General features: G+C 36.3%; 1 long non-coding RNA gene across 5 annotated transcripts; it reads right to left on the reverse strand.

The window, feature by feature from the left end:
* Positions 1–28713: 28713 nt before the first annotated feature.
* On the reverse strand, positions 28714–31903 carry LOC110922208. Of its 5 annotated transcripts, none has more exons than XR_002582971.2 (6): positions 30788–31856; positions 30611–30697; positions 30412–30479; positions 30136–30300; positions 29151–29459; positions 28725–29051 (listed from the first exon to the last, which is right to left on the reverse strand). It is a non-coding gene; the product is annotated as an uncharacterized LOC110922208 (long non-coding RNA). The 5 variants fall into 5 exon arrangements; XR_002582972.2 differs by having other exon boundaries at positions 28727–29051; positions 30412–30697; positions 30788–31025; positions 31152–31861; XR_004885810.1 differs by having other exon boundaries at positions 28727–29051; positions 30412–30697; positions 30788–31025; positions 31275–31859.
* Positions 31904–72089: the final 40186 nt, after the last annotated feature.

The following is a 72089-nucleotide window of genomic DNA, read 5'->3' on the forward strand; positions in this document are numbered from 1 at the left end:
TTAAACTCACCTATAACATTAATTATCCAACCACCAACTAACCAAACTCTTCCCTATAAAAACCCATCATTCTCCAAGCTTTTAACACTTTGCTAAACACTCAAAACACTCTCAAAATCCCTCTAATCAGCTGCTAACTTGAAGATTCGAGCAGATTCATGCCTTCATATAAAAATATGCATAAGTCACTCATTTCTTATCCGATTCACTCGATTCTTTTTCATACCTCTTCGGATTGATCTTAGCTACGTTTGCAGAGGTTTTTCCTGGAAAACTAGAGCCTGGAACGTCGCCAAAATGGCTCCAAAGTTGCCTGATTTTTCTGTTTGTACAAGAACTTTGATAAACTTGATTGAACTTGAGGAAACTCATCTCAAACCTATGTCCTTATGCTTATAACCACATCTATGGTTAGTTAGCCTTTAAAACAAGGTTGAGACATTCAAAATCAGAGGTATAAACCTCACAAACTTTCTGTTTTGTTTAAGGGTTTAACCCACAAGTGAGGTTCAAGCTTAAGACTTGATGAAAGTGTGATTTAGGATTAGCTTGGGCTATCCTACTTAAAAATCCACACATTGCTTGATGATTTCTCATAGATTAGATGTTCATATTCTATTATTACTTGTAAGTTCGAGACCCTCCTTGAATGTTCATAACATCAAGTGTAGTGATGAACACTTAGAGGTGCCTAAATGGAAGACTTGTTCTTCCTACCTCCTACATGAATTCTTTGATACTTAAGAGGTTCCTAAATGGAGGATTCATCCTCCTACCTCATGCTTGACCTATATGACATAATGTATACTATACCATACTTTATATATTATCTAAGTAATCGAACTTTTGATGATAGTGGTCATTTGTCAAAATAGTAGGTTATATCATCTAAGGACCATAATGCTTGTCATGATTCTAATAGGCATATTGTCCCATGAAAACATTCAAACTCTTTGAGTTTCATAGTGTCCAGGACAAGTATTATGTGTGCTAGACGATTACTTTTTCATATGTTTATTTTCATGTCCTCAAACTCCAAATCCTTAAACCATATGTAGACATATCTTAAACTCCAAATCGAACACATTCAACTTCCTAATCTCAACAACTTCGTCACCTTGGATAATCGGAAGACTTAACAATTTTGTGAGTGTACTTGACCCATTTTACCATTTTCACACTTTTGGGTGTAACATGTTTTATATACAAAACACACTTATTATACATATTCTTATGCAAATACATAAACAAACAATCTGATACATGCTTACTATTTATTATGCTTGATTTGTGTTTTCTGGGTGATTCTTATGTGATGAACTTGTCATTAGCTTCATACAAGCCTCCACTTAACATGTATAGCACTATAGGAGTAACGCACCACCGATGAGCGAGAGGTCATGTTAGGTTTATTCATTCGTACTTGCGTAAACAGAGGGTTGACTTGTAAATCGCATGCTAGTTTATACGTTAATCTTGATAACTAGGCTTGCCATGTGGATTGTTCCTTATAGTTTTTATACTTATATACTACACACCAAACTTGTATGCTCGCCAATACCTTTGTATTGAACTACACTTTTAAAACATGTTGCATGTTTAGCGATGACGTTGGTGATGCATGGAATCTAGTAGGATGCTTAGATACACACTTTAAATTTGTATTCTTATTGTGTTGTATTTCATTATTCATGTTGGGATTGCTTCAAATTCTTGTAATTGACTCCTTAGAAATGAAACGAAAATTTATTTTTTTTAATACTTGTCACAAATAGCATTATGAAGTCTCTTGCAATCTATTTCATCTCACTCCGATGTTTTCGCCATCGGTTGGGGTGTGACAGTCTCGCACTAAACCAGAGTATAGATATCAATATAGTATACTCACCTGTAAGACTTAATATAGGGAATCTTGATACGGGAGTATATTCTGAGGTGGGACTCGCGAATAAGTTAAGTTGTTAAAACACTAAATCTCGTATCTCGGATCAGTTGAACTGTGTGTGAAAATTTAAGTGGATCAGTATCCTGACAATCTAGGTGAATCGTTTAGAACTTAAAATGTTTATAGCTCAATGGTGCTAGTGATTTGTTAGAAACTGATATGATCCTCTGACGCAAACTCAAACAAAAATATTGTCTGTAAATATTTCTTTACTGCTTTATATTTCAGAAAAAATAGAAAAAGATTTTGTTTCCACTTTATTTTCAACAATCGATGTTTGAAAGCTGGGTTTCAAAGTCTAAGTATGCTGAACATGTTTCTGAAAATAAAAAAGTTCATTAATTTGAAACTTGAAGTTTTACATAAAAATCAAAAACAGTTTGTGAAAATCTCCAAGGTCATTAATTTGGACTTGGATGAATATTTGATAAAAGTTTTGGATGCTTTAACTGTCATATTTTGATGCTTAGAGTTAGGTTACGATCTTGATTTTGAATTGTCAAATACTTGAAGTTGTCTGATAGGGGGAGAGAGCCACGTTATTCCTGGGAAATTTCAAATTATTATATTTGAGCCAGGTTCTCAATCTTAGGATATTTTGAGCCAGGTCACCGATTCTGTGATCAAACATTGTCTTGTGCAGTCACATATTTGAAATGCTCCAGCTTATCCATGTTCTATGTTTAGAGCTAGGTTTTTGATTCTAAACTTAAATTGTTAAATATCTTACAAATAGTTTGAGAGTTGTAGATATTAATCCAGGTGTCGATCCTAGAAGCTGAAAGCACGGAAGCTTAAAGCAAGGGGGAGCCTGAAGATAGAGTTAAACAAGGGGGGGGGGCAGATGTCGCTAAAAGCAGATCCACGAGAGTCTGTTAGCATAAAGGGATAGTCTGCGGTGCTGAACATGTCAACATTACATGAAGACTCAAAGAGAGATAAAAAGCTATCAGATTGACTGCAGTAATATCCAAGGGGGAGTCTGTGAGTGCATAATGTCTATCACTTTCGTCAATCACGTATCGTAGCTTAAACACATGATACAAGACTGGTGCTAAATAGAGTAAAGTATGAAGTTCATATGGTTTTTTGAAGCTTCGTACGAAGGGACTTATGGCTTCGTACGAAGGGATAGTTGGCTTCGTACGAAGGAAGCATTCATTGCTTCGTACAAAGGCACTCAGCCTATATATGTGTGTGTAGTGACTTGGTCATTTAGAACTTTTGAGCAACTTTGAGGTGAAGCTCTGCTCGTCTGATTTCGTGGTTTTGTACTGTCAAAGTCTTAATAGAAATCAGCGTAAATTACTTCTTTGTGTTTGATCCACACACGTGATTGAATTCCGCAAAACTTACGTGTTCGTACGCATTCATTGGTCAAGGAATCGATCCTCGGAGCGAATCCACACTTGAACGTCACAAAAAATATTTTTCGTGTATATGTCAGCAGCTTGGCCCTCCAACACTTGGTAATTACTCTTCAACTAGGGGCGTTTGTATCGAGATTCATGATCTTTTTTCCTGTGCGTGTGATGCTGTGCTTCTATAGCAGTTTCATAATGAGTCATGAACTCAACAAGAGTAGCTTTTGAATTGCACACTTGACGAAAAAAATGATTCTCACTCTCCGACCTCGATGTCGTTCGCGTAAGGCCCGAGAGCTCCTCCATTCTATAGCATGCAGGGATCCAAGATTCCCGGAGTGCAAAAATATCAGAGAGCCAGTCATTATCTAATAAATTGAACTCTCCGATAACCACTTCCCATTCTGATTCAAACTCTTTGGGGGTAAGAATATCCGTCCACAAAACACCACAAATACGTTCTTTGAAATTGGTGGAATTGCATAGCCTAACACCAACCTATGTATAACACGAAAATGCCATGGGAAAAACATATATTTTACCCACAGACAAACTTGCATGAAAAACAGTAACAAGGTTAAAGAACGCCATACATCTTAAAACGCCAAACATAAAAGTAAGGAAATCAACCTTCAAAGAAAGTTTATGCGTCACATGCCACGTGCATAACTGATGCCTCGTGTCAACAAATACAGCAGAAATAGCCTTCTTTATTGTTGGGTGTTGGTCAGTAACAACAACTTTTGGTTAAGAACCAACAACTTTTAGAAAAACTCTCAACAACCAAATATACGTATCAGCAGTTTCTGATGCCAATAATGCTGCACCAAATGTAACATTCCAGTGATGATTGTTTATACCAGTGAACGGTACAAACACCATAGTGTATCTACATATGAAAACGACATGATAAATGAAAAGATAATAAAAACGCGATTGCATGTAAACTCATAAAACGCCAATGCATGTAAACCAGTGAAAACGCCAAAAGAACAGAAGAAGTTGAATTATAAAATATTACTTGTTCGAATGATACGTGGCATCAAACGAAATCACATCACCAAACACGTGGTAATTACGTTTGGCTTGATCATCACACCAAAAAAGTCCCTTCAAACGATTGTCTTCGTCTGTGAAGTAATCGTATGAGAAATTAGGCTGCAACTGTTTTTTTTTCATCCAAATGTCTCACAACCATCTCGGCGTTGTATTCCCCTATACACAAATTAATTTACCTCTTGTAGTTCTTAAATTCAACTTTACTTGCACCAACGTCTTCAAAACCGCCAAAACAAGTCTTCATAACAATAAACGCCTTAACTAGACCCAAATTCAACTTAGACATGCTTTGTATAACATGCTTCTGGAGCTGAGTGAGGTGTCATTCATTTGGAAGAAAATGCTTATCAGGTCTTTCAACATGATCATGGTTGTGCTCCTCGACAAACTTATGGACCTTCCATGATCCAGCCTCAAAAATTACATATAACAGTGCACCACAATCAGTCCTCTTTGAAAAGTTGGATCGCACTAAACGTTCCTTTGGATTGGGGTCCAACGTATCAACCTTCTTGTCCTTATATACCACAGCTCTCGTACAAATGTAATACTTAATATGTAATACACATTTGGCGTTTATCTTTTCAGTCCCTTTCCTGACTGAAAAACCACAAGCCTTGGCATACGTAACATACATTGAATAACAATCATCGAGGCTTGTGAATATCATGTCCATTCTAGGCTTTATTTCTTCACTAACGTCAGGAATGATAATTGGTAAACCAGTTTTGGGGCAAAACCTTTCACTTGAGGAAGCAACTTCGTCTGAAAAAACACAGTGAGGAACAAAATTTCAGAAAATTGCCATTAAAAAATAGAAAATGTCTCATAATAACATTATAGATGAAAACACCATTAATTGAATAATAAACAAGACATAATAAACACATAATTTGAAACGTCATAATAAAAATGCCAAAATACACACACCATAACTTTATTGATTAACAAAATATAATTAATTAACAATACTAATGCAACGTGATAATGAAAACGCCATGAGATGAATAATTAAAAACAGTTAACAACATGAATAATTAACAAATATTACATGATAGTGAAAACGCCATAGTTAACAAAACTAATGTTTACACAAATTAACAAATAGTAATAACTGATGTTTACAAATACTAATAAATAATATTCAAAACTAATCAGGTGCAAAATGTCAATGATCGTAAAAACATAAGAAATATACTAGATCCCAAACGGCAATTAAAGTTATTAATAGAAACTCCAATTGTCAGTTCTTACTAATTGTTTAACTACCAATTAAAACAAGAATAAATTGGATACCTGAACAACGCCATTGAAAGCATACAACACATTATGAAATATTAGTTTGAAAAAAAAACAATCACACAAAATAAAAGAACAAAACGCCATATATGTTGTATATGTGTAGCATGATTTGCTGGAACAAAAATATGAAACGTCATCGAATATTACTTTCTCGAACAGAATCCACGTTAGACGCCATAGATCTGAGAAAGCTTGGAAAGGAGGTAACAGCTAATACGAAATCTTTGGAGTTTTAATGTAAAACAGATTTATAACGCGTACAAAAGGACAATCGTACCCCTGCATATCATTTAGTGCCCCCTGTCACATGTTGGGCCAGGATCCGTTCTCACACTTTAGGGCGTTTTCTCCTGATCCTGATCCTATATATATATATATATATATATATATATATATATATATATATATATATATATAAGGAGCCGCTAAAATGAAAACCACTCCCAGTTGTAAGAACCGCGAGAACCACTTTCCACCAATCAGACTTTGCCACTTGTGCACTATTATTTTATACATTTAAGGGTATTTTCATCATTTACTCAAAATGTCACCTCTCTCTGTCGCTCTGTCTGCCTCACTAAAGTCTATAGACTTTTCTTATCACATCACACTTTTGAATCTTATCTCCTCTCTCTCTCTCTCTCTCTCTCTCAAACTCACATCTTCAAAAAACAAAAATAACCAAATCTCAAACTCACATCTTCAAAAAAAAAAAAACAAACGGTGTTGGGAGGTACTTGGTCGGCGGCGGAGGACGGTGGTGGGAGGTGGTTGGTTGGCGACGGAAGACGGTGGTGGGAGGTGGTTGGAAGCCGGTGGTGGGGAGGTGGTTGGTGGGAGTTGGTTGGCGGCGATGGTGAAAATTTAACCGAATCCCTTCATCTAAAACCCTAACGACGTCAAAAACGGAGAAAACAGAATTATACGAATTCGGCGACGGACCCGAAGCCAAATCTGACGTTGGCGGAGACGGCGATGGTGGCGATTTTCAAGTGTAAAAACGAACAAAACCGTGGACTCAAGAGTTGATGGCGAGGTTTTATGTGTTAGAAGAACCTTTCAGTTATGATTGAAAATGGTAAAGAATTTTCTGTTCTTGGTTCTACGGTGGGTGGTGGATGGCAGTGGTTGTTTGGTAGAGCCCGACGACTTTAGGTTTCGGTTAGTAAAAATTATCTCATGTTCGTTTCTATCATCTTCCTTATAAAAAATAATATGCTTGTCACTTTAACTGAGAAAACAGTGGACTTGTGCTTCTGCTACATTTGGTTATTTTTCATTTTGATAGTGTATGATCTATGATGTTAGAATATACTAACATATATTTTTTTGATATATTTGTTAATTCTTAGGCATTTTGGAGGGATCAAATTAGGTACTGGAGTGGTGTGTTGTTTAATTGAATTTGATAGTTGTTTGTTTTGTGATTAGTGAGATGTTAGTAATTTTGGATCTGCAGGTTAAAATGTTTATGATATTGTTTTTTCACATATCGGGGTCGGGCGTAAAAAATGTTTGGCGTAAAAAAAATGTTTCCGTAAAAAAATGTTTTTTTTCCGTAAAAAAATGTTTGGCGTAAAAAAGTTTTTGCCGTAAAAAAATTTTAACCCGTAAACTTTTTATAGTAAAACGTAAACCTTTTAACGTAAAACGTCAAAAGTTTAACGTTAAACGTAAAACGTAAAAAGTTTAATGTAGGATCGGGTACAGACCCGAACGAGTCTATCAGAGGAGTTTTTATCAGTTTCAGAGGCGGAAACTAAGAAACTGATGTAGAAACAGCTAGTAATTCACTTTAAACAGCTTTTATATTGATCCAACAGCTTGTACAATCAAAAGGAAAACCTGTAGCACCTCGGTATCCGAAATCACAAAAGATCAGACTAATTTCGCTTGAGAGACAAATGACCTATATGTAGTGTTCTGATTTCGCTTGAACAAGCTCAAGCGAAATCAGCAACTCAAGCGAAATCTCTACATTACATACTCAAGGGCGGAATTAAAAATTATGATTTCGCTTGAAATGACTAAGTGTCATTTCAAGCAGAATCAGCCTAAATGACACCTAATTCTACTATTCTCTCGTACAACGTGCCCTGATCTAACATATCTAGAATAAGACACGATACAAGACGAAGTCGACAGATGCATGCACTAACAAACTCCCCCTCATATGTTGACGAGTCTTTCGTGTCGAGTCTTTGCACCTTCAGTCTTTATCAGTCTTTGGGCTTTTCTCTTTCTCTCATCACCAACAGACTCCCCCTAGCAGTGAGCTGGCATTCCTTAAGTTCATCAGCATCATCTGTTTCAGGATTGTAGTCTGACTCTCATTCTTCATTTAGAAACTTCAAGTATTGGAACCTGTCTTTCAAAGCTTTGTTCCACGATTGTAACCTGGCTCTTATCCAACTCAGCATCAGGAACCAGTCAAACCTGCACATCCTCTACCCAACAGTAAATTTTACATTTTAAACATTAACATATATGCACCAACTCAAACTCTCCTTCAAAACATACAGAATATTTATCAATGAAAATCCTGATGAACCACTAGTAAATTTGTTTAAAATACATTTGATTAAGAACATACTCCCCCTCACAAAATGGTTATCATGTCTAGCACTTAGAATTTTTGTAACACCTTGAAATTTTTGTGTCCAATAAATAAACGACACGTGTCACTCACGACAAAAGTAAGGTAAACCCGGATTTAATTAAAGATGTATGGTAGGATTTTTAAACACATCGACATGTTAACTTACACCTCTGAGCGACTCCATTATAAATCCCGAGACCCTAACATGATTAATAAACATCTAATATACCTTAATCCGGTGATTACTAATAATGATGGATGCCAACTTTGCAAGAATGGATCCTATGAAAATAATGCACGTTAAATCTCCATTCATGAATCCTATCATTGTTCAATTCAATTACATTGCATAATGGGGTAGACAACTTACAGATATCATCTGTGGTATACTCACCTGTAAGACTGAATATTGGGATCTGGATACGGGAGTATATTCAAGTAGTGGGACACACGGATAAGTTTTAGTTTCTAAGACATTAATATCGTATCTCGGATCAGTTGAACTTTGTGTGAAAATTTAAGTGGACCAGTATACTGACAATCTAGGTAAATTGTTTAAAACTTAAAATGAAATCAAGCTTAACGGTGTTGGTGATTGGTCTCCTAAGCTGATATGATCCTCTTATACAAACTCGCAAAAATATTGTCTGTAAATATTTCTTTACAGCATTTTATTTCTCTTATGTCAAAAATTCAAAAAGATTTTCGACAACTGATATTGAAAAGTTGATGTTCAAAATTCCGGGTGCTAAACATGATGAACAAATGGTTTGGGAGAGTGTGTTGTTTTGAAAATAAAAATAATATATCTTCGAGTGGTTCGTCAAAGGTTAACATTGTAAAATCATTTTTGATTGTATAATGTTTGCAAGTGATTCGTTAGATTTTTACATGTTATCATCAGAAAATTTATTTTTGGGTAGAGGATGTGCAGGTTTCCAAGAGATAGAGATTCAGTTTCAGATACCTGAAGAACTTTGTGATTACAACATGCCAGACTGCGATCCCAGCATATCGAAAGGGGGAGTCTGAAGACATCTCAGTAGAGATTGTGCGTGGAGAGTCTGTTGGTGATGATGAAAAGAGAAGAGAAAGATTTGAGGATGCTTACACTGTGAGAAAGACTGAAGTCGTTGAAGACTCGACACTTAAGACTCGTCAACATCTGAGGGGGAGTCTGTTGGTGCAGTCATCTGTCGTCTTCATCTTAATATCGAGTCTCAGGTTCATTGCGGTTTTTGGATCAAACATGATGTCATCATCTTAGATGATGACATCACAATGATGACATCATCATTGCATAGCCTAACATAAGACAAAAACAAGTTGGTCAAATTAGAAAATGGATGCCCGTTTGTATTATCTATGTTGGCCGTTTGAATGAAGACAAAAATGGTATGGTCCAATGATAACCATTTATGGAAGGTCCAATCAATTAAAAGGTTAATCTTGGAGGTCCAATAAGGTGTCACCATATGAAGGCCCAATGGAAGCCCACCGTTTGAAGAGAACCAATCGTTTGAATCATGTAATATGTTGTCCGTTTGAATTTATTGTAACCGTTTGAACTGTTGACCGTTTGAAAGGGTTCAAACGGATAGGTTACAACTATAAATAGCTGTCATATCTGTTTCATTTGTAACGGTCAGACAAAACGATACCGAGGTGCTGCCGGTATTTCCTCTTACTGTAAACGTTGTAAAATGAATGTACAAGAGGTTTAAAGTGTAGATCAAGCTGTATTCACGTCTGTTTCTTTGTTTCCGCCTCTGAAACGGATTTGAACTCTTCCGAACGACTCATTCAGGTCGTGAAACGATCCTACAGTTCAAGCATGGGTTAAAGGCATGGTACTGATAATTCATGGCCAGAAATCATGCATTGCAAGTTGACTGTTCAATGCATGAAAGGTTAAATTTTTTTTGCTTCTGACAAGGGCTTACGGACCGCAAGGGTCCTGCCTTACGGACCGTAAGGTGCGAAAGGGTAAAACATTTTCTCTGTCAAAGGCTTACGGACCGCAAGGGCCCTGCCTTACGATCCGTAAGGGGTGCCCAGCGACAGTAAGTTGGCTGTTGGCTGTTATAACGGTTAAATCAACTTAGTAAGATATTTTCAGCAACATGGGCGACCCCTAACCTTTCCTAGACACTAGGAAACACTTGTAAATGATCTGGATCACCCCTTAGACCTAGTTGTCATGATCTCAATGGATTAAATTCACTATAAAAGGCCAATGAGTTGCACATTGTGTTCACTCATCACTTCTGCATTCCTGGAGCTTTTCTGGAGCACAAGTGCCATTCCTAAGCCTTTCTAATCTTGTATTAGACTCTTGTAAGTATGCTCCACCCTTTCTTGGTTAAGTTTTGCTTAGATATAACTTAAAAGTCAATCCGTCGTAATTAACGATTGACTTAACGATAAATCACAAATGGTCCAGTGGTTTGTCGAATCAAAGGTAGTTATATGTTGGTAATCATGTGAGCATTAAACCCCTAAAAGGGCACCCTCTGATTCCCTCTCTAACTAGTCCAAATGTCGAGTCAAACTTGCTTAGAAAAAAGTCAACAGAATGCTATTTTGCGATTTTATGCATAATCAGTAATGTAGATGGCGTGTAACCTGTTTTAACACTCATATAACATGATAATAAGTATATTAACTAGTCTAAGCTTGTTTGATCCGACCATTTACTGTTTTGACCCGGTTCGGAACCGAAAGTCGCAAAACTTTGACTTTTGCTTTGACTTCAGTTCTGACCCGTTATGGTATGTTTTAGATATGCCTTAGGACTCTCTTAGGACCAGGGTACATGATGGTATAACCCTCTGTGACCGGTTCATTGTTTGTCCGAGTCTTTAGCACTTTTCCGTTAAACGCCTAAAAGTTGACCATAACGCCCTTTTTACTTTAAAATGAGAATTTTGGACATGTGAAAGGATAATAACCTTAGTTACTGATTTCTAAGCATGTCCCTAAGATTTCACGTCAATCCGAGGTCTAGAATAGGAGTTATGCTAAATAGCGCAATTACGGAAACTTTAGTAATTAAACGGCGCATTTAGCATAAAGCCTATCTAAACCCAAATTTCGACACCAAACCTTCTACACACTGATGTAAAATAATATTTTCAGATTTTTAAAGATTTTTAATCATTCTTAACCTGCTCATAACCTGCGGTTATGGCATCGGTTCGGTAAATACCGAATATACCCCTTTTGGACATAACTTGAGTTCTACAAGGTATTTTGACCCGATTCCAGTTGCTACTGATTTTAAATAATAAATAGAGTATTTTGGACTTTATAAACTGTTCGGAAAACTCAGATTTTCTGTAGAACTCAGAAACCTCTTTTATAATCTTTAAAGTGACCAAAATACCCCTACGGGGCATTTATTGGATTTAAACTCATTACGGGCATTATGGAAGGTATCTTACTCATACCGCAACCTCTCTAGAGCATATTAACTTAGGAAACCTGTGTAGGACTCTCACGGTTACCCGTTACGCCTTTTCCGCGCACGGTTCGGTTTTTGTAACTAGTTTACATAAACTAGCCGAAACGGGTCAAACCTTATCGTTTTCACTTCAAAATCCAGAGTGTGGTTATTATACCCATATAAAACAGGTCTTCAAACTTGTTGGGTCCAAACCACATTCCATTCCCGGTTTTCGCTTTCACGCGACTAAACCGTATATATCCTTTGAAACTGACCGGTCTAAGCTAAGGCTAAATTAAAGACCCGTTAGGATTCTAATAGGTTGTTTAAACCTTCGTTCCAAAATAGGAGACCAGTAAAAGAAACTTGCATTTGTTTATTAAGGATATTACTTGCTCAGGTAAATACTTTTAACTTATTTTCCGTTATACGGGCTTGGGTTACGGTATTTAAAATACCGCTTGGTCGGGCAATTGACCCCAACTCATTAGTAGTTGGGTATTATCAATGTGACCCGTTTAAAAATTGGTTTTGTTGGCTTTATACCTTTGGGAGCTTAATGACCATGTCCCGGATATCCTTGGCATCATTTTACGAAATGGCCACGACCCCGACACGCGGGTGTAGGCGTACACCCGGCAATGTGTCTATATTAATTAAAGGTATAACCGTTGGTTTTCCCGCCACGGCTTTATGCTTTGTGGCGTGTCTATTAACCTTAAACCCGGCACGATCCGGGCGACCGAACGCATAGTGAACATGTAATTCTTTTACAAGATTTAATTAATAAATTATCCCAAGTTATAAAGAGTTTGTGCCTTGTGCATTCAAATCAATTTTATTAAACATTTTACAAAAGTGTCGATTAAATGTATTTACCAGTGTAAACTGACGTATTTTCCCCAAAAGATTAAATGCAGGTTGTGTACGAAATAGGCTGGCCCCTCCTTAAGCATCGTTAGAGTCTTGCAAGCTTGGGATGCCATATCTGTTGAACAATATTTTTATTTTGATCCCCTGTGGATTTGTTTCGACTACTCGGAATACTTGGATATTACAATCAGTGGTTGAAATATAATTTATCTTTATGCTTCCGCGGTGCATTTAAATATTGTGGTTTGACTATATTGTTGCCAACTACGTCACGGTAATCCCCCACCGGGCCCACCGCTGAAACACGTGGAAATCGGGGTGTGACAATTTTGAAAATCAGCTCTCCAACATCAGTTGTCGAAAATATTTTTGAATTTTTCAAAATTTATGCTAAAACACACTAAAAATCTTTTTCGCTTTTGAAATAAGAGAAATGTAAGAGGATCATATCAGTTTTTGAGACATGTCACTAACACCGTTAAGCTTTATTTCATTTTAAGTTCTAAACAATTCACTTAGATTGTCAGTATACTGGTCCACTTAAATTTTCACACAAAGTTCAACTGATCCGAGATACTATATTAATGTCTTAAAAACTTAAACTCATTCGCGTGTCCCACTACTTGAATATACTCCCGTATCCAGATCCCAAAATTCAGTCTTACAGGTGAGTATACCTAGATGATATTCTGTAAGGGGTTAGATGCGAGACCGTGAGAGCTCAGGTTAGAACTTCCGTTCAGCAGAGAGATGACAGTTCGACTTTTGGTGTGTCCCCTTTAGAGGATCTTTTCTTAAACAGCAATGATTTTCAATTTTATTGTTTCATCATTTTTTCTGAGGGCGAGCTTATATTTCAAAGCATTTTGCAAAGTATTATACGGGGACTAGGTCAGAATTTCCATTCAGCAAAAGTCCCAGGATAATACCCCAGATATCACTGAGTATAAAGACCTAGTATCTCAGAAAGAGGGACCTTTCAAACAAGATTTCGGGGGTTACCCATATATCCAAGAAGTTGTTCCCCACGATATAAGCAAGTTTGAATTTAGGTTTATATCTCGTTACAATTTACTAAATGTGCAAAAACCTACTGGCATATCCGCAGTGAGATTGTTTATCACATTTTTTCTTTACATTTCTTTAGCATGTTGTGACAGTCCACTGATGTACTATCATTTCCACTTTTTCGCAACAAAACTCATTTTTGGTTTTTATCATGTTTTTGGCTTTTTCAAATTTTCTAATGTTTTTGGATTTTCTGAAATTTTTGGATTTTCTGAAATTTTTACTCCCTCTAAAATGCAAATACATTTTAAAGAAAGTTTGAAAAAACTAAACAAATCTCTTGACCCACTTAGAAACAAAATTTTGAAAACAAACTATACAAGAAAAATGACAACCGATATCGAATTGCTTCAATTCGCCATCCACTAGGCATAAACAATCAGAACTTCCCTTATTCAACAAACTATTTTCTTATTTAGATTTCAAAACAATTAAGTTTGTTTTAATTAAAATGATTTTTTCCGGAAAATAAGTTTGTTTTTACCACTTGTAGGGATTGATTCATCATCTTGTCTTTTCATCCATTTTAATGAGGATTTCATCAAGTTCAACTTAATGACCTTGATTAATCACTTTGTCAGTACAAACCTTTGTACCTCTTGGAAGTAAAATTTTGTAAGAAAATCAAGTACAACTTAATGTCCCTGATTTATCACTTATAAGAACACAAACACCTGCATCAAGTGTAGGAATAACACATCTACACTCAAACATTTTACCAACTAGAATGCTGATTCCTCCTTCGCACTTACCAACCTGGAAGCTCCGGCATAGTCACAACCTGTAAAATTTAAAAATTTTAAGATTCTTTTCACAAAAACAATTTTATCAAGTAAGATGCCGATTCCTGATCCACGATTACAAACTTGGGATCTCCGGCAAGTCAGGTTTTTCAGTGAAAGAAAATGTCCACCCAAGCCTGACCAGCCTTGGGTGAAACCAACTCATCTGCAGTCGGGGTGTAGGTTGCTTTCTTTGTAGCATAAAAATCTTTTACCCCTTTAACCTTCTTATCCAACATCTTTCCAAAAATTTTCTTTACATTTCCATTAAACGCCTTCTCAACATCAAATTCATCCTTTTCAGAATGAAATTGATTTGAGATCTCGACTTTTCCAGTTTTTGATTTAAAATTTTCAGTCCTTAATGGTGGAAAGTTCTCATCATCCATTGAAGGAACTGAGTTTTCACCCTTTATAATAACATGTGGCTCCTCTGACTTTGTGGAATCAGATTCATCGCCAGATTTTACTTCAGATTTCTTAACAACCCACTTTTGGTTGTCAAGCTTCACACTTCTCCTGTAAAATCTCTTTGAACATTCACCAACTACATATGTTGAATTTTTAAATACTTTAAATTTCTCAGTTGGTGGTTCAGTTTTATCAACAACAACTTCTTTCAATTTTGCAGAAACTCCCTGTTTTGTGTTAGTTGCTTTAGGACAGTTCCATGCAATGTGACCAACTTCATTGCATCTAAAACAGGTTCTGGTTTCTTTTCTCTGAACTTCATTCTTCTTCTTTGCAGCAAGAAATTCTTTATTTGATTGTCTCCAGAATGAGCTCTTTTTTTCCTCCTCAGCAGACGGTCCTGAAACAAATTTTGTATTTTTAGAAATTTTCTCATTTTTATGGTTTTCTAGTGGAATAAAACCAAGACCTTTCTTTTTGAAATTACCGTTATAGTTTGGTTTCTTTTGAAACCCAGAACCAGAACTGTAACCTTTTTTCTTGTTTAACCGTTGAGTAACTCTTGAAGTGTATTTTTTAGGTTTTTCAGTAAGATTTAAATCTTTTATTTCAGAAATCAATGATTTCTGTCATTTTGAAAACCTATTTTATCATGTCAAAACGAACACTTCTTATTGGAAACTCTTTATCAAAATATAATTTGTCAGAATCATTCAAAGTATATGCTACTTCAAATGTTTCGTCCTTCAAATTAGATTTTGACAACAAAAATTCTTTACTATACACCCGTTTTCCCGACGTTTTTGAACTCTTTTCGGACGAACTCGAACTCCCAACTGACAAACACGAACTTTCGGACTTGGACTTTGACTCTGACTCCTCATCCTTATCCAACACCTGATCGACCATTCTTTTTATTAATTCGGACTCATGATCTGTGTCGGACGCTGTGAACGTGACGTCAATGTTGTCTGGTAATACATCGGTTAACTCGGACTCTAACTTTAAATTGACTGCCTTTTTAACTTGTTCCTCATTCGGTTTTCTAGGCGAGTACTCTTCCCATATTGGAGGCGGACACTTTTTATAACAGACACTCTGTTTCTTACCAGTATCCTTTTTCGTCTTTGGCTTCTTTTCTTCATCTTTAAACGCCTCAAAACCTGCAACAGTAGGATAAATTCTGTCAATTAAGTAATCAGAACTTGTATAACTTCTCAGTAAACGTCTGATTCGTTCGTTTTCAACTTTTTCACCATCTAACTCTTGCTTCCATTTTGCACATTCTTCGATGTAAAAGTTTCTCTTTCTGCTTCGACATCATTGTTGCATTCATCATTTTCAAAGCATTTTCTCTTTCTGTGTTTGTCTTTTGCAAACTGTTCACTGTTATGTTCAACACATCGTATGATTCTTTTAAATTCTTGACATCGAACAGCAACTTCTCTTTCAACTTTTCTGATTCACTAAACCTCTCTTCTTTTTCTTCACATTGTTTGCAAGATACTGTACATGTGAGACAAGGTTTTGTGACTTCAACTATCTTTTCGACCTTCACAACCTTTTCAACTTCAACTATCTTCTCAACAATCTTGACTTCTTTCATTTCTTTTGCAGCTTTTCTCTCTTTGAGTTTCTTTAATTTATCTGCAAAATAAAGTAAAAACTGTCAGAAGATAAGTAAGTTTTTCCAACATTTATCTGTTCAAGCTCTTCATCATCATCACTGCTTTCTGTTGAACTATCTTCTGAAGAAACAGTTTTTCATCTTCGTTAGATAACACCGCCATCCATTCCTTCATCAATTCTGGCTTTTGAACAATCTGAGCGATAAAAGCTTTAACATTTGGATCAGCTGGAATGTACTTGTCCCAGCTAAAACCTTCAGCCACTTTCTCATCATCCTGATCAATAATGCCATAATAAGCTTTCTTGTTTGCATCTTCGATCATTTTTCCATGAGCAGTTTGTGAATCCTTCTGTTGATGTGGTTGATGAGTGATTTGCTGATATATTGCCTTCCGATAATAATCATCTTTTCCAAAAGGATTCTTTGCTCCACTACTTTCCTGATTTTTGCACTCTCTTTTGAAATGACCTCTTTCCCTGCATTTAAAACAAGTAACTTTAGATTTATCAAAACCTAAAGCTGAAAGATGAGCATCCAAAAAATCATTTCGTCCTGTAATCATTTTGAACTTTTCAGCTCTTCTCAGGACACTACCTAAAGCCCATTTTATATCCATAAGCTCCAATTCTTCTGCATCGATCTGGTCGTAATCTTCCTTTGTGAGCATCGGATTACCATTTTTCCAGCAATCAACCCTTCATAAGATTCCAAAGCAGTAACTAATAATCCCATATGACTTTTTACAACTTCTTCAGAAAAATTCTATCCATTTTGAAGATGTAATGCCACATTACACTGAATCATATACTCATTACCAATAGTTGCACTTTGAACACTTGGAAGATTAACATTTGAAAATCCAGTAGTGTTGACTGAGCTTTGCTTAACTGAACCAGATGAATTTCCTGCACTAAACGCTGTTTGGATCTTTGGACTAGTTTCAACAGTTTGAACATTTCCTTTGTAGTATAGTTTGATATCTTGTTGATTACTCGGGCTGTTCATTCTGGCAATTTTCTGCTGTTCAAGATCCTGTGCCTCCAGCTTTTCAATAAACTGACCAATCGACAATCTGCTAAACTCTCCAGAATTCTTTAAGATCATGAGATAAGTACCCCATTCTTTCTGTGGTAAAGCGTCAGCTAGTTTTTCAACCCATTATGCTGACATTGTACGTACAAGATGACAATATCTCTCAATGAGAGTCTTTGTAGTTTCACCAGGCATGTTAGTAAACAATTCAATCTCCTTTTTCAGCAAAGATGCTTTACTCTTGAGCATTTTTGTGCTTCCTTCAAATTTCTTTTCAAGTGCTTCCCAGATCGAAAACGCACTCCCATCATGCTGAAGCAAAATAAAGATGTCTTCTTTGACCGCTTGTTGTAAGAGACTAATCATCATTTTCTCTCCTTTATAAATGTCTCTCTCTTTTTCTGAAAATTCTGAGATAATTTTGTCAACATTCAATGCAGACTGTGGTCTAACATACTTGGTTTCAATACTTTGCCTGAACCCAGTTCTCAAATCGATTCTTCCATCCATGGTATTCCTCAATTCCCATAAGTTTCGGGGGTTTTTGCATTGTTCCAGTTTCATTTTCCATGTTCAAATTCTTAGCAATGTCAGCCGGAGTAGTCGGGGTTGTAGCAAACGCATTGTAGAATTCAGAATCCATGTTTTGGCAACACGTTTTTCAAACACAGCACAGTTCAAGCGAAATAAGCTTTTCAAGCGAAATATGTAGTTTGGAGCGGAATCACACATAGCTTTCAAGCGGAATACCAAATGAACAAGTTCAAGCGAAATCCCAACTTAGCAATTCCAAGCGAAATACCAACAGAATACTTTGGAGCAGAATAACGATGATTCGGAGCGGAATCAGTCTAACTCAAGCGAAATCACAGATTTCACTTGAAAATCTCAAGCGGGATAAGCAATCTCGAGCGGAATCACAATGATGTTCGTTCAAGCGGAATCTAGTCTAAGGTCCATTTTACCACTTGTTAGTCTCAATTTTGCTCTCAAACTCTCAAGGGTTTGTTAATATGCACTTTTACACAAACTGTGAAAAATTGAACCGATTTTAACCGTGAAATCTTGTAAATCCTGAAAGAAGGGGTAGAAACCAGAAATATCGAGCTGAATCGGAAAGAACTCCTCCTCCTATGCTCTGATACCATTTGTAGGATCGGGTACAGACCCGAACGAGTCTATCATAGGAGTTTTTATCAGTTTCAGAGGCGGAAACTAAGAAACTGATGTAGAAACAACTATTAATTCACTTTAAACAACTTTTATATTGATCTAACAGCTTGTACAATCAAAAGGAAAACCGGCAGCACTTCGGTATCCGAAATCACAAAAGATCAGACTAATTTCGCTTGAGAGACAAATGACCTACATATAGTGTTCTGATTTCGCTTGAACAAGCTCAAGCGAAATCAGCAACTCAAGCAAAATCTCTACATTATATACTCAAGCGGAATTAAAGATTATGATTTCGCTTGAAATGACTAAGTGTCATTTCAAGCGGAATCAGCCTAAATGACACCTAATTCTGCTATTCTCTCGTACAACGTGCCCTGATCTAACATATCTAGAATAAGACTCGATACAAGACGAAGTCGACAGATGCATGCACTAACATTTAACGTAAAACATAAAAACGTAAAACGTAAAAAGTTTAAGGTAAAACGTAAAGCGTAAAAAGTTTAACGTAAAACGTAAAAAGTTTAACGTAAAACGTAAAAAGTTTAACGTATAACGTAAAAACGTAAAACGTAAAAACGTAAAATCTAAAAACGTAAAACGTAAAAGTATAACGTAAAAACGTAAAAAGTGTAACGTAAAAACGTAAAATCGTAAAACGTAAAAAGGTTAACGTAAAAACGTAAGACGTAAAAAGTTTCACGTAAAAACGTAAAAACGTAAAACGTAAAAAGTTTAACGTAAAACGCCGCATTAAAACGGGACGTAAATAAGGGGCGTGAATGCGGCGAATATAAATGCCGCGAAAAAAAACGGGATCTAAAAAACGCCGCGTTAAAACGGGACGTAAAAAACGGCGCGTTAAAAAAGCGACGCTTTGAAAAAGCCGAGTGTAAAAAACGGCGTGCGAAAACGACCCGTAAAAAACGATGCGTGAAAAATCCGGGTGTAAATACGGCGTTCAAAAACCGGCGCGCAAAAATAATTGTCTTTGTTAAAAAATTTTGAATTAAAAAATGCTTTTAATAAAAAAAATTATTTTTAAAAAATAAAAAGTAATATAATAAAACAAAAAAGTAATAAAAAATAATAAAGACAAAAAGACAAAAAAGAGTAATTTTACTAAACTACCCTTTTGGATTAAAATATTAAAAACATAATAAGACAAAATGTATTTAATATTAATTTTAGTTACTTTTAATCTCATCCATCCATCTTCTTGATCTAATGGTTAGGAACTGGTTCTCGCGGTTCATACAACTGGAGGTGGTTTTATATATATATATATATATATATATACATATATATATATATACATATATATACATATATATATGCATATATATATACATATATATATATATACACACACACTATATATTAAAGCATATCTAAGGGATAGAAATGGTAATTTGCCAATATGTTGAAAACACACTTAAAGCACAATGTACAAGTGTTTAAAGCACATGAAAAGTAACTTTCCAATAATACCTGTAGGATCGTTGTTGAACCCAAATGAGTTAATCAGAAGAGTTGTGAATCCAATTCAAAGGCGGAATCAATGAATCAGACGCTCAAACTAATTATAATGCTTCTTTGATTGATTTAACAATGTTTACAACCTGAAAGCAATTTGGCAGCACTTCGATACAAGTTCCAGATTCGTACCAAATGAACAACACAATGCACTATTTATAGATGGCATAGGTTCGCTTATATGGACGTCCATATGAGCGGACCTACTTGCTAATCCACCAACTTTCGTTTCTCGAACCTCGAGCACTGAATATCCTATCCTATCCTATTCTATTTCATGATACAAGACGAAGTCAATAGACGTAATGCACTAACAGACTCCCCCTCGGATATTGACGAAGTCTTCAGTAAACATTCTCTGTTATGACACCTCTTCAGTCTTGATCATATTGCCTTCTCAATCAGATTGTAACAATGTAAGTATCTTTCAATCTTTCTCTTTGATCAGCTTATCTCTTTAACTCTTACATCAGAATCTCATTACTGACTTTATCATTAACAGCTTCAACATCAGCATCTTCATTATCAGCAGGCTCCCCCTCTCATCAAGCTTCCGTGCTATTAGGGATCGACACCTCTCTTTTCAGCTACAAGCTCATCCTCACTTTCAGCTTGTCTTCAGACTCCCCCTTAGACTTTGCTTCCGGGATCGTAATCTGGTATCTTTCTTATTCTGCAATCACTCAAACACTATATAAGTAACAACATTTTAAAAACCAACAATCAAATTCTCTAATCCACTCCCCTGTCAACATACTTTAAACATATGGTAGCATTAAAGAATCCAACTCCCTCACAGTTTATCATCCAAGTTCAAGTTAATAACCTTGGAGATATCACAAACTGTTTTTGAAATTTTGTTTTTTTTAAATCAAGTTTCAAATTAATGAACTTGTTTTATTTTCAGAAACACAATCAGCTTACTTAGATTTTGAAACTCAGCATGTCAGACCTCGGTTTATCGAAAATAAAGCAGAAATCAAAATCTTTTTGTATTTTCTGAAAATATAAAGCAGTAAAGAAATATATACAAACATATTTACAGACAATATTTTTGTTTGAGTATGCGTCAGAAGATCATATCAGTTTTTGACAAGTCACAAGTACCGTTGAGCTTAATTACACATTAAGAATTAAACAATTCACTTAGATTGTCGATATACTGATCCACTTAAATTTTCACACAAATTTCAACTGATTCAGGATACGAATTAGATGTTTTAAGAACTTAAACTCAATCATGTGTCCCACCTCTTGAATATACTCCCGTATCCAGAATCCCAGATATTCAGTCTTACAGGTGAGTATACCACAAACGATATCTGCAAGGGGTTAAATGCGAGGGTCGTGAGAGCTCAGGTCGATACTTCCGTATACACAGAGAGATGACGGCTTCGACTTTTCGGTGTGTCCCCTTTAGAGGATCTTTTAGTTACAACAGCACACGATTAGCATTTTGCAATGTTTCATCGTTTTTATGCTGAGGGTGGTTGCTATATTTCAAGCAATGCGAGAAAGTATTATTCGGGGACTAGGTCAGTACTTCCATACAGCAGAAGTCCCGGAATAATACCCCAGATATCACTGAGTATAAAGACCTAGTATCTCAGAATATGGGACCTTTCAAACGAGATTTCAGGGGTTACCTATATATCCAAGTAGTGTTCCCCACGAAATAAGCAAGTGTTTGAATTTAGGTTTATATCCCGAAAAAGTTTACTAAGTGTATGAAAACCTATCGACATATCATCAGTGAGACTGTTTAACACTTATTAATTCTATACAATTCTTTAGCATACCGTAACTGTCTACTGATGTACTATCATTTCCTCTTTTTACGCAAAACTCAAATTTTTGAATTTTATCATGTTTTTGGCTTTTTCAAATTTTCTAATGTTTTTGTATTTTCTAACAATTTTTCTCCCCCTAAAATGCAAAACCATTAAAGGAAATTTGACAACACGATGCTGATTGCTTTGTCTTGCCATCCATGTTTTGCCAATCATGCACTGAATTATACTAAACGCAGTAATTACCCCCATGATTTACAACACATTGATTTTTACAGTTTGAAAACCTTTTTTCAATCTGATGAATGTAATCATGTTTGTTCAGCCGTGAGGGTTTCGGCGTATTCAATCAAAATTTATTCAAACAAAATTAAAAACAAACATATTTTTGGTTTTTTCTATTTCAAAGTTTTTAGGGTTTTGAAAATATTGTTTATTTATATACAAACAACATCCAAACTAAACTTCCTGTTCAACCAAACCAGGGTCCTGCAACCTCTTCCTGTGCCAGGCTGCTCCAACTTCCCTTTTCACAATCTTCAGCTTCATTGAGCACCTGCACATTCAAACTTTATCAATCATTTGAACAATTTAGCCCAGGTCTGTTGAACCTTAGGCATTTCAACACAATAATTTTCATTCAATTTTGGAAATTCGTTGTCATTTAAAACTTTTTCAGTTTTAATTTCAACTTTCACATCTTTTACAGACAACACTTGTTTCTTAGCACTCCACACTTGACCTTTCGGAGTACCTCTTTTGTAAAAGTTTGTCTCTTTTTGAACCTTTTGATTTTGAACAACATTTTTAGGTTTTCAAAACTCTTGAGGTTTTGTCATATCAACAGATGTTCTCCAACTCTGTGTTGTTTTCAATCTGGGTGTATGAGAATTCCAGGTCTGACTTGAATCGAACCTTTTCAGGTTTGATTTCCAGTTTTGATTTGAAGCAAACTTGTTCGTATTGTATCGCCAAGTTTGTTTCGAATCAAATCTGGTTGAACTTTGTTTCACACTCTCAGATTTCTGTTTTTCAACATCAACAGGCTTTGGATTTTGACACTTTCGTGCAACATGTCCAATTTGATCACATTTAAGACATACTTTCTTTGAAACATCCTTAGCCTGTTGTTGTTTCTTTTTCATAGCATCAAACTCCTCATTAGACTTTTGTCCAAATTTGAGTTTTTCTTCTTCTTTCAAGCTTTTCCCTTGAACAAAATTCATCGTTTGTTGCAAACTGTGTTTTTTACTTTGATTCCAATTCTGTTTCCTTTTATAACCCAAACCAGCCTTCATGTTTTTCTTCTTAAAACCAGGTTTGTTAGAAAACGATGTATGACCTTTACCAGCAAACTTCGGAATCTCAGACTTTTCAATCTCAACCATTTTGAAAACTTTATCAACCTTTTCTGAAATCACATTCTGAATCGGGAATACAACATCTAAGAATAATTTGTCTGATCCAATCATGGTATAAACCAGTCCCTTTGAATCATCATTCAAATTTTTCTCGGATTTTGTGTTTTTCAGATATCCATCATAAAGATTTCCTTCATCTTCATCCTGTGATTCAGACTTACCTTTTGCAGACTCATCTTTCAAAACACTATCAACCACCTTACTTACCACCTCTGAATCATTAGCATAATCAGATTTGGTGTAAGTCACATCGATACTTTCAGGTAATTGGTCAGCTATGTTCAAACCCTTTGCCACCTTTTCCTCGTCATAAAAAGTATAATTGTTTCTCGATGGTGGTGGTACCTGATGAAATTCTGAACCAATACCCTTTTTGCAATTATTAGTATCTTTGTCATCTGGTGTGATGTTGAAAATGCGTTCGAGAATGTACGAAGAGTTATGATAACTTTGAAGTTTTGTAACAATCTTTTCTTTTTCAGCCAAGACTTGTTTAAGATTAGCAATTTCATCAACACATTTGTTCAATTCAATTTGCTTTTCTTTAAACTTTCTTTCATACATCTCTTTAGTGACTAAAGTTTTAGACAATCTTTGATCAAAACTTTTGACTTGGCTTTTCAAAGCATCATAAGCCTCTTGTACTCTCTAACTCGACCACTTTAAAGAATCATACTGTTTTTGTAAATCCTGAAATTTAGATTCTTTTTCAACACAATCAACACATTTTGCTATATACTTTTCTTTCAAAACCTTATTTTCTTCTTCAAGACCATGACATTTTAGTGTTAGCTTTTCAACTTTTAATTTCAAAATTTCTTCTGCTTCAACCATTTCTTTACATTTCGTTTTGAAAACATTTTCAAATTTTGTTGCTTCAATTTCTTTTGCTTTTATTATTTCTTCTTTTTCAGTACAGGCCTTGCACATTTCTATGCAATTCCTGCACTTGTTTTCTTTTTCATCAACTAATTTGACATTTGATGAGTCAGAAGATTTTCTTACCTTATTCTCTTTCAGCACCGATTCTTCTGTCTCAGCTTTTTGAACTTCCTCTTTCTTCTGTTATTCTTCAGCTTTCTTTCCCTCTTCAGCATTCTCTTTCTCTTCAGTTTTCTGTTCTTCTTCAGCAGCAGTCTTTGCAACAGCTTTTACTTCTTCAATTCTTCTTCTTTCCTCTTTTTCATCTGTACCACCTTCAGTAGACTTGCTTCACAAACCTCTCTTATCTTCTTCTCCAAATCAGGAAAATACTCTTTATAGATAACCTTCGTGTGTTGAAAGTAGCTTGCCTTGGAAGCAGATTTGTTACAGCTTTGAAATCCACTTTTGATGGGTCAGCAACTGGATTACCCCGTGGATCCATGTAACATTCGAATTCTTCATTCCAGCGTTTGGCTCTTTGGGCTTCTTTGAAAGGTTCATTTAATTTTCCAATTTCCCATCTTGCATAGTCTGCTTTCCACCATCTATCAGGATCAGCATCAGCAACAAATGCATACCCAAAAGCATCTTTTTCAGGGCAAACTTGACTCCAATCGTAACCTTCATCGTCATATATAACTGCAAGAGCCCTTGACTTTTCTTCAGGTTGTTTCAATCTTGGTGGCTCAGACTTGTTCTGATGATAAATCGCTTTCTTGTAATAATCTTCGTTGAACGGGTTTTCAGAATCATCAGCAGCATACGCATTTCTGCACTCGCGCTTGAAGTGACCTTTTTGTTTGCATTTGAAGCATGTCACTTTGGATTTATCAAATCCCAGTTTGGTAGATGGTCCACCAATTGACTTCCTCCCCGTGATCTCCATGAACCGCTGTGCTCGACGAACCGCACTGGCCATGCACCATCTTATATCCATTACTTCCATCTCCTCGGGGTCTAACTGATCATAATCTTCTTTCGTCAAGTTGGTATTGCCAATCTTCCCTGCAACGAGGCATTCATACGATTCAAGTACAGATGCCAAGAAAACCATCTGTTGTTTCGCCGATTCTTCGCTGAAATTCTGCCCATTTTTCAAATCAACTGCGATATTACACTGGAATAGATTCTTTGAAGCAGATTGGTCTGAAGTGTTTGAAGAAGATCCATTGTGAAAACCACTGTGAAGACTTTCATTGTTCACTGAATTTGAACTTTCTGCAGAAAACGCTGTTCTTGGAGATCCAGCTTGTGGTGCATTTCCTCTGTAGTAAAGTTCCACATTCTGCTGATAAGCTGGACTGTTGACTTTGGATCTTTTTATCTCCAACTCATGGCTTTCAAGACTTTCAATCAGCAAATCCACTTTTAGATCATCAGGCTTGATTGTATTTTTCAGCATTAGAGCGAAGTATTGCCAATCTTGATCATTGGGTAATGAATCAAACAATTTATCCACCATCTCTTCTTCAGAATATTTGATTTCATGTCTGGCCGGCTCCATTTTCAGATGTCCAAATCTCTCGATCATTTTACAAACAGATTCATTTTTCATACAACTGAATAAATCAAACTCTTTACGCAACGATTTCTTTTTGTTTTTGACTATTTCATTACTTCCTATACACTTTCTCCCTAATGCTTCCCACAAACTCTTTGACATTTTTTCTTGTTCAAGTAACGAGATAATATCCTCTCTCACTGACTGCTTGATCAACGTAACCATTTTATATTCAGCCACAACATTCTTTATGTCTATATCTGTGAAATCTTTTGGATCTATTAACTCTCCTCCCTCTTTCACTGGTTCTATATATCCATTTGTCAGTTTTAACCAGCTTTCAGGAGCGAAAGCTTTTACCCAACCCTCAAATCTGTTTTTCCACCAGTTATAGTCTTCAACTTTCATTAACTTTGGTGGCTTCTGTTGGCTTCCGTACATGTTCTCAAACTTCAAATTCTCCGAAATCTCTCTTGAATATTCTTTCAACTCAGATCTTCTATCTGTCGATTCGGAAGTGAAAACGTTGTAGAATGTGTTGTAGAACTCTTAACCGTTGTTTGACATCTTTAATCACCTGAAAGTCAATAACCTGAAAGCAAACAAACAACCTCAATCAGTTTTAAACAATATCAAGTAATCTGAAATACACTGACACTCGATTGTCGTGAAATGATCTTGACACTTGGGCGAAATCAGATTGTACTAATGAGCGAAACCCAAGTTGACTAATGAGCGAACCCCGATTGGACTAACAAGCGGATCCCCTATTGGACTAATAAGTGGATCTCCTATTGGACTAATAAGCGGATCTCATATTGTACTAATAAGCGGATCTCCTATTGGATCGAATGAGCGAACCCTTATTGGACCAATAAGCGGACCTTGTTGAGCTGAATAAGCAGAACCTTTGATGACAAATAAGCGGACCAGGTTATGTCTGAATGAGCGAACCTGGTAAGTGTCCGTTTGAGCGGATCTACAAATTCGAATGAGCGGACCTAAAATGTACGTTCGAGCGGGTCTACTTGATGTCCGTTCGAGCAGATCTACTTGATTATTTTTGAGCGAAACTAATGTATTTCAAGCGAAACTATGTGTCTTTCAAGCGAACCTATCCACTGTCCGAATAAGCGGAACCACATCCGAAAGTTATTTTGTCCATTTTTAGGTTGAATTTTGATATGAAACTTTCAAGGGTTTGTTATTATCCATTAATACACATTCTGTAAAAAAAATTTGGCCGATTTTATCCGTGGAAACTTGTTCAGATCGAAAAAGAAGGTGTAGAAGACAGAAAACAGATCCAATTGAGCTAAACCCTTCCTCCTTAGCTCTGATACCACTTGTAGGATCGTTGTTGAACCCGAATGAGTTAATCAGAAGAGTTGTGAATCCAATTCAAAGGCGGAATCAATGAATCAGACGCTCAAACTAATTATAATGCTTCTTTGATTGATTTAACAATGTTTACAACCTGAAAGCAATTTGGCAGCACTTCGATACAAGTTCCAGATCCGTACCAAATGAACAACACAATGCACTATTTATAGATGGGATAGGTTCGCTTATATGGACGTCCATATGAGCGGACCTACTTGTTGATGGTTCGCTTTTATGGACAATGTCCATATAAGCGGACCTACTTGCTAATCCACCAACTTTCGTTTCTCGAACCTCGTGCACTGGATATCCTATCCTATCCTATTCTATTTCATGATACAAGACGAAGTCAATAGACGTAATGCACTAACAATACCCTTAAGGGATCCAAATTTTGAGCGGCCAAATCACTACCAAAATTTTAAAATTCAAAACCTCTAAAAATCTGCCTTCATTTTGAAATTCAAAACCTCTAAAAATCTGTCTTCTTTTCATTTCATTATAAAAAGAGAGAGAGAGAGAGAGAGAGAGAGAACAAGGAGAGGGAGAGAGACGAGAACGAGAACAGGACAGCGAGGGTTCTGGTCGACGAGCGGCGGTAGTGGGGGAATGAGATTTAAGGTTTCCCCTGATTTCTCCATCAAATCAAAGCTGGGTTCTAGGTTTTTTTTGTTGCGAAAAAGGTAAGTTTCATCCGATTATTCAAGACAGACAAAGAACAACAGAGAGAAGCAACATATGGTAGCGAGAGAGAGAGGGGAGCGGGCGGAGAGACGTCGGCGGCGTTGAGGGTTCCGTCAACCGTGAATTAGATCTTCGAGGTTACTCTCCTCATCCTTTCAATTTTAAGTTGGACCTGATTTACAATTCGAATCATGTTTCTGTTTTCACTTATGTATGTGTGTATTTTGTTTGATTTACAGGAAAAAAGATTACTCTTACAGAGAATTTAGGTGCTACTGAGGTTAGTGTTTATGTTTTCTTATTTGGTTTCAAATTGTGTGATTGATTCATAATGTAACCGTTGGAATTCGTGTTTTGTGTTTGCTATGAATTGGAATTTTCGAATCAACCTGTAGAATGTAGCAAAAAGATTTGCTTGCTTTTATTCTTTAAGAATTCGATTAATTTCTAAAAAATAGGTTAATCTGCATGCATTGTAAAAACCACATGGATTATTTGTTTGATAAATCTAGATGTTAACTAGTGTTATACCACCGCCGCGCGTTGCGGCGGAAAAATCACAGGTCAACGACTACTCGTTTCTAGTAGTAAATTTGTTTACGCAATGCAAGACGTGTCTCTGGTGGTCTACAAGAACAATCAAATTGTTGTCAACGCAAGACTGTTCTCATCTTTTCCACTTGTCCCATAGGGACCACACTTCATTATCCATATTTAATTAAAAAACATAGTGAAAAAAAGCACTCAAGATGTCAAGTGTGATGTAATTCACAATGAAATACTTCTCCACTCCTTGTGACAGTCTTTCATTCTCCACATTATAATCCTTGTACAACAATAAAGATCCATACCAAAGAAGTAAGAATAATGATATTGAAGGGTGATTGTGGAAAATAATGGTAAAAAAAAGACCTAAAGTTTTGCTATGGGAATTGGTGTGGGGAAAGCAAAATCCACCATCCAACACCAACTTTGTTCTGCTCTCATTCCAATAGTTTGGCAATTCAATTTTAGAACACATACAGTTCCTATACCATAGAAGACCTGAAGATAGTTCTTTAATTTAACTTCCAGAATCACCCTTCAATTTTTATTGTTCTGGAATTCCTAATGTGTTACTGGAGACCTGAAAATCAGTGCCCAAGAGAGGGCGATTTGACGAATCAAGAATTGGATATTACGCTTAATAGCAAAAAAATATATAATTCAATTTTAGAACATATACAGTTCCTAATGTGTTACTGGAGGTCTTTGTTTCCATTATTTTTCAGAACACCTACAGTTCCCATAGCAAATATATATAATGAAGACGGAGCTTCGTTGATTGTTTGATCATGTCGCAAGAAACTGAAATAATTTACGATTAGAGGATGAAACCTTGTAACTGTGGGAAAACAAAAACAAAAAAAGTAGATGCGTCATTGGCAGGCACCTCCTCTTCGGCGTGAATTTTACCACCACAACCACACAGCCACCTGTCACCGCACGACCACGTGACCGGTCTGCAAGTCTCACACCCAATCGGAACTGAGACCTGGCAATGAATTGGAATTGATTAAATGATGCTTTTGAAAAAAAAACAAAAGGAAAATGGGGTAAATGACAAAAACAATACCTCCCGAAACAAACAGTTTCATTTTAAAATTTCTATTATCCTCATATAACGGTAACTTATCTATAAGGTATAAATTAAAAAATAATAATCATATAAATACAAGTATGATAAGTATTATGTAGTTAGTATTCAACACTACAAAAGAGAAGTATTGTGTTGACTGTTAGCTAGAAAAGATCTATAAACATTTTAATTCAAAAGGTCTTATGTTTGATATCAGGAATGGAGTGATTGAGTGAATATAGTATGGCAGGTGTTCTATGAGTTAAATGGCAACTGCATAATGTAGTAGGGATGAGCAAATGGTACCCGGTACCGGCACCGAACCGGTACCAAACCGGTTCTAATACCGAATTTACTGAACCGGTTCGGTACCGGTCGGTACCGAGCTCATCCCTATAATGTAGCATCTATGTATCTTTTTTTTATTTCAAATCTACAGTTCTTCTTTATAATCTTGAAATTCACAATTCATTGCCTTCAACTTTAAACATAATTAGTATCAGACATGGTCACTTTAATGAACATTTGTGTATTACTTAAGTCGGTAATAAAATACCTAAAACCTAATGGTAACAAAATACATAGAACATACAACTTCCCATTCAGCTTGTTGCCTCTTCTGCACAGGAGATATTATCTTGAATCCGACCCATCCGATCCCACTCCCATGTACTTCTCTTTAAACCCTTTCCCACCTGAACTGATTTCCACAGAAGAACTCCTCCATAACTTCCGGCCCACTATAACCAACTTTATCCTAAACAATTCAAACAAACCCCAATCAGTACCATCTTCAAACAAACAAAATTAGGGCAAACACTTAATTCACAATTCCAACATTAAAACCATCTTCAAAAAACAAAATTACCTGATCAATCTTCCTTGGACCACCATCAGTTCTTATCTCCAACTCCAATTGATTAGGGCAAACAAACCCTAACACCACACCATCACACCGAAGCAATCAGCATAAATAAAACATGTGTATGAAGTAGAATCAACATTTTGACATATATTCTTTGTGACAAACAAAGTTAACTTAGTGATTATTATCTACAAGAAATTACAATCTGATGCATCTTAATGGTTTGGAAACTTCGTCTGCCTGTTCACCATAATCTTAGAATCTTCGCCGAAACCTCACCAGATGTTACCTACTCATCAGATCAACATTAGTCGTCGGATTAAGGTTCAGGGACAGTCGATCTAACCAAATAGCAAACATGCAATAGAAAATGACTTACCGGAAGTTAATCGAAACCCTAACCGCTTGACCGCCATCATTGTCAGAGAGCTATGACAGCATCTGATATAACATACCTTGTCGCTCTCCGTAAAAAACCATGTCCGCTGCCACCAAAGACTATAGCCACGAAAATGATGAAAACGTCGTCTTCGAGTGTTGTTGACGCCGACGAGTAGGTTGTAAAACTGCCATCGCCGTAACGCCACCACCATCATCATTATCGGACCACCGCTGACCTACACAAACTTACCTACCGATTCAGAACAAATATCTCAACAAAGAACTAACACCAAATTTACCAATTGAATAACACCTAATCTGTTTTCCTTATTACAAGTCAACCAATTCGGCGAAAAGCTTACCACAAACACATATGTATCAACACATTTGCCAACACTGGAGAAACATAAAAAAGCAAAGACACAGTAAAAACAAATCTAAGGCTCAGAGTGAAGCTGGCTGCAAGGTGGGTTGCAGGTCTATACCTGCCATCCGCTACCCTTGCCGCGCCATCTTTCTCAATGATCTATATGAATTTGATACTCATCATAGCCTAACACCTGTCAGCTTAAACACAGCCAACCACACAAAAATTCCACCAGCAGAAACCCGATAAGAGAAAGAAGGGTTTGGAGGTTAGGGTTTCAGATTTGCAAGCGACGGCCATACCAGCGGCGGCGATGACGGTGGCGATAGTGGAAGTGACCGACAGTGGTCACAGCTAACTACACAAATGAAACACTACACAATCACCATCATCGTCATTAGCGAGGTGTGTAACCGGGGTGAGGAGGTCAGCCGGAGGCCAATCAAGCCTCGCCACCACCAAATGGCCCAATGAATAGTCGCCAGCAACTGTGACCGTCGGGGTGGTGTGACGGTGATGATCCTCCGGTCACCGCCATTCTCTCTCCCTTTTCCTTTCTCTCTCTTCTTCTGAGGTTTGAGGTGAAAATTGAAGATACGTGTCTCAAAGAGGGATAACCTCCCTAGGTCAATCAGAAAATCCAAATCACTGTTCATTCAGTTTTCTTTTTAACATATAGTAATAATAATTTGTAGTTATTGAAACATGGAAATTAAGTTTTGGCTACTACATTGGAGATACAGGGAATCTAATGTGGTTTTCGGGTATTTTGGTCATGCCTTTTCATTACTTTGTGAAAGAAGTTAGAAAATTGTTACTTCCCCACATCATATGTAACAAACTGTTACTTCATAATTTTTTGGTAATCGTGAGAATATGTACCAACTCACGGGATCCAATGGGATCAAGTAAAACGCAGCTTTCATTTGATTATCAATGGGTCGGATAAGAAGAAACTGGCGGTTCAAGGCATCATTAGGATTGCGTGTTGGTGCTTGTGGAAAGCTAGAAATAACTTGGTTTTTTCTAATATGCCGGTTAGAATAGATGGTATTCTTAGCGAGATCAAGGCTTTGGGTTTTTCTGGTTCTCAAATAGGTCCAAACATAAAGAGATAGAATGGGGTGACTGGTTTCTTTTGTAAATATGTAATTTTCTTTCGTTTGTAGTTTGGTTAGTCGGCACGGTTTGAGTCTGCTGTTTGTGAATGAAGTTTACTTTTCAAAAAAAAAAAAAAAAAGGTAACCTTCAAGGGGGTTACTTGCAGTCATCATTTATGTTCTGTTTTTTAGCTTAAAATTATATTTATGCTCATTGCAAAGTTTGTGGGTTGTTTGTTACTTATATAATCTTTTCCGTCATTGTAGACCATGAAAAGGAAGAGATGGGTCAATCAAGGAATTAAAGGTCCTGAGTCTATTGCCGATCATATTTATCGAATGGCATTAATGGCTTTATTTGTTGATGATCCTCCCGGTATTAACAGAGAAAGGTCTAATTTTTATTACCCTTCGCTATTGTTTTATTACCAATGACCCTTACAAAATAAAGTCATAAGCTTCATATTTTTTTTGGAAAGGCCAACAAACTCAATCTCGAGCACTCTCGGGGCACCCACTGGACAAACGGAGTACTCCGAGAGTAACCCGAGTCCACCACCAATTCCGGGGAAAACCCGGTAACCCACCCGCCCGTAGGCACGACAGTGAAGTTACCGGTAAAACCCGTTTGGCTCAAGGATCCAACCCAGGTTTCCCTGGGTCTCCTATCATTGCCCACCAGTGCCTCACTCTGCACCAAGTGGGAGTCAAACTTGCATCTCTCAAGAGACATGCAAGCCCTCCACCACTTGATCTAGAGATCCTTGGCTTACGGTGCATTAAGATTGCCCTTGTGCATGACATTGCAGCAGGTACATGTTTATTACTTGTATAATATTTTTTTTGTCATATTTGAGCTTATAATGATATACGAATCTGCATTTTATAGCTATTGTGGGTGATATAACACCATCAGATGGTGTATCTAAAGTAGAAAAGAGCAGACTTGAGCAAGCGGCTTTAAACGAGATGTGCGAGGTTCTTGGTGGTGGAAAGAGGGGTACTTTTAAGTTTTAATTACTTGTTATCAAAGATCGATATATTTATATTTTTATGAAATGGGTTTGAAGCATTTATCTTTTTTAATTACTTGCATATGGGCTCATTTAGGTCAACTCAAAATATACAATTAGTCAATCTACGTCTACTCAAATTATAAAACGGGTCAAGACGGGTCTACTCAAATTATATAGACTAAAAAGTCAAAAGTCAATGACCAGTTAATCTTTTATGATTGACGTGTTATTTTTGTATTCCAAAAGATAAATTTCGTAATGTGAAAATGGTAGTTAATAATAATTAATAGAGTAAACAGCCATTTTGATCTTTGAGGTTTCGTCACTTTTGCCACTTTAATCCAACTTTAAAACCTTTTGCATCTGGGTCCTTGTGATTTCACTTTTATTGTCATTTTGATTCAAAAGTGAAATCAGTTCATATTTCTCAAATTAAATCATGGTATTTTGTCCTTTTCCTAGGGGCAAAATGGTCATTTCTTTTTTATTTTATTTAAAGCTTTTATTAAAACAATAATATTTTGTGGGTCCCATCAAACCCCATTCTTTTCCTGCCTCCTATGAAATGTGCAAGTTTGAGATCAGATGTTGTGCAAGAATCGTTAACAGAATATCATATAGTTGAAGAATCCAGAAAAAAGAAAGTAACGTCAGTCGCAGCAAGTTTTGATTTGGATATGGAAACTATGGAATCAGATAAAGGGGTTCGTTTGACTACCATTGAAGAAAATTCATCTGAAACTATAAATGTAAATTCATCAGCACCAGAGCAATCACCAGTAACGATTTCAGCAGGTGAAGACTTGAAGAAGAAAGAACCTGAGTCGATCGAAAAGACGTTGAGAATCGACGGGAATTCGCACGTGATATCGGTGAAGCCATCGAAGAGGACGATGAAGATCTACAGTGATATGGTGAACCAGATGAAGGTTGATGGTTCAAATCTGGCCATTGTTTTCTCCTGTTAATGGGGGCTTCCTGTGCTTTCTAAGCCTACTTCTAGTTGTAGAAACTCTAATATTTCCCTTTATACAAAATCTCCGATGCTTGCGTAGTATTTATTGGTTTGTTCTTGATTAATATCTACTATATGTTTTCAGGGGATTTTATTGTTTTGGTGTTAATTTTTTATACAACATCTGATCTCAAACTTGCAGATTTCAAAGAAAGTAGAAGAAGAATGATGTGTGGTGGGATCCACAAAATATTATTGGTTTAATAAAAACTTTAAATAAAATAAAAATGAAATGATCATTTTGTCCCCGAGGAAAAGGACAAAATAACAAGATTTAATTTGAGAAATTGACCTGATTTCACTTTTAGACCAAAATGGCAATAAAAGTGAAACCACAAGGATCCAGATGCAAAAGGTTTCAAATTTGGACTAAAATGGTAAAAGTGACCAAACCTCAGGGACCAAAATGACTGTTTACTCTAATTAATAAATTATTAATGCAAGTACATACATGATATGTTGATGAAACCGCTTTGTAAATTGTCATTCAGATCGTATAAATGGATAGAGAAATAACTTAAAACTTACACTTCTTGACCTGTTAACCTGGTAATTACGCACGACTAGAAAAAAAAAACAAAAGTTCATTTTTTTACATGAGATTTATGAAAGTTGTTTTATACAAATAGGACAACCTGACCCGTACTAAAAGCTACATGTTGTGAACCGAGCCTGTTGAAACACCTTACCAACTATTTTATTTGTACAGAGAACGTCATGGCCGTGAATATTCTACATGTGCATGCCAACTGGAATTGGTGTTGGTTATGCTTATGGTGGAATGATATGTACCTGATCACTCTTTCTTGTACACATTAACATGCTTATGAATTCGTTTGATTAGTTTTGAGCTTATGGTTCTGCTTTTGTTGGCTTGACAAAGTTCGGTTTGTTTACATCCTTTTAAAACTCTTTAAATCCCCATGACCAGTTTTGAAGTACCTTAACCAAAAATTTAGATTTTAGTTATGACCCAACTAAACTGAACCTTCTCATGCACACCATTAGAATTACTAATAAGTGTTGTGTTTCCGTTGCATCGCGAATTTGAATTTGGATTTGGTTATGGCTCAAAACCGAACCTCCCTGTACATAGCCCTAAACTCACCAACCTAAGTAATATGTTTCCCGCCGCATCGCGTGGGTAAATGACTAGCGTATATATATATATATATATATATATAGGGGAATGCTAGACAGAAAACCCTTAAATTCTTAGAAAACTCTGGAAACTCAAATCTCTCCCCATTTTTACCCAACCTCCCGACATTTTTTTTTTGAAAAAAATAACACATGTAATATACATGTTTTAAAGTATTTTGGGCAAAAAAAAAACAAAAAAGCGCCGAAGGGATTTTTTTTAAAAAAAATAAACAAATTTCAGCAATGTCCGGTTGCCTAACATGTGTTAGTCAAAAATGCTGAAAGTTGCTGAAATTTGTTTTTTTTTTTTAAAAAAAAACCCTTCGGCGCTTTTTTGATTTTTTTGGTCCAAAACTCTTAAAAACATGTATATTACATGTGTTATTTTTTTCAAAAAAAAAAAAAAGTCGGGAGCTTTGAGTTTTCCGGGTTTCTTAAATATTTAGGGTTTTCTATATAGCCCAACCCTATATATATATATATATATATATATATATATATATATATATATATATATATAAACCTAACCCCCCCCCCCCAAAGCTAAATGCTAAAAACTAAAACCCCCAAAAAACCTAAAAAAAAAACTAAACCCCCCCCCCCCCACACCCCAAAAACCTAAACCACCCCCCCCCCCCACCCTCAAGCTAAAATGCTAAAAACTAAACCCCCAAAAAACCTAAAACAATCTAAAAAAAATCTAAAAAAATCAAAAAAAAATCTAAATTTTTTTTTTAATATTTTTTATGCTTAAATCGCTACTTTTAGTGGCCAAAAAAATTTTTTTTTTTTTGCTTCGAAAAGTAGCGATTTTTATATAAAGAATATTAAAAAAAAAATTGTATGATTTTTAGCTATTTTTAGGCATTTTTGTTTGTGTTCACATTGGTTCTCGCGGTTCTCGCAATAAAAGGTGGTTCTCGCATGATCTTCTCCCTATATATATATATATATATATATATATATATATATATATACTACTAGAGTGACCGCGCGATGCGGCGGGGGAGACACTTTGCATTGCGGCACTCGTTTCTGGTAGTTTTCTTGTTCATATAATATTTATTGTAGCATCACTATAATGGATATACGTCATAGGCGAAGTCATCGATAAGTCAATTTCATTATGACGTGCGTGGTTCGTTCGGTTTAGCTATTATCCTCAACTGAAGATGATATTCATCTCAAACGATCACAAACCTATATATGCGTTACAATAATAATTAGGTATTAAGTTCATTTTTTGTCTCATGACACATATTAATTATTATTAAATTAATCATCCAAATTTACTTTGACTAATTTTTTTATAATTCATCTCTCAAATCATCTCAAAACACACGTTATTATGTTTGCCATAGTTTATCATTTTCATTATAATTACTTTACTTTACTTTTTCTATCAAAATAAATTATAAATTATGGTTCTAAACAACACAAATATGCAAATTAGCTACATATTAAAGTGGTAATCATGCAGAGAAGTAAAAACAAGTGGTTGTGAACCAAGTTCAAATGCTACTGTACATTTACATAGTTTGGTTTACCGTTTATTTTTTATTTTTATTTTTTGAACATCTAAAATTGCACTAAATCCGTGAATGGTGTATATATAGAAATACGTCCTTTAGTTTAACATTTTTTTTTTCTTTTACAACAACAATTTTCACTTCATATTCATTTGATATTGTGAATACCAGCTATCTCCATCCTTTAGCCGAAAATACAGATTTGGTTGACTAACATATATCTATATATATTAATGATCTAAATTTACTAACATAAATTCTTTGTTTCTGAGAGTTCTAGAATATTAGTTTTTCTAAAAATTACTAATTTATGTTTCATATATTATTTACCCAACCCAATAGAAAGATGAAAAGTTGTGTGCAAGTACTATTCGAAAAAAAGTTGTGTACGTACGTTGTATAGTACACGCACCCATTAATTCTTTATCTTCTTTCATGTGCACAACTCACACACATAAATTCTATATCTTTCAATCAGAACATGATGTTATAGAAGGATTAGCATCGGTACCTTAGATCAGAAAGAAAGTTGGGTTATGCGTTGTGGATCAATAGGAGATCTTTAAACAGCAAGGCAATGAATTTGTGATGATTTAGAGAGTTGGCAACGTTGGTGCGCAGCTGCGAGTAAAGAAAGCTATTATTTGAATATTCTAGTTACGAAACACAGCAGAAGAGTATCGAATAACAATATATACCTTAGGCATTAGTCGTTACAAGTGGAGGTGACGTGTCGGAGGTCCGCTGTGGTCGGAGGTCTGTCGTGGCTATGAAAAATAAATGGACTAGATTAGAGATTCAAAACTGTGGCTCGAATAGAGAATGAAGGAACAATTCAGAAACCTACCAGCGAGATCTCGAATGTTATTTCCGGTCACTCGGTTACAAATAGAGGTAGGTATATCAAATGGAATAGAAAAACTGTAGGATCGGATTCTGACCCGAACGAGTCAATCAGAGGAGTTTGATCAGATACAGGTGCGGAAAACAAGTACCTGACGTAGAAACAGCTAGATATCTTCTTAAATCTCTTTTCTGATTAATTTGACAGCTTTTACATTCAATTCTCACACTGGCAGCACCTCGGTATGGAAATCAGAAGGTTACAAATGAGGTCCTCTTTTGTGGTATATATAGTCCAGGTAGGTTCCCTTATACGGACATGTCCGTATAAGCGGACCTGACGAATAAGCGGACCTCCCATGTCCGTATAAGCGGACCTGACACAAAAGAGGATCTCCTATGTCCGTATAAGCGGACCTGACACAAAAGAGGATCTCCTATGTCCGTATAAGCGGACCTGACACAAAAGAGGATCTCCTATGTCCGTATAAGCGGACCTCCTCTCTACAACACATATTCTCTCTAGTTTTCTCGTAAAACACGCCCTAATCTATACATTACAATAAAAGACTCGATCTAAGACGAAATCAACAGATGTAGTGCACCAACAGACTCCCCCTCAGATGTTGATGGAGTCGACTATCGAGTCACAACAATGCTGTGTCTTCACATCTACAGTCTTGATCAGTCTGTGTCTTCACAACAATGTTGATGGGCTTTTCTGACCCGAACGAGTCAATCAGAGGAGTTTGATCAGATACAGGTGCGGAAAACAAGTACCTGACGTAGAAACAGCTAGATATCTTCTTAAATCTCTTTTCTGATTAATTTGACAGCTTTTACATTCAGTTCTCACACCGGCAGCACCTCGGTATGGAAATCAGAAGGTTACAAATGAGGTCCTCTTTTGTGGTATATATAGTCCAGGTAGGTTCCCTTATACGGACATGTCCGTATAAGCGGACCTGACGAATAAGCGGACCTCCCATGTCCATATAAGCGGACCTAACACAAAAGAGGATCTCCTATGTCCGTATAAGCGGACCTGACACAAAAGAGGATCTCCTATGTACGTATAAGCGGACCTGACACAAAAGAGGATCTCCTATGTCCGTATAAGCGGACCTCCTCGCTACAACACATATTCTCTCTAGTTTTCTCGTAAAACACGCCCTAATCTATACATTACAATAAAAGACTCGATCTAAGACGAAATCAACAGATGTAGTGCACCAACAGACTCCCCCTCAGATGTTGATGGAGTCGACTATCGAGTCACAACAATGCTGTGTCTTCACATCTACAGTCTTGATCAGTCTCTGGGCTTTTCTTTCTCTCTATCTTCAGACTCCCCCTCTCGATTTACTGGTATTCCTTTGTTCTTCAGTAACATCTTCAGGATCGTTGTCTGGCTGTCCATCTAACAGCTTCTCATCTTATCCTGCAAAAGCTCTACCTCAAAGTAAATTTCTTTCACATACATATTTCAAACATATAAACTTGCACCAATTCAGACGCTCCTTCAAAACAAACACAGATTTTGATGAACCACTTGAAAGGTTAGATTATGAAAACATTTAATTTCACACAAACACTCCCCCTCAAATATTGCTCATCATGTTTAGCACTCGGAATTTTGAAAATCAGCTATTCAACATCAGTTGTCGAAAATCTTTTTGACTTTTACAAAAATTTATGCTAAAACACACTGAAAATCTTTTTGGATTTTGAAATAAAGAAACCTGTAATGTAGTAAAGAAAATATTTACAGACAATATTTTTGTGAGTTCGTGTAAGAGAATCATATCAGTTTATGAGACATGTCACTAACACCGTTAAGCTTGATTGCATTTTCAGTTCAAAACAATTCACCTAGAGTGTCAGTATATCGGTCCACTGAAATTTTCACACAAAGTTCAATTTATCCGAGATACGATATTAATGTCTTAAGAACTTAAACTTATCCGTGTGTCCCACTACTTGAATATACTCCCGTATCCAGATCCCAATATTCAGTCTTACAGGTGAGTATACCACAGATGATATCTGTTCAGGGGTTAAATGCGAAACCGTGAGAGCTCATGTCAGAACTTCCGTTCAGCAGAGAGATGACGGCTCGACTTTTGGTGTGTCCCCTTTAGAGGATCTTTTGATTACAACAGCAGCGACTATCAATTTTATTGTTTCATCAGCTTGCTGAGGGCGATGCTGTGTTTCAAGCATTTGCGGAAAGCATTATCCGGGGACTAGGTCAGTACTTCCATACAGCAGAAGTCCCGGGATAATACCCCAGATATCACTGAGCATAAAGACCTAGTATCTCAGAATAAGGGACCTATCAAACAAGATTTCAGGGGTTACCTATATATCCAAGTTTGTGTTAACCCACAGAACAAGCAAGTTTGAAATTTAGTTTATATCTCGTCATAATTTACTAAATGTGTAAAAACTTACTGGCATATCCTCGGTGAGATTGTTTATCACATTTTATCTTTACAATTCTTTAGCATGTTGTGACAGCCTACTGACGTACTATCATTTCCTCTTTTCACAACGAAACTCATTTTTGAATTTTATCATGTTTTTGGCTTTTTCAAATTTTAAAATGTTTTTGGATTTTCAGAAATTTCCCTACTCCCCCTAAAATGCAAACACATTTCAAAGAAAATTTGAAAACTTCTAGACTCTTGACCCACTAGAAACATGAAAAGTAAAACAAACTGTACAGAAACTTGACAACTGACATCGAATCACATCAAATCGCCATTCACTAGGCATAAACAATCTGAACTCCCCGTTTCAACAAACCATTTTCTCATTTAGATCTCAAAACACTTAAGTTTGTTTTAATCGAAATGATTTTTCCGGAAAATGAGTTTGTGTTTACCACTTTTAAGTTTAGCACTTATGAAGCATGGGGATATGGTTCATCATCTTGTTTATCAATCTCATATGAATAGTAAATCAAGTACAACTTAATGTCCCTGATTTACCACTTTCAGTACGGAAACTTCTGTACCACTTGTAGGACCGGTTTTTAGACCGTACGATTGCGTAACGTACATTCTACGTGCGGAAACCGTGAACGTGCGTGACCGAACACACAATAACGTACTACTAACGTGATTCCATTGAGAAATATGACAATTCCGGTACACGAATCACGATTACAACGACTTTCTCTGTCTAGACTTTCTCTCTCTAAACTTGGATCTCCAAAAGTACAAATGTGTAGGAAAGTCTTTCAAGAGCCTTTCTAACTTCTAAACTTATGTCATCAACATCCTATTTATAGGCCTTGGAATTTAAGAGGATTCTCATTGATTACCAAAACGCCACCGCGCTATTTCTAACTAATTATGACATTATGCGCTTGATTTCTTCCGGCTTTTCACTACGACTCGAATTGACGAAGGCGATAGACAATAAATGCATCAACAATCTCCCCCTTGGATATTGCCGTAGTCAATCCATAGTGAAACTCGTAGCAACTTGTCTTTCTCTCTCTCTTGAGTTCCTCTTGCTTGAACAGAATCCCGGTGGATCTGTCTTCAGCTTCCGTTGCTCTCTTTCTTCAGGCTCCCCCTTTCGTCAAGCTTCCGTGCTTTTGGGATCGACGCCTTGCTTTCCGAATACAAATCCAGAAACCTGCATATCTCAACCTCTCTGTTACAAACAAACAATATTGTGATTCAACTTAATGAATCAACTAAACATTTGAGAACTATTTCACATTTAAAACTTTATTAAAATTTGAAACATTCCAATTTCTGATTCAAATTAATGAATCATCTTTAACATTTCAAATCAATTAACTAAACCATCTGTTCATCAAGTTTAGCCTTTGAGATTTTGAATATCAGCTTTTCAACATCAGTTGTCGAAAATCTTTTTCGATTTTTCAAAATAAGAAACATAAATGCAATAACAGAAATTAAATGCAGAAATGAAATATGTACAAACATATTTTTGTGAGTTTGTGCAAGAGGATCATATCAGTTTTTGAGACATATCACCAACACCGTTAAGCTTTTAAACATTTCAAGTTTTAAACAATTTACCTAGATTGTCAGTATATTGGTCCACTTTAAATTTTCACACAAATTTCAATTGATTTGAGATACGATATTAATGTTTTAGAAACTTGAACTTAAATGTGTATCACTCCACTTGAATTACTCCCGTATCCAGATCCCAATGTTCAGTCTTAGGGGACCCGGGGCGGTCTCCTTTTCTTCCGTGATAGTATAACGTGACAAACTTCAACGCGTTGAACTCGACCGCCGCTACACACTTCAACGCGTTATACATTAACGGAAACCGATTTTCGTTATCTCCATCACGTGTTATGGTTTATTTTTGTGAGGGTATTTGTTGGTTGGGGGGAAATTGTTGGGTGTGGTGGTGAGTGATGACCACCCCCACTAAAAATGGTTGTGAGTGATGGAAAAATGGTCAATGACATGGCGAAACTTGATTGGTGCTTGTGAGTGATAAATTCTATCACTAGTGAACCACCCCTAGTCCCCTTACAGGTGAGTATACCACAGATGATATCTGTTAAGGGGTAAATTGCGAGGGCCGTGAGAGCTCAGGTCGATACTTCCGTATACGCAGAGAGATGACGGCTTCGACTTTCGGTAGGTCCCCTTTAGAGGATCTTTTGTTACAACAGCAGTGACTATCAATTTTATTGTTTTATCAACTTGCTGAGGGCGAGCTTATGTTTCAAAGCTTTTGCAGAAAGTATTATCCGAGGACTAGGTCAGTATTTCCATACAGCAGAAGTCCCGGAATAATACCCCAGATATCACTGAGTATAAAGACCTAGTATCTCAGAAAAAGGGATCTTTCAAACAAGATTTCGGGGGTTACCCATATATCCAAGAATAGTTACCCACGAATTAAGCAAGTTTGAATTTAGGTTTATATCTCATTTCAATTTACTAAGTGTGCAAAAATCTACTGACACATCCGTAGTAAGATTGTTTATCACTTTTAAACATTACATATCTTTAGCGTGTTGTGATAGACCACTGATGTACTATCATTTCCTCTTTTATGCAACAAAAACTCATTTTTGATTTTTCAATGTTTTTGACATTTTCAAATTTTCTAATTTTTTTAAAATTTTTCTCCCCCTAAAATCAAAATATGTTTCAATTTTGATTTTCTGGGAAAATTTGAAACAAACTGTACAAACTTGACAACTTGATGAAAATCACTTCAATTCTCCATCCACTTGGCGTAAACAATCAGAACTCCCCCTCACAGCAAACTATTTTCCCATTGTGATCTCAAAACACTTAAGTTTGTTTTAATCAAAATGGTTTTTCCGGAAAATTAGGTTTTTGTGACATTTCATAAACACGGGGTTTCATCACCTTGTTTTTCAAATTACCACTTGTAGGAAAGATGAATCAAGTACAACTTAATGTCGCTGATTTATCTTTTGAAAGTCGAAATATCACCAGAGTGAAATTTCTCAAGAAATATGCCGATTCATGTTCCACGCTTACCAACCTGGGAACTCCGGCAAGTCAGGTTTTTTCATTTGAAAAGTTTCACCCAAGCCTGACTATCCTTGGGTGATTTTGAATTCTTGTTCAACAATGGTGGAAAGTTTGTATCATCCATTGTTAAACCTGAATTCTCAGTTTTTACCTCAACAACTGGCTCTTCTGGCTTTACCAAACCAGAATCATTGCCTGAATGTGGCTTGTCTGACTTTGATGAGCCAGATTCATCGCCGACATGTGGCTCCTTTGCTTCTGAAGAAACAGATTCATCGCCACAGAATGTTACCTTCTTCTTTTCCTTTTTCTTCTGGTTTTGACACACCAGAATCATTGCCTGCACATGGCTTGTCTGACTTTGAAACGTCAGATTCATCGCCGACCATTTTCTTCTTTTTCTTTTCTTCCTTCGTCCTCAGATTTGTATCTGATGAATTCGTCTTGCTTGACTTTGCAGTCGAGGGAGCTGATTCATCAGAACTCTTATTCGATCTGTCGGGTGAACCCAAGGACAAAATCTTCTCCAGATATTCTCTGGCCTTCTTCCTCTTCTTTCGTAGTTTGTCTTTCTGCCCTTGAGAAAGCTTCACTTTCTTTTCTCGAACTTTAGGTTCTTGGACCTTCTGTTCTTTGACTTTCTGTTCTGAAACCTTCAGTTCCTTGGGCTTTTCTTTGATTTTGACTGACTTCATCACCCGTTTCTGAGATACAGCCCTCGATCTCTCATTTGATCTCATTGGGCAATCTCTGGTAATGTGTCCTTTGATTTGACAATTATAGCATCTCCTCGTCTCATAGCTCCAATTCTGGCAGTTAACAGCAATGTGTCCTTGATAGCCGCATCGGTAACACACTCTGTTATCATACCAATCACCATTTTCATACCAAATGCTCAGATCAAAGCATTGTTTGGCTTGGTGATATTCTTTCCTCTTCTTGATTGTTGGATTTGACTTTTGAGCACTGTGGTCAAACCTGCACCACTTATTACCAACAATTTTTGAGTTTTCATTTTTCAATTTCTGTGCTTTTTGAATGCGATTGGATGATCGATCTGATGAGCTTTTATTATCTTTTTGAACAATTTTCAAGTTTTTTACTTTTTGTTTTTGTTCTACACTCTTCTTAACAGGTTTCTGCTTTGAGCATTCACCTATTTCAGTAGATTGCAAAACAGTATTTTTGAATTTTTCTTTTAATTCTAAAAACAATTTTTGTATTTTCATCATCAGATTTCTCATCATAATCTTCAACTTTGACATTGTCATAGTTTGTGACATTGTCACTTATTGCAATAGAATTGATCGGTTTTGGGCATGAAATATTCACATACGCTGAAGAAGTCACAAAACCTTTCAATTTATTTTCAAGCTCACTGATTTTCTTTCGAGCTTGCTCACTTTCCTTTTCAAGTTGAATAATCTTCTGAAGATGAGAATTTATCATTTTTTTGCTTTTCGATGTTATTTTTACTAAACACATCCCTCCCATCTTCAAGAATTTTTATTTGACTTTGAAAATCTTTTTCAATTTTTACTTTTTCATTTTCTAAAATTTTTATTTGATTTTTTAAAACATTTTCTGAATTTTTAAGATTTTCGTTTTCTAATGTCAAACTCTCTAAATCCCTCAAGAGTTTGGCATTTTCGGGTTTCAGATTTTCACAGTCTAAGCACTTCTCGGTCATTTTTACAGTTTCAGCTTTCTTCTCCACCTTGATAACTGAAATTTCTTTAACCTGCTCCTCTTCCTCTCGAACATTTTCCTCAGATTTGAATTCTACTTTATCAGTTGCTGCTTTATTCTTTCGGAGTTCTAGTTCTCGCTCTTCAATCTTCTCGATAAAGAAAGCCAAAGTCAAGTTTAAATGTATGTTTTTCAAATCTAACACATACGTTCTCCACATATCACCTGGTAAAACATTTCCCAACTTGTCAACCCATTCCTCATTGGTCTTGGTTATCTTCAATCTCATCATCTCCCAATACAATTCGATATATCTTTTGATCAATTCATCAGTTGATTCCCCATTGATACCTGTAAAATTATTGAACTTGTTCAGTACAATATAAATTTCAGAATCCATTTTCGATAATGAAGAATTCATGAAACCAATTTTCGAATGATACGAAAATTCACACACGTTCAATATCCTTTTCAAAACAAATAAACCAGATGAAGATCCGATTGAGTGATGAAAATCCGGCTACAACAGATTGAGTGTGAATTAGCTCGAGTGAATGTGCGAACTGATGATGATTTTCAACCGACTTGGGTGTTCACAAAATCTCAATTTTCACAAAGCCCGCTAAACGTTTGTTTCCCAATTTAAATCCACAAGCTAGCGAACCACTAATCAAACTTTGTTTACAAAAAAAACTTTCTTTACAAATTAAAACCACTCAATCCATCACATGTCAATAACAAGCCAACAAATCTAATCTTGAACTTTTGTGATTGGGCCGCAAGTCCTGTTACTTCACGTGCATACAATAACAACAACCAGCCTACACTTGTAGGACTGTCGTATTATGTTGATCACATGCAGCCTGCCATTTAACATGCAGCCAAAAAAAAAAAATTGAGCACAAATATGCTGATAGTGATTGGGCCTCCAAATTAAATGTAACAAGATGATTGGGCCGAGAACTTAATAACAACACATGCAAACAAACTGATAACAATTCTTACTAACTCAACAACTTTAATTGTTTCACCAACAACTGATTAGTTTTGCAGCCTTCGAGACACTTCACATGTAGCCGACAACACTTTTTAATGATCACAATTTTTAATTTGACCACTTAGCCGACACACTCAACAATCGATTGTGATCAACTTAAAAGCTGACAACTTTATAAACTCAATCCTGATTGGGCCTTACATTGGTTGTAGAAATGCTATAGGGTCAATTGGGTTAGTGGGTCAGTGTATCATGGGCCAAACAATCAACCTTTGTATGGGGCGGTGCAAAAAATAACAACAACCTGCCGACCACCTTTTATAATCACGATACCTGTCGACAACCTTTAATATCCACTAATTCAGTGATCGGGCCGTTAAAATGAAGTCACATGGGTCTGATCATATAGCCGACCATTACTTTCTGTTACATGCAATTTTCAAACGGTAGTCAGATTCAAACTGTCAGGTTTAAACGATCACCATTTTTCAAACGGAATACATGTTTTCAAATGAGAGTTCAAACGAAAGCCTTGTTTCAAACGATCAGTCAAACGGACATCATATTTTCAAACGATAGGACAGCTTCAAATGGCCAGTTCAAACGGGATGGGCTGTTTCAAACGACAGAAACCAATTTCAAACGGACACACGCTGATTCAAACGAAATCGGACATAAAAATTCGAATTTCTCCTAATCTGCTTGGAATTTCGATCTGAAACTTGGTAGGGTTGTAATTCAATGTTTTTCGCACAATATGTCAGAAATTCAGACGAAACAGACCGTGAAATCATGTTCAATTTGACGAATTTCCAAAAAAAACGTGAGAAATAGGTAGAAGATGAAGAAATAGATGAAATCGGATCTGAATCGGCTCTGAAATCGCTGAAATCTGGTACGAAAACGATGTGTTTGATCGTGCAATCAAGCTCCTAGCTCTGATACCAATTGTAGGACCGGTTTTTAGACCGTACGATTGCGTAACGTACGTTCTACGTGCGGAAACCGTGAACGTGCGTGACCGAACACACAATAACGTACTACTAACGTGATTCCATTGAGAAATATGACAATTCCGGTACACGAATCACGATTACAACGACTTTCTCTCTCTAGACTTTCTCTCTCTAAACTTGGATCTCCAAAAGTACAAATGTGTAGGAAAGTCTTTCAAGAGCCTTTCTAACTTCTAAACTTATGTCATCAACATCCTATTTATAGGCCTTGGAATTAATGAGGATTCTCATTAATTACCAAAACGCCACCTTGCTATTTCTAACTAATTATGACATTATGCGCTTGATTTCTTCCGGCTTTTCACTACGACTCGAATTGACGAAGGCGATAGACAATAAATGCATCAACACCACTTGTAAACATAAACTCTTCAATTAATACCACTTGTAGGTAAACCAATTAATACCACTTGTAGGATTTACTGTAGGAATGAGACATCTACAGAAACCTTTACCACTCGTCGAATTATTCAGAAAGATGCCGATTCCTGCTTCTCAATTACCAACCTGGAAGCTCCGGCGTAGTCCTTTAACCTGTAAACATTTAAACATTATTCAAAATCTTTCAAACACTAGAATGATGCCGATTCCTGATCCACGATATAAACTTGGGATCTCCGGCATAGTTGTAGGATCGGTTTCGACCTGAATGAGTCGTTCGGAAGAGCTCTCGTACGTTTCAGAGGCGAAAACTAAGAAACGCACTAGAAAACAACTTGAAATACATTTTAATCCTCTTGTATATTCAATTTACAATGTTTACAATGAGAGGAAATACCGGCAGCACTTCGGTATCAATTTTGACTGACCGTTACAAATGAACTCGATATGACAGCTATTTATAGTGTACACCCTACCGTTTGAACCTTTTCAAACGGACAACATTCAAACGGAAGGTCTCTCAAACGAACACTATTACAAACGGTCAACATATATACACATGCTTCAAACGATTGGACCTCAAATGAACTTATCTAATTGGACCTTCAAATGAACACCTCACTCAAACGGTTATGTATGAATGCTTTTCAAACGGTCAAACTCCAAATGCTTTACAATCTTCAAACGGTTGACATGATTGGGCCTTCAATCGGTTAACTCTAATTTGACCAAAAACTCATTTGTCTTATGTGAGATGATGTATTGATGATGTCATCATCAAAGATGATGACATAATGTATGATCATATCCGCAACGCACTCGAGACTCGACATAAGACGAAGACGACAGATGACTGCACCAACAGACTCCCCCTCAGATGTTGACGAGTCTTAAGTGTCGAGTCTTCAACGACTTCAGTCTTTATCAGTCTGAACACTCTCTGAAATATCTCACAGTGTAAGCATCCTCAAATCTTTCTCTTCTCTTTATATCAGCATCAACAGACTCCCCACGAACAATCTCTACTCGGATGTCTTCAGACTCCCCCTATCGATATGCTGGGATCGCAGTCTGGCATGTTGAAATTACAGATTCTTCAGGTATCGGAACCTGGTTCTCTATCACTTCGAAACCTGCACATCCTCTACCCAAAAATAAATTTTCTGATGATAACATGTAAAAATCTAATGAATCACTCGCAGAAATTTTACATTCAAAGAATGATTTTACAATGTTAATCTTTGAAGAACCACTTGAAGATATATCATTTTTATTTTCAAAAAAACACACTCTCCCAAACCGTTTGTTCATCATGTTTAGCTCCTGGAATTTTGAAAATCAACTTTTCAATACCAGTTGTCGAAAATTTTTTTGAATTTTTCAAAAATTTATGCTAAAACACACTGAAAATCTTTTTAGATTTTTGACATAAAAGAAATAAAATGCAGTAAAGAAATATTTACAAACATTATTTTTGTGAATTTGTGTAAGAGGATCATATCAGCTTATGTGACAAATCACCAACACCATTAAGCTTGATTTCATTTTAAGTTCTAAACAATTTACCAAGATTGTCAGTATACTGGTCCACTTAAATTTTCACACAACGTTCAACTGATCCGAGATACGATATTAATGTTTTAAGCACTTAAACTTATCCGTGTGTCCCACTACTTGAATATACTCCCGTATCCAGATCCCAATATTCAGTCTTACAGGTGAGTATACCACAGATGATATCTGTAAGGGGTTAGGTGCGAAACCGTGAGAGCTCAGGTCAGAACTTCCGTTCAGCAGAGAGATGACGGCTCGACTTTTGGTGGGTCCCCTTTAGAGGATCTTTTTTACAACAGCAATGACTATCAATTTTATTGTTTCATCGATTTGCTGAGGGTGGCGCTTTTTCAAGCATTTGTAGAAAGTATTATCCGGGGACTAGGTCAGTACTTCCATACAGCAGAAGTCCCGGGATAATACCCCAGATATCACTGAGCATAAAGACCTAATATCTCAGAATAAGGGACCTTTCAAACAAGATTTCAGGGGTTACCTATATATCCAAGAAGTTGTTACCCACAGAATAAGCAAGTTTGAAATTTTTACGGTTTATATCTCTTCACAATTTACTAAATGTGTAAAAATCTACTGCCACATCCGCAGTAAGATTGTTTATCACTTTTAAACTTTCCAATTCTTTAGCATGTTGTGATAGTCCACTGATGTACTATCATTTCCTCTTTTTCACAACAAACTCATTTTTGGATTTTATCATGTTTTTGTCTTTTTCAAATTTTCTAATGTTTTTGGATTTTCTGAAAATTTCTACTCCCCCTAAAATACAAACACATTAAAGAAAATTAAAAAACAAATTGTATAGAAACATGACAACCGATATCAAATTGCATCAATTCGCCATTCACTTTGGCATAAACAATCAGAACTCCCCCTATCAACAAACTATTTTCTCATTTAGAATTCAAAACACTTAAGTTTGTTTTAATCAAAATGATTTTTCCGGAAAATAAGTTTGGTTGATTTTACCACTTGTAAGTATATCAATACTAAGTTCGGGGATGTGGGTCATCATCTTGTCTCTCAATCACTTGTAGGAAAATGCAAGTACAAATTAATGTCCTTGATTTACCGTATGCACAAGTTATACACAATCAATTCTTCTAACCACTAGTAAAACAAACACAAACAAACCTTTTTACCGTTTGCATGATTGACATTACCGTAGTAAATTCCTCAAGAAAGATGCCGATACCTGCTCCTCGCTTAACAACCTGGGAGCTCCGGCATAGTCCTTCAATCCTGAAAAATATCAAACACTTTCAAATCATCCTAATTAAACATGAAAGATGCTGATTCCTGATCCACGATTACCAGCTTGGGATCTCCGGCAAGTCCGGTGTTTTACTCAAACATAATGTCCACCCAAGCCTCACCAGCCTTGGGTGACTTTGAAACACATCTGTCCCACCAACATTTTGATTTATAAAACTCTTTAGCACCCTTTACCTTCTTATCAACCATCTTCCCAAAAATATGTTTGACTTTCCCGTTGAAAGCCTTCTTAACATCAAATTCTCCTTTATCAGCGAAGAATTGATTTGAGATCTCAACCTTTCCAACTTTCTTCATCAAATTTTCCTTTGACAGTGACAGAAAATTCTCATCGTTCACCACTGGAACGGAATTCACAATCTTTTTATCAACCAGTGACTCCTCTGATTTTATGGAATCAGATTCATTGTCAGAATTACCTTCAGATTTAACCACCCAGATTCTTTGTTTACTTAAATCACCTCTTCTTTTGTAAAACCTTTTTGAACTTTCTCCTTCCTCAGAAGTAGAATTTTCAAACTTTTTAACAATTTTTTCAGATTGTTCTTTCTTATCAACACAAGTTTTTCTCAAAACAGAGTTAGAAGAAACTCCCTGTTTTTGGTAGTCGGTCTTGGGGCAATTCCAAGCTATGTGTCCAACTTCCTGGCATTTGAAACAGGTTCTTCTGTCAACTCTTTGAGCAGATTTTCTCACATTCTTCTTCACTTCAGCAAGAAACTCTTGATTTGACTGTTTCCAGAACGGTTTCTTCTGTTCATCCTCTGAACTTCCTCCTGAAACAAATTTTGTTTGTGGTTTATAAGTTTTCTGATTTTTATAATTTTCTGAAGAATTGAAACCAAGACCTTTCTTTTTGAGATTACCATTATGGTTTGGTTTCTTTCGATAACTTGAACCATAACCGTAATCCTTTTTCTTGTTCAATCTCTGTTTAACTCTTGAAGTGTACTTTTTAGGTTTTTCAGTAAGATTTACATCTTTTATTTCAGAAATATTAATTTCTGTTAATTTGAAAACCTGTTTGATCATTTCAGTTTTGACACTTCTTATTGGAAATTCCTCATCAGAATATAATTTGTCTGAATCATTCAATGTATATGCTGCTTTGATTGATCCGTCATTCAAATTAGATTTTGATAACAGGAATTCTTTATTGTAACTCCTCTTAACCGGCGAACTCGGACTTTTCTCAGACGAACTCGAACTATCAGACTTAGACTCCGACTTTGACTCTTCATCCATATCCAACACCTGATCGACAACTTTCTTAACTAACTCAGACTCATGATCAGTGTCAGACGCTGTGAATGTGACATCAATATTGTCTGGTAATTCATCAGTGATTTCAGACTTTAATTTGATGTTTAGAGCCTTGTCTACCTGTTCCTCATTTGGTTTCCTGGGGGAATAACTCTCAAAGATAGGAGGCGGACATCTGTTATACTTGACACTTGGTTTCTTACCAGTATCCTCATCTTTTCCTTTTTTCTTGAAAGCTTCAAGACCTGCGACAGTAGGATAAACACGATCAATTAGATAATCACAAGTATTATAACTCAAAAGTAATCGGTTGATCCTTTCACTCTCGATTCTTTCAAGTTCCAACTCCTTCTTCAAATTTGCATAGTCTTCAACGTAATCATTTATAACACTCTGCTTTGTCATCAAAGTTGCACTCATTTTGTCATTTGCTTTTTCAATTTCTGCATTCGTTCTTTTTAAATTGTCAACTGTCCTGTTCAATACATCGTATGACTCTTTCACATACTTCACATCTGACAGTAAATCTTCCTTCATTTTCTCTAACTCAGCAATCTTTTTGTCTTTCTCATCACACTCTTTGCAAGATTCTGAACATTTCTCACAAGGCTTTGTGACTTCAACCACTTTTTCAACTATCTTTTCGACTTCGACAGTCTTTTCAACTTCTAGAAGTTTCTCTACTTCAACAATCTTTTCGACAATCTTTTCAACTTCGACCACTCTTTCAACTTCAACTATTTTCTCAACTTCTACGATTTTCTCGACTTCGATAATTTTCTCTACTACTTTCTCTACTTCAACAATCTTCTCTATTACAATCTCAGCAGTTGCTTCATCTTTTGTTTCTACAGCTTCAGTCTTCGCCTTTTCCTCGGCGAGTAGCTTTGCTGCTTCTAGCTCTCTCTGCAATCGAGCAATCTTCTTCTGATTCAGCATCTCAACTTTATCTGCATAAAAAAAATTAAAACTGTCAGGATCAATGCTTTTTCTACATTTGTTAAGATACTCTTCTTCATCATCCGTATCAACATCACTTCCAAGATCTGGAAATATCAGAATTCTTTTCTGACAATCCTCATGTTGATCCAAAATCCTTGTAACTAATGCCACATCTGGTTTAGTTCCACTGGGCAACAAACTCATCACTTTGGTCTATTATCCCATAATAAGCTTTCCTATTGGCTTCTTCAATCATTTTCCCATGAGCAGTTTGCGGTTCCTTTTGTTGAGGTTTTTGATCGATTTGATGAAAGATAGATTTTTGATAATAATTGCTCTTTTCTTGACTACCAGTTGACTCTTGGTTCTTACATTCCCGTTTAAAGTGACATTTTCCTTTACATCGGAAACAGGTAACCTTTGACTTGTCAAAACCAAGTGGAGAAGCAGCCATTCCTCGGAACTCGTCTCTGCCAGTAATCTGTTGAAATTTTTCAGCTCTCCTGCAGGCACTAGCTAAGCACCACTTCACATCCATCAGCTCAAGCTCTTCTGCATCGATTTGGTCGTAATCTTCCTTTGTGAGCATCGGATTACCAATTCTTCCTGCAATCAAACTTTCATACGACTCTAACATGGCTACAAGAGATGCCATGTGTTGCTTTGCCACCTTAGGAGAAAGATTTTGACCATTCTGGATGTTCAGTGTCACATTGCACTGCAGATTTGTAGAATTTTGATTTTGAGGGCTAGGTGTGTTGTTGTTTGGATCAAAGCTTGAGAATGATGAAGTAGATCCACCACTTTGAGTTGTAGTACTTGCATTTGGACTTGCAGAACCATCAGCACTGAATGCAGTACTAATCTTTGGACTTTGACTGGGAGTGGTCTCAAACTTGTTCCCTCGATAGTACAGACTGACATCTTGCTTTGCATTTGGATTTGTCATGATAGCTGTCTTTTGAATATCCAGCTCCTGCTCTTCGATTTTCTGAATAAACTGAGCCAAATTCATGTTCTCAGACTTTCTCATAAGTTTCACAACCATCAAATACGTTCCCCACTTATGCTGTGGTAACGCCTCTGCTAATTTATCAACCCACTCATCATCATCTTTCACTATATTCAACCTACCCATTTCCAATACCAGATGACAACACCTATCAATGGTCTGTTTTGTACTTTCATGATCGAAAGCTGTAAACATATCAAATGATTTTTTCAATAACGCCTTTTTGTTTTTGATCATATCAGCACTTCCTCTGAATTTCTGAATCAAAGCCTCCCAAATGGATTTAGTTGTTCCGTTATGTTGAAGTAAGACGAAGATATCTTCTTTAACTGCTTGCTGAAGGATGCTGATCATCATCTTCTCACTAGTGTACTTCAACTTATCAGCTTCAGTAAAATCATTAAAACCCTTCTCTAATCCACGTTCATTCTTTGGTTTCTCATAATCTTTCAGCAATGAACACCATGCGTCGAATCTGTAAGCTTGAACCCAGTTCTCGAATCGATTCTTCCAACCTTGAAAATCTTCAATGTACATGAGTTTCGGCGGTTTTTGATGAGTTCCCGTCTCATTCTCATTATACAACGCTTCAGCAGTGGTTACAGGGGCAATGGGTGTCGCGAACGCATTGTATAACTCTTCAGCCATGTTTCAAAACTCAGATGATTCTTCGGGAAATACCTGACAACACACAAACAAAATGATCAGATTAAAGACTTATCAATTAATAGAAACAAACTGGTACTCGAACTGGTGAATATTCTGTGAAGAGAGAAAGTTGACACACTGTGCAGACTGCTATGACCCGGATCAAATTCAAAACGACCTTCTTCCAATGACCTTACTAAATCTCTCCACCTTGACTGAGTTTGAAATCAAACGAACTGAACCATATCTTGTGAATATTATGCTTTGATCTTGATTAAAAAAAATTTTGAACTTCGGCCGAGATGACTAATGGGCTGACAACACTTGATCAAAACTGTGATTGGACCTCAAAAAAACACTGAACCAACAACTGATTGGGTCTAAAAATCTCTAGTGGGCTGACAATGAGTGGCCGACAACCGTTTGATTGGACCTACAAATTTTATATTGGGCGGCAACAATAATCACTAAACTAACAAAAGATTGGACCGCTTGATCTCATGCAATACAAACACACAACACATTCATAATTCTAATAGGACCTTAAAATATAATGGCTGACACTATTAATCTGTTGATATGTCACATGCATTTACTAGATATGGGCCGACAATCTTCAATACCCAAAATCAGTGATTAGGTCGAAAATAATTGTTCACATGGGCTGCTATCATTTAAATCAATGAAATTCTATTGGACCAAGAAATGTATCAATATCTCGAGGATCTCAAAGTTGCATGTGTAAAATATTTATCACGGATGTCGAGTAATCAATGAGCAGACAACAACTTTCAATGTATATTGAAACTCATAAAATCACATGCTCACATGCAATTCCAAATATCAATCTCACTAAGCTAACACTAATGATCTGACAAAACAATATATTCACTGACAAAGATCACATAAAACCATGTATCACATGCAATTTTTTATCATTCTATTCAAACCTATCACATGGACCGTTGATTATTATCACATGCACTTACAACAGTGGCCGACAACAACATTGAACAGATCAAAAGTTCATATGTTCTCGAAATATTTCACATGCATATAAAATTAGTTCACATGATTTATAGTCTCAATTTCAAACTATCTGACAACTCTGGCAAACCGACACACATCACATGACCCGATGCACCTTTCAAACGGTGTTCATGTTTCAAACGGTCACGTCAGCTTCAAACAATGCTTCAAACGGAACGCTCTTTTTCAAACGATAGGACACTTTTTTTCAAACGAGAAACGTCAAATTCAAACGGTCAGTTGCAAATTTCAAACGGTAAGGTGCATTTTTCAAACGGTCAGGGTCAGATTCAAACGACAGATCAAACGGTCACTCTTGTTTCAAATGATAGAACCAATTTCAAACGGTCAGTCACTGTGCTCGTTCAAATGGACATCAATTTTCAGACCATTTTGACCAGTTTTATGTTGAGTTTTAAGCTGAAACTTTCAAGGGTTTGTCAAATGTCAAGTCCAAACACTGTGTAAAAATTTGAGCCGATTTTAACCGTGAAAAATATCAATTTTAAGAAAGAAGGTGTAGAAAATCAGATTTTCAAGCTGAATATGGCAAGAACACCTCGTCCTGAGCTCTGATACCACTTGTAAGATTGGTTTTGACCTGAATGAGTCGTTCGGAAGAGCTCTAGTACGTTTCAGAGGCGGAAACTAAGAAACGCACTAGAAAACAACTTGAAATACATTTTAATCCTCTTGTATATTCAATTTACAGTGTTTACAATGAGAGGAAATACCGGCAGCACTTCGGTATCAATTTTGACTGACCGTTACAAATGAACTCGATATGACAACTATTTATAGTGTACACCCTACCGTTTGAACCTTTTCAAACGGACAACATTCAAACGGAAGGTCTCTCAAACGAACACTATTACAAACGGTCAACATATATACACATGCTTCAAACGATTGGACCTCAAATGAACTTATCTAATTGGACCTTCAAATGAACACCTCACTCAAACGGTTATGTATGAATGCTTTTCAAACGGTCAAACTCCAAATGCTTTACAATCTTCAAACGGTTGACATGATTGGGCCTTCAATCGGTTAACTCTAATTTGACCAAAAACTCATTTGTCTTATGTGAGATGATGTATTGATGATGTCATCATATGATGTCATCATCAAAGATGATGACATAATGTATGATCATATCCGCAACGCACTCGAGACTCGACATAAGACGAAGATGACAGATGACTGCACCAACAATAGTCCTTCGACTATCATGGAAAACAAACTTCCATCCAAGTCTTTTCAGACTTGATGGATTTCAACTCTTGAGCAGTAGGGTTATATGTCGCCTTTTTAGTTGCATAAAAATCTTTAACCCCCTTTGCCCTTCCACTTAACATTTTCCCAAATATCTTTTTAACATTCCCGTTGAATGTTTTCTCAACATCAAAATCTTTTTTCTCATTGTAAAACTGATTTGAAATCTCAGTTTTTCCAACTTTCTTTTTAACTTCCTCAAACTTCAGCGATGGAAACTCTTCATCATTCACTGAAATTTTCTCCTCAACCTGTGGCTCTTCTGGCTTTGTGGAACCAGATTCATCACCGACATTCACATCAACCTTTTTAGCAACCCACACTTGGTTGTCATTCTCTTTCCTTTTATAAAAATTCTTTTTCGAACACTCACCAACCTCATATTTTGAATTTTCAAAAAATTTAAGTCTATTGGTTGGTGGTTCAACATTAACAACTTTTTCTTTTAATTTCTGAGAAACTCCCTGTTTTTTTTTTGCATTTGTCGAACAATTCCATGCAATGTGACCAGCTTCATTGCGCTTGTAACAGGTTCGAGTCTCTCTTTGATAAAACACTTCAGTTCCACTCTTCTTTCTTTCAGCAAGAAACTCTTGATTTGACTGTCTCCAGAATGGTTTCTTCTGTTCATCTTCTGAGCTTCCACCTGACACAAATTCTGTTTTTGTTTTAGAAATTTTATCATTTTTATAGTTTTCTGGTGGAACAAAGCCTAATCCTTTCTTTTTGTAGCTAGGATTTTGGTTAGGTTTCTTTTGAAAACCAGAACCAGAATTGTAACCCTTTTTCTTGTTAAGACGTTGTTGAACTCTTGAAGTGTATTTTTTAGGTTTTTCAGTAAGATTTAAATCTTTTATTTCAGAAATATTGATTTCTGTCATTTTGAAAACCTTTTTGATCATATCAAAGCGAACACTTCTTATTGGAAATTCTTTGTCATAGTATAATTTGTCCGAATCAATTAAAGTGTATGCAACTTCAAATGTTTCATCATCCAAATTTGCTTTTGATAACAAAAATTCTATACTGTAAGACCGTTTAACCGACAAATTTTGACTGTTGACTGATGAATTTGACCCTCCAGACTTAGATTTTGACTCGGACTCCTCATCAGTATCCAACACTTGATCGACCACCTTTTTAATTAACTCAGACTCATGATCAGTATTGGACGAGGTAAACGTGACATCAATGTTATCTGGTAAAACGTCAGTTGTGTCGGTTTTTAGCTTTATATTGACTGCTTTCTCAAGTTGCTCCTCGTTTGGTTTCCTAGGAGAATACCCATCCCAAATCGGAGGCGGACACTTGTTATAGACAGTCGGTTTCTTACCACAATCTTTCTTTTCCTTTGGCTTCTCATCTTGAAAAGCTTCCATACCTGCAACAGTTGGATAAATACGATCAATGAGATAATCAGAACTAGAATAGCTTAGCAGTAATCGTCTAATTCTCTCATTCTCTATTTTCTCTGTTTCCAACTCTTGCTTCCATTTCGCACTCTCTTCGATGTAGAAATTTATCGCTTTCTGCTTTGACATCATGACTGCATTCAACATCGTTAGTGCTTGTTCTCTTTCTGAGTTTGTCTTTTGGAGACCAGTTACTGTTTTGTTCAAGACATCGTACGATTCTTTCACATAATTGAGGTTGAATAGTAACTGCTCCTTCTTCTTCTCGTACTCAGCTATAATGTCGTCTTTTGCTACACATTCCTTGCAAGCTTCCAAACACTTCTCGTAAGGCTTGACGACTTCAACAATCTTCTCAACCTCGATTGTTTTCACAACTTCAATCACCTTTTCAGCTTCATTCACCTTTTCTTCATCTTTCACAACTTCAGTGATCTTTTCAGCACCACTTTCAACATTTTGAACATCACTTTCAGATTCCTTTTGTCGTTCTTTAGCAGCTCTTTTCTCCTTCAGTTTCTCCATGCGATCTGCAAAATAGAAATGAAAACTTTCTAGAGAAAGATGAGATTTAGCAACGTTTATATGTTTTTCTTCCTCAACATCACTGCTACTATCAACTGGTGACTGATCAAACTGTACAGATTTTTCAGAATCAGCATCTGATACACCAGAATCAGACGGTGTTTGATCAAATACAACTGCTTTTTCTGAAATAACCTCATTCTGTACACTCTCACATGAACTCTGTAAACTTTCATCTGGACCCTCTGAAATTTCTCCAGATCTTTCTGAAAGTTCATTAGTACTTTCTGAGTTTTCATCAGATGTAACAGACTTTTCATCCTCCCTAGCTACATTCACTCCAATAGATTTCATCCAAGTAGCAAACAAGTCTGGCTCTCGGACAATTTTGGCAATGAATGCTTTGAACTCTCCTTTTTCATCAACAAACATATCCCAGCAAGCCTTCAGGTAGTCTCTCATCATCTTGATCAACAAAATAGGCTTTGCTATCAGGAGATATGTATTTGTCCCAGCTGAAGTCAACTACACATGCTCTCTTGGGGTCTTCAATCTTCCTACCATGAGCCGTCTGTGGTTCTTGAGATTGACCAACTTGCTGATAGATAGCTTTGTTGTAGTAGTCGTCTTTTCCGAATGGATTTTGTGCACCGCTAGCTTCTCTACCCTTGCATTCCCGTTTGAAATGACCTTTCTCCCTGCATCGAAAACAAGTAACTTTAGATTTATCAAAGCCTAAAGTAGATACATGAGCATCAAGAAAATCATTTCTCCCGGTAATTGCTTTGAACTTCTCAGCACGTCGAAGAACACTTGCAAGACACCATTTGATATCCATGAGTTCCATCTCTTCGGCGTCTATTTGATCGTAATCCTCCTTTGTAAGCATAGGATTTCCGATCCGACCAGCAACAAGACCTTCATAGGATAACTGTGACAACTCGAACTTTTGACTTTCATTTTGTATTTAATGCACGTTGACCTTGACCGTTAACTTTGACTGTGTAGTTGTTTGACTGATTGACTGGTAATCATACATGCTATGTTTTATTGAAACGTGTTATGATTGTGCACATATGTGGCTTATTGTTATAAGAATAACATGGATTATTGTAAACACTTAGAGCGTCTCACCAACAAACATCTCAACGAATCAGAATTTTGATTCGCCAAGAACCATTCGACGAAACAGGAAACCTGTTTCGCCAAACCTGTTTCGCCAGCCCACTCATAACGAAACAAAGCTTGTTTCGCCGGCCCATCTGATTCGCCAAAGCCCATTACGGGCCCAAATCGTCTGTATGTGTTTAAAACGTGGAACGACCTCCTGTTTCACAACTTTGGCAAAACAGAAAACCCTAGAACTCCTGTGTGTGTGTGTGACGGCAAACTTGTGTTCCTGAAGTCTCAATTCAACCTTGTTAACATTCCTTTGTCGCGGTTAGTATTTTCTACTCGTATTGATTGATGGTTTGGGATTGTTGTAAACTGATTTCTGATGTAGTGCTTATGCTCATGATTTATTGATAAATTGTTGTTGTTGTTATGATATAGACTTATAGATTACGGATTTTATGCTAAGATTAGATTGTTGAACGGATTGATCGGTTGATACATAGGGCTTGATATTCTAGACTAAACCCAACTGATGATTGCGGTTTGATAAATACAGTTGTGATGCCACCAGTTAGGTCTCAAACGATTGCTAAATGAATGCATGTATTAGCCCTAGTAGTATCAATGAATTCGTGTATTGATTTGATGATGATTTCTGTGTTATATGATTTACTGTATGATGATGACGGCTATTAACCATGATTAGGGTTTTTGTGATAAGTTCTGTAATTGACTGCATGATTTTCGGTAACTGACATGTTGACGTAACTGCTGCTTAACGAATGTGAATGTTTGACGAATTGGAAGTCTTGGCGAAACACAATGTGTTTCGCCAAGGATGTCGACGAATTAGAAAATGTATTTCGCCAAAGGTTCTTAACGAAATAGAACCCCTATTTCGCCAAAGGGTAGTTGACGAAACACAAGTGTTTCGTCAAGCATGTGTTTCGCCAAGTATGTGATTCGCCAACTTCTGTTTCGCCAACTTGGATAACCTGCACAGTAAACTGATTTAATTCTGTTAAGTGTTGACTGAGTTAACTAACTGATGTTAAACACTATGCATGACTTGTGTGATGTTGATTAGTGATGTGTACCACTTGATGATCATTTATTATGCTTATACGTGAACTGTATGAATTCAAACTCATTGTGTACATGCATACTTTAGGACGTGATTGATATACTTTGAGCACATACTTAGCATACCGAGCAAACCAAGGTGAGTTCACACAGCCAAGGCATGGGATTCCCGGGTTGGGAATTGGGTTGGATTATTTGAAATGGATGATTACTCGTACTTACGCTACTGCTAGACTATAGACCATCGTCCTCAGGATAGTCAGGACACTTACGTAAAACCTACGTAAACTAGTATCTACCATTGTCTCCCGGGTCGGGAGGACACTTACGTAAAACCTACGTAAACTAATACCTACTACTGTTTTCCGGGTCGGAAGGACACTTACGTAAATCCTACGTAAACCCCACGCGTACCACTGTCCTCGGGGAAGGGCACTCACGTAAATCCTACGTGACCTTGTACGTATTCCTGTTCTCGGATTAAGAAGAACACATGGTTGCAAATAGTCTAGTAAGTACCATAATGGGAAACCCCCATTAGTAAAGATAAACGTGGGACTCTCCCACTAGTAATATTTATATACAAGGCAATGGGAAACCCCCACCATTAGTACATACATGCATGGGAAGCCCCCAACTAGATGAACATACTCATTACTATTACGAACTTATTATCTGTGAACTCGCTCAACTAGTTGTTGACTCTCTGCTGCATGCCTTGCAGGACCTTAGGTATCTTATGGAGCTTGCACAAGGAGGAGCGGGTCGTTGTGGAGCACAGATCATGAACACTATGTTTAACGTTTCGAATATTCGAACTTATGATTTACTTTGGGTTTACATTATTATGCTTCCGCTATTGATACTATGTTTGGTATAGAACATCAATTATATTGAATTGGGTTTTACGAACTATCTTAATTATATTATGCTATGTTCAATATGATTGATGGCTTGATCCTGGTCAGTCACGCTCCCAAGCGGTGGTACTCCGCGGGTGGATTTTGGGGGTGTGACAATAACAATACAGAACCAAGAAGTGCCATGTGGTCTTTTGCAGTGTCTTCTGAAAAGCTTTGACCTTCTGGAAGGTTGAGAGCTATGTTGCACTGAATCACGTATCCATTTCCTGTCTTTGTACCCTGAGACTGAAAGCTTGTATTTGTCTCTTTTGGATTGACACTCGGAAATGATGAAAACCCGCTGCTACTCTTGTTTGAACCCTGATCAGCTTTATCTGATGAATCCCCAGCACTAAAAGCAGTTTGGATTTTCGGACTTCTCTCAGCTTCAGGAACTGGAATGCTACCTTTATAGTACATTTTTACATCCTGTTGACCACTGGGACTGCTCATCCTAGCAATCTTCTGTTGTTCCAAATCCTGACTCTCGATCTTCTCTATGAACTGAGATATAGTCAACCCATCATAAACACCTGTGTTTTTCAGAATCATCAGATAGGTTCCCCACTCTTTCTGAGGCAACGCATCAGCTAACTTGTCCACCCACTCCTCACGATCTTTCTTAATGCTCAACATCGACATCGATCGTACTAGGTGACAGTATCTGTCAATCAGCTTCTTGGTATCCTCTCCTGGTAAACTGCTAAACAGATTAAATTCTTTCTTTAGTAACGCCTTCTTGCTTTTAACCATATTCTCTCTACCTTCAAACTTGACTTTAAGAGCATCCCAGATTGATTTTGCGGTTTTGTCATGTTGAAGTAAAATAAAGATATCTTCCTTGATAGCTTGTTGAAGCAGACTGATCATCATCTTTTCTGCTTTGTACATAACACGTTCTTGATCCGTGAATTCTGATAACTCTTTGGTAACGTGCAATTCTATTTCAGGCAACACATATTTCTTCAATATGCACTCCCATGATCTAAGATGATTTGCCTGAAGCCAGTTCTCGAATCGATCTTTCCACCCATAATATTCTTCGATACTCATCAATCTTGGGGGCTTTTGGGTGGTTCCTATCTCGTTTTCTAAATTCATGGCCTGAGCAATCGCGGCTGGACTAGACGGTGTTGCAAATGCGTTGTAAAACTCGGTATCCATGTTTCACACCTATATCACCTGACGATCTCGAATTACCTGATGTAACACAAACAAACAAAACACAATCAGTTTAAAAATTTATCAAATAACAGTATAATACTGATACTCGAACTGATGAGTATTCTTTGTGAACTGAAGGTTGACACACTGTGCAGACTGAATTTGATGTGAATTGAGTTGGTTGTCAAAACACGTGAACTACTGTGACCCGGATTAAACTCAAACGACTAGATTCACTGTGAACAAACTGATGGACTTTTAATAACTTGATGAATATTCGACCTGATAGACTTTCGACAACTTGTGAATTTCAAACTGTACAGACTGATACAGATTTTCAAGTAATCTAAACTGAATTCAATCGACCTTTTCAAACGACCTCACTAGACCACACGACCTGGAACAAATTTGAATTCAAATGAACTGAACCATCTCTTGTGAACTGTTTCTAGCGATTTGACTGTTCAATCTTTGCGGACTGAAGATACTTTCAAACAATCTTTGTTCAAACTGTGCAAACCAACTAAACTTAGCTCTTAAAATTTTATATCGGCCCGACTCAAATTATAGATCAAAATTATCAATATTCTGATTAGGCCCTTTGAATTCACGTGACTGTTCACTTTTTTAAACAATACTAACCAGCAAATCACTTCACCACAAAAATGTCATTGGGCCACATGATCCACTAATTTGACAAAATATGATAATCATTGATTGGGCCTCAATTATAACCAATGACAATTATTGGTCTGATCTTAAAATTGCGGCACATGCAACTATACATCAACTGATAACTTTGTTAATTCTTGATGGTGATTGGGCCTTCCTTTCACTTATACGAAATATGATAGGGCCTTTTATTGAATTCCTTTGATTGGACCACATTAAAATGAACAACATTTATCTTGGATCAATCAATCATCATCAAAGTAGCCGAAAACTTTTATCTTAGAGTTTAAATGGTAATCGACAACATTAATCTTTCAATTCTTTATTGACTTTTGATTCTTAGTGGGTTGGTGACTATTGTATGATTGGGCTGAACTCTGACATACAATTTTCAATGTGCATTATAAGCGAAACTAATCAGATCATAAACGCGGACCTATGTGTTCTAAAAGCGAACCTAGTCAGATCATAAAAGCGGACCTATGTGTTAAATGAAACCATTTGAGCGGACCTAAGTGTAAGTGTGTCATAAAAGCGAACCAAGGTGACTATCAAATAGTGTTTTTTGAGCGAACCTATCAAATAATGTTTTTTAGCAGACCTGACTTTGACATTTTTAGAGAACCTATAAAGAAATTTTGAGCGGACCAGATTTTGGAGCGAATCTAACACATTTTGGAGCGAACCTGTGATGTTTCGAGCGGATCTAACAAGAATTTGGAGCGGATCTATAAGAAAACGTCCTAAAAGCGAACCTGATCCAAATTTTGGAGCGAACCTATGACGATGCCGTAAAAGAGAACCTTATTCGAAACACGTTTTGACCCACTTTTACTTTGAATTTCAGCCTCAAATTTTCAAGGATTTGACAATGTACTGTAACACACAATCTGTGAAATTTTGAGCGAATTCTGACCGTAAAATCTCGCTCTGACGAAGAAAGAAGGTGTAGAAGTAAGAATATGTGATGAAATCCAGCAAATTTCAATAGAACTCCTCCTCCTGAAGCTCTGATACCACTTGCAGGATCGGATTCTGACCCGAACGAGTCAATCAGAGGAGTTTGATCAGATACAAGTGCGGAAAACAAGTACCGGACGTAGAAACAGCTAGATATCTTCTTAAATCTCTTTTCTGCTTAATTTGACAGCTTTTACATTCAATTCTCACACCGGCAGCACCTCGGTATGGAAATCAGAAGGTTACAAATGAGGTCCTCTTTTGTGGTATATATAGTCCAGGTAGGTTCCCTTATACGGACATGTCCGTATAAGCGGACCTGACGAATAAGCGGACCTCCCATGTCCGTATAAGCGGACCTGACACAAAAGAGGATCTCCTATGTTCGTATAAGCGGACCTGACACAAAAGAGGATCTCATATGTCCGTATAAGCGGACCTGACACAAAAGAGGATCTCCTATGTCCGTATAAGCGGACCTCCTCTCTACAACACATATTCTCTCTAGTTTTCTCGTAAAACACGCCCTAATCTATACATTACAATAAAAGACTCGATCTAAGACGAAATCAACAGATGTAGTGCACCAACAAAAACTTAGCGATGACCAATCACGTGATGCGAAGTCGTCGGAGTTGTTTCCTTGTGGCAGAGGTCGGTGGCAAAACAAATATTGAATCAGGGTGTGTAGGGCAAATAGTTGATAACAACTTTGTGAGGTTTGAACTTTGAATCGGAAATCATTTGAAATATAGTGTTGATTGTTATTGAAAGATAACTATATTTCCTGGTTATCCTGTGAGTTTGTTGTGTTGAGAGAATCATAGTTGTTTAAGCTTTTGAATTCGTGAAAAGAAAGGCGGATCTTTTGATTTGAATAAAAGTCAAAGAATTAAGTTATTAATTATTATTACTATTATTATTAATTATTAGTTTGTTTTCATTTCTTTTACTACAACATTAACTTTGTTTTGTTTTTTTAACTGCTAATTTAAGGGCTAAAAAATAAATATTGTTTAAAAGACCAAATTACTCTCATCTTAGGGGTCTATTTATAAATAAAAGAGGAGAAAAGTTCTTATTTTTTGAAATATCTTAAAATACCCTTCCCTCGTGCATTATAATATAGTATAGATTATTTGTTGTTATTTTCTTAAATCACTTGTACATTAAAGCCTTATCTACTTGTACCTTTTAATCCGTGCGTCGATATTGAACAAGACAACTACCGAAACGTCGACAAAAATGTGTAAGTCGTCATGCTGTCTTTGGATTTTTTTAAACATTATAGTTTATAAGATATGTCAAGAATAAGTAAAAAAAATTATAAGTTTGTTATGGAGGGGTGAATTCTAACTAATTATCTATAATTTTATTAAAACATTAGGGATTTAAGTGTAATAAGTTTAGGAGCTAAAAAATAAATAGGGTTTAAAAGACCAAACTACCCTCATTTTAGGGGTCTTTCTATAAATAAAGGGGGGAAAAGTTCTTATTTTTTTGGTATCTTAAAATGCCCTTGCCTCGTGCATTATAATATAGTATATATATATATATAGTATATATATATATATATATAGGTTGAGGATCCTGTACATTAATCTAATATTGTGAGAAGGGTGAGAAATAATGTGGTGATGACAAGTGTCCTATAACTAAATTAATTCAAAAGGGTGAATTAGTAATTTTCTATTTCTTTCAATTAATTGATTAAAAGATAACTGCCAAAAATAACCGCCACCCTTTATTATAGGAATTCGAATTTAAGAATTAATCTACGAATGTGTGTCATCTCGTTCACCGGTTATTAATTCTGTAGTGTTATATAATTATGTAGTGCAACCACCATTCAGAACTGTATAGTGTTATATATTTTTATACAGTGTTACATGGTGTTATATGGTGTTATATAATGGTTTTTGGTGTTATATAATTCTGTAGTGTTATATAATTCTATAGTGCAACCACCAAAAAACACTATATAATACCATCAATTATTAATTATGTATTGCAACCACCATTTAGAACTGTATAGTGTTATATATTTTTATATAGTATTATATAGTGTTACATGCTGTTATATGGTGTTATATAGTGTTCTTTGGTTTATATAGTGTAATATGATGGATGCATAGTGTTATATTTTTCTGGTAGCATGTCTATGATGGATGTATATTGTTATATAGTGTTACATAGTGTTATATGGTGTTACATAGTGTCATATGGTGTTATATGGTGTTATATAGTGTTATATTATGGATGTATAGTGTTATACATTTCTTGTAGCAGTTACATATTTCTATATTTTTAGAATTTAGGATCGATAGAATTTAGCACTTAAATTTGAATCACTAGAATTTATGAGTGAATCACTAGAATTTAGGAGAGGTTACCTAATTTGAAACATATACAAAGACAGTATTGCCCCTACAATTTTCAACAATTAGATCAAAGATCTAATGGTTTAAAACACTTCTCACACTTTAGACACTTTGTACACTATCCCTACCCTATATATATATATATAGGGGATGGATCATGAGAAAACTATTTTAAATGAGAAAACCAAAAAACTAACCAAAACTGCCTAAAAAAATACCAAAAAATGATTTTTTTACTATTTTATTATTTATTTTCGCAGGTTTTTATATATAAAAAAATTAAAAAAAAAAAACTGTAATGCACATGTGCAATAATACGGAAAGCCTAAACCACTTAACCCACCCCCCACCGACATCCCCCAAAAACCTAAACCCCACCCCCACCCCCAAAAAAAAAAAAACTAAATTCACCCTCCCTCCAAAAGCCTAAACCCCCAACCCCCCCCCCCCCCCTCCCGAAAACCTAAAACTAAACCCTAAACATAAACCTAAAAAAAAACTAAACCTCCTACCCCCCAAAAACCTAAACCCTCCTCAGCTCCACACCTAAAAACCTAATCCTAATCCTAAACCTCCAAAAAACGTAACCCTAAAAGCTAAACTAAACTCAAAAGCTAATTTTAAGCATGTAATGCACATGTGTAGTACACATATAATGCACATGTGCAGTACAAGTTTTTTTTTTTTGAAACTTTTATATATATAAAAATAGCGATTTTTTTTATAAAAAATTGTAAAAAAAATGGTACGTTTTTTAGGATTTTTTTAGTTTGCTTTTTAGTTTTCTCATTTATATGTAGTTCTCTCATGATCCTCTTCCTATATATATATATATATATATATATATATATATATATATATATATAGAGTAGGGATCCTAAGAGAAGTCCACCCTATATGAGAAACTTGAGAAGCATTCTGGACCACACATTTTTCTAAGCCTTTCGTAATATACACATATGTATAGTTTAAAATTGACTATATACATATATGTATATTGAGTTATACACATATGTATATAGTCAATTTTAAACTATACATATGTGTATATTACGAAAGGCTTAGAAAAATGTGTGGTCCAGAATGCTTCTCAAGTTTCTCAACTAGCCTATCACTTCTCACATGATCCTTTTCCTATATATATATATACAGGTAAAGTGTAAAATACAAATGCCCTTAACGTGCGAACTGTACGCGACATCGAATTCGCATGTTGTAAGAAAAAGCGAGCACACGGAGTTGCAAAATCGCATGTTGTATGTGTGTGCTTGAAATCGCATGGATTATTGCATATCTCATGGATGTGGGTGTGGTCGATGAAATCGCACGGAAAATTGTGAATTCGCATGAGATCAGGTGGCTGTGGTTGTAGCGTACGTAATGTACGATAAGGGCATTTGTATGTTAAATATATATATATATATTTAGAAACAGGATCAGGAGAAAATGCTTAAAAGTGTATGAACGGTGAGAACGCATCCTGGCCCAACACGTGGCGCGTGATATAATTAGTGCGTATGGGCTTTTTTGTCATTTTATCTTCTGTTTTTCCAGTTCCGTTTTTCACAATATTGTTTTATTTTTGGGGTTTAATATGTTTGGCGTTAACCAAATTCAATAATTAATGGCGTTTAATGGTTTCATTGTATTAACATTGTGGCGTTTATGGCGTTTTTCAAATCGTATGCCATTGGAACCCCAGGGGGTCAGGAAATCTATCTGAATGGCGTTTTTCAAGGCGTTTTAAACAAGATGGCCCATTGTTCTATTATTTTTTATATACATTTTGGCGTTTGTGGTATCTTGGCGTTTCACAATTGTAAAATTATATTACAACCACAGGGAAAAAAATAGAAGCGAAGAAAATAAATTAAAAATCCTAATCGGATCTCTCTTCACAATCTTCATTGTCATCAGTCTCTCTCTTCTTTAATAGTACAAGAACTGTCACCAAATATATAGTGTTTTATGTAAAACTTAACAAACCCATCGGTTTGATTATTTTGCTGCTCGTCTGTTGAAGTGGCTTTTTGTGGATGTTTGGGGACATAGATCTATGATGTGTGGGTGGGTTTTTCGCTTATTCTTCATCTTGATCTTCATCTTTATAATCATCCCACTCTTCAGTGTCATTGATCTCTTCTCCTCATCCAAGCTTTATTCAAGAACATAGAACACAAAATGACATTCGATTGTAATCAGTATCTTTTTCTTGAAGATTTGTCCATCTCATGCAGCAAAATCTTACTGAGTTACTCCCCTTACCTAACAATCTATTCAGTGAACTTCACGAAGAACAATACTGAATATCCAAGAAAGCATATTAGCTATCTTTGATTTTTTTAATTTTTTGGCGTTTTACAGTAAGTGGTATTTAGTAGTATTGGCGTTTGTTTTTTTTGGTTTGATTAAATGGAAGTTGTGTGTGGTATTATTTTATAGGATTTCTTTTGGCGGCGTAGGTTAGGCGGTGCATTATTATAATAAACTATTTGTCATTTCAGTTATTGTTTGTAATTATTGTTTTTGATAAGCTTTTATCTCTGAAGTCTGTAACACGTCCTGTCTTTCAAGTTTGGCGTTTTAGATTCTAATATAATAAATTTTCCGTCTCTTCATTTTTTTTGTTTTGTAGTTACTGTTTCTAGTTACATTTTCAAGTTTGGTTTTTATTTTTTGGGTTTTTTATAATACTTTTCCAAAGTAATTTTATTATAGTTTGAGATTTTTTTTGTGCATTTTACGGCATGATTGCTTTCTAACAAGCATTTGGTTGTCTGGCGTTTTTATTATATATGGCGTTTTTATTATATAACAATCAACTGAAAAAGAAAATAAAAAAAAGGAATATATAAACCATTGATCTTTCAAATCTTCATTGTCACCCGTCTCTTTCTTCTTTTTTGAATCATCTTAACTGGCTGTTTCGACTTTCGTATGATTCACTTTGTTTTTTTTTTCAAGTAGTTTTTTGTAGCCGTTTGGAAGCACAAAGTCTGACATCAGCATCTTTTTCGTGAAGATTTGTCCATCTCATGCCGCAAAATGTTATTGAGTTTACACCCTTCAGCCAACAATCTTGAATTTTCCAATGAACGATGTTTGATTTTTTTAATTTTGGCGTTTTACCGATAAAAAGAACGCTACAAAATAAAAGCACCTTAAACCTCAAAATTTGATCATGCTAAAATCAATAATGTTTTGCTGTATGAGATGGACAACATTGTTAATCCTCGGTTAAGAAAGATATTTGACAATGTTGTCCACCCCATACAAGCCAAACTTTATTGACAACAAACCTCAATAATGTTTTTGTATGTTTTGGCGTTATAAATTGGATGGAAGTTGAGGATAAAGTCAATAAGATTTTACTCAATGAAATGGATAATATCCTCACTTAAGGTTTTTTGTCCGTTACATTGAGTGAAACCTTACAGACAACCAAACTAAATTTCAAATAAACGTTTTGGTTTAGAAGATATTTGATGTTTGGGTTTTTTGGCGTTTCTAAGACGAATGGTATATATTAAATATGACGTTTGGGGTTTTGTGTGTTTTTTTAATTGAAGGTCTGAGATGTTGTATATATAGGATTTTTTTTGGCTGTTTTTTAGGCGGGATTTTATTATAATTAAGTTTGGCGTTTTATATCTAATGGCGTTTTTAGTTAGAATGGTGTGTGCTATTTGTTTGGCGTTTTATTTCATGAGATGGCGTTTTGTGAGAAGAAGTCAAAAGACTTTTTTACCCTTAATGAAGCGCGTCCACGTAATAAATTGATGTTATTTACGAAAACGCCACCGCGCCAATCTAGTCCATAGATTGTTTTGATCGGACGATTCATAAGCGTTCTCACCATTCTCACACTTTCCACCGTTTTCTCTAAATCCTGACACTATATATATATATATAGAATTGCGCTAAAATAAGAACCACCTCGAGTTGTAAGAACCGTGAGAACTTTTTGATCCGGGGCGAGGTGGACCAAATTATTTTTCATAAACGTAGATGCGTGTATTATAAACACATTTGTAAAAAAAATTCAAAAAAAAAATGTCGTGTGTGTAGTTGTGAGCACCACAAGTTTGTGTTTACGGGGACCGTAAATTTTCCGGTAAGATTTACGGTACCCGTAAACACAAACTTGTGGTGCTCAAAACTACACACACGTGTGTAGTTTTTTTTTAATTTTTTTTACAATTGTGTTTATAATACACGCATCTACGTTTATGGAAAAAATGTGGTCCACCTCGCCCCGTACGGTGTAGTTCTCACGGTTCTTACAACCCGAGATGGTTCTCATTCTAGCGGTTCCCATATATATATATATATATATATATATATATATATATATATATATATATATATATATATTGTGGTGTAAAAAACTACACCCCACGGAGCGCCGTTCGCCATGATTTTTTACGGCTGTGTTTATAATATACACATCTACTTGTAAAAAAAAATCATGGCGAACGGCGCTCCGTGGGGTGTAGTTCTCGCGGTTCTTACAACTCGGGGTGGTTCTCATTCTAGCGGCTCCCTATATATATATATATATATATATATATATATATATATATATATATATATATATATATATATATATATATATATATAGGGAGCCGCTAAAATAAGAACCACCTCCAGTTGTAAGAACCGCGAGAACCACTCTCAACCAATAACATTGTGCCAACTAAAAGGGCTTTTTGGTCTTTTTACCCCAAATGTCAATTTCACACCCTCTCTCCTCTATTAAAATTGTCAGACCCCATTTATTTCTCACTTTATTAAATCACATCTCTCTCTCCTGGTGTTCATCTCTCCAAAATCAAAAACCCAGCCCCGGTGAAACCCAGAGCCCCTCCGCCACACTCCCTACTCCGGCGGTTACAGTCGATGTTGAAGCCCCTCATCCGCCGCCACACCCCCACTTCGAATCTCTCTTTCTCTCTCTTCTGCGGCACTCTCTCCCACTTTTCTCCATTTTTCTGTGTTTGTAGGGGAAATCGGATGGAAGGAGTGTGCAGATGTAGGATCAGTGGGTGTTTATGGTTTTTCTAAGAAAGAATGAAGGAGCAGGGGGGCGGAAGGCGGTGGTGGGGGAGGCGGAAGGCGGTGGTGGGGGCGGTGGTTTTGGTGGGAGTTGTGCAGAGGCGGAGGCGGTGGTGGTTTAGTTGGTTCAAGGCTGGCCGTGGCGGTTCGATGGCTGGGTGGTGGGCCGGCGGCAGCGCCGCCGTGAGCGGCGGAGGTCTCGGTCTCCTCCTGTGTTGTTGATTATTGATGATTTGCCCAAAGGTTTGATTTGTTTCTGTTTTGATTGGGGTTCTTTGATTCAAAAAGTTTGGGTTTTTCTTTTCTGCTTGAAATTTGGTGGTTTTGATTATTTTGGTGGGTTTCTAAAAAACAGTGGTCTGTTCATTTTGGTGGGTTTGATTCTTTTGAATGATGTTCATTTAT

The sequence above is a fragment of the Helianthus annuus genome, chromosome 17 (assembly GCF_002127325.2).
Source record: "Helianthus annuus cultivar XRQ/B chromosome 17, HanXRQr2.0-SUNRISE, whole genome shotgun sequence".
Classification (NCBI taxonomy): domain Eukaryota; kingdom Viridiplantae; phylum Streptophyta; class Magnoliopsida; order Asterales; family Asteraceae; genus Helianthus; species Helianthus annuus.